Source organism: Dipteris shenzhenensis, chromosome 33, assembly GCF_047967505.1.
Source record: "Dipteris shenzhenensis isolate YYH24624 ecotype China chromosome 33, Dip_SZ_1.0, whole genome shotgun sequence".
In the NCBI taxonomy this organism is placed as follows: Eukaryota; Viridiplantae; Streptophyta; class Polypodiopsida; order Gleicheniales; family Dipteridaceae; genus Dipteris; species Dipteris shenzhenensis.
The window spans coordinates 40,637,804-40,709,892 of record NC_141628.1 but is presented as its reverse complement, the minus strand read 5'-3'; the positions used below and the strand labels follow the sequence as shown (position 1 = coordinate 40,709,892).

Sequence of the window (72,089 nt, the reverse complement as noted above, 5' to 3'; positions counted from 1 at the left end):
GGTTCCTGCTGGAGCATGGCATAAAGTAGCAATATTCATGCAGTCATACCCCACAGCAAAATGGACTTGCAGAAAGGAAAAACACGCATATTGGAGAGGTATCTCGGGCCATGCTAAATGAGAAAGATCTACCAGATTATTATTGGGCTGAAGCAGTTGCTATAGCAGTTTACATAATGAACAAGACTCCCACTGCATCAATACATGACATGACGCTAGAGGAGATGTATACTGGTAGGAAACCAGACATTTCTTATTTGAAAATTTTTGGTTGCATTGCCTATGTTCATGTGCCAGATGAGTTGAGGTCCAAGTTGGATCCAAAAGCTGAGAAGTGTGTCTTTATTGGTTATTCTCTGCAGCAGAAATGGTATAGATGCTATAACCCTTCTACTCGTAAGTTTACAGTGAGCAGAGATGTTATTTTTGATGAGATGAGAAGCTGGTATAAACCAGTAAATGTGATGATTGATGTAGATGCACAAAATGGTAATGCTGCACAGAATTCAATGCAGCAGTCACAAAATATCAGTGGACTTGCAATGTCCTCTAGCAGTGGTTCACATACTTCGCCATGGACAGGTAGATTGAGATCAGGAGAATCTCCTCAAAGCAATGCAGATAGTGGTATGCAGGTATCATGAAAAGGAAAAGAGAAGGTAGATCAGCCCATGTTTGATGTGAATGCAGGTCACTCTTATGTGGATGTTGACTCCAGTGGCTTAGAACAGAGCATTGATGATGAGTTGGGTATTCATTCTATTGTTACACCTGGAGTAAGGAAGACCAAGGATGTTTTGAGAGCACTCGGAAGTGAGCCTATTTTGCGCAGGCCTACCAGAGCTAGGTATCCTATGGATAGGCTAAAATATGATGGATTTATAGCCATTCACTATGCCCATATGGTCAAAGTGATACAGGAACCAGAACCCACTTCTTTTGAGCAAGCCATGGGAAATGAAAAATGGGAGAAAGCCATGGATGAAGAAATGGATGCCTTGGAAGCAAATGCCACATGGGAATTGGTGCCTTTGCCTAGAGACAAGAATGCAATTGGCTATAAGTGGGTTTATAAGATCAAGCACAATGCAGATGGTTTTGTGAATAGATACAAGGCAAGATTAGTTGTCAAGGGGTATGCACAGACATATGGCATTGATTATGAAGAAACATTCAGTCCGGTTGCAAGGATGGCAAATGTAAGAGCAGTCATTGCTATGGCTGCATCAAAGGGATGGTCTTTACATCATATGGATGTAAAGAATGCCTTCTTGCATGGTGATTTGCAAGAAGAGGTCTTTATGGAGCAGCCACCAGGTTATGTTCATGCTATTCATCCTGAGTTTGTTTGTAGGTTGAAGAAAGCCTTGTATGGTTTGAAGCAAGCACCTAGAGCATGGTCTGACAAGATACGACAGTATCTTGTCACTATTGGCTTTCAGATTTCCAAGGCAGATTTCTCACTCTATGTGAAAAACAGAGAAAGGTGTTATGTTGCTTGTCATTTATGTCGATGATTTGATCATCACAGGTGATAGTGATGAAGATATCCTTCATTTGAAAATGCTATTGAAGCAGAAGTTTGAGATGAAGGATTTGGGAGAGCTGCGTTTTTTCTTGGGCATTGAGGTGATTAGATCACCAAGTGGGATACAGCTCTTGCAGAGGCAGTATGGATTGGACATGCTGTCCAAATATGGGATGACAGGCTGTAAGCCTATTTCAGTTCCTTTGGAGCAAAATGTGAAGCTGAGCACAAATGCAAGTGAGCTTCTGGAAGACTCTACTATATACAGACGCATAGTAGGAAGTTTGATTTATATGACTATTACCAAGCCAGATTTAAGCTATGCTGTTGGATTATTAAGTCAGTTTATGCAGGATCCAAGGAAACCGCATTTGGATGCAGCTAGATGCATACTCAGGTATGTGAAGTCCACATTGCAGTATGGACTATTTTATGAGGCTGGGGTTTAGATACAATTGCATGGATACACTGATGCTGATTGGGCTGGTAGTATTTCTGATAAACGATCTACCAGTGGATATGTGTTCTCTTTTGGGAGTGTTGCAGTCACCTGGAGCAGCAAGAAACAGCCTACAGTTGCCTTGTCGAGCACAGAGGCTGAGTACAGGGGTGCAGCAATCGCTACATGTGAGATAGCTTGGTTGCATAAGCTACTTTATGATATGCATCAGTCTACAGATGGGCCAGTTGTCATTTATTGTGACAACATGAGCAGTATACACTTGGCAAATAACCCAATCTATCATGCTAGAGCAAAGCACATTGAGGTGCATTATCACTATGTGCGGGAGAAGGTTTTACTAGGCCTTTAATATCTAGTTTATGTCAGCACAGAGGATCAGGTAGCTGACATATTCACGAAGGCATTGGGTGCAGAGAAGCTGCGCAAGTTCAAAGACCTGCTTGGTGTGCAAGGATTGGGATTGAGCTCGAGGGGTAGTGTTGAGATATCGAGCTCCACTCGCGATATGCCAGGGTGACCGTTGTGCATTTATGTCACCGACTTGTTAGCTGCAGATGCGGTTGGTACACCGCCCACAAATAATAGCTGGATGATAGCTATCCTTATCTACTCTAGTTCATGGCTCAGTTAGTATGCCACCTTAGTTAGTTGAGTTTGGTTTGAGACCCGCATATAGGGTTCTTCTATTTCTTTGTACTAGAGTTCTTTTGGCTTTCACAACTAAGAAGAGGAAAACTATTTTCAGCCTCCACTTGTGTGTGTATTCCCCCATTGTGTATGTGAAAGCCGCAAGTGAGACTCCTTCCCTCTCTCCCCCTATCTTCACATGACCATAGCGTCTATCCCCGCGACTATTGTTATAGTATTATCCCATCGATCGGTGTCTTCAGTCATCCCCACGTCCATGGCCATATTTGTATCCCGCCGATCCATATATCCCCTTGACCAGCGTGGTAAGATCATCCCTCTGACCGCTTCCATCTTGCTAACCCCACAACCATCACTATAATTATTCCACCGATCGACACGTTAGTCATTATCCCATATCCCTCCAACCGTTGTCTTAAACTCATCCCTATGTCCATGGGGATACCACCTGCATCCTGTCCCACCAAACACATGGCACTATCCATCCTGCCAAGTGGTGCATTACATCCTATCCTGCTGCCTGTTGCTTTATTGATATCCCACCGACTGGTGCAATAACCTATCCCTACGATTGTTGTCATAGAGCTATCCCTATGACTATTGCCATAGAGCTATCCCTACAACTGTGGAGATACCTCTAGGGTAGTCTAGAGTAAAAATTCCAAAGCTACAGTGTGCGAGTGTGCCTAGTTAGAGGTCTCATACATGCACTTGAGGGCCAGGAGAATTTTGTCCAAGGATCCTGTTAAATTACACAGTGTAGCGGAACAGAAACTGAACAAAGAATAGAGAGAACATAGCAAACTGGAGAGGAACAAACTTTTCCTTCAATACTGATGTAGTACAGATGATGGCTCTGTCCACCCGTGCGCTCCCACAGTGGAGCTTAGATGGCGATCTAGACAGATACTAGGTGAAGAGCTATTAGCTGGAAGATCTAATTTGATCTAAACTGATCTGATACAATGGACTCGGCAGGTCACCTCTTTATAGCTATGAGGGTAGTAGTCGGATCAATGTAGTCAGTGGAGTCGACCAGTCGACCTAGTCGGTGGAGCTGACCAATCAACCTAGTCGGTGGAACCGACTAGTCGTCCATGGAATATTCAGGGAATATTCCCTATACCATCGCCTCGCACCCCCGAACCCCGACTAGGGGGGCCACTGGCCCCCATGGGACCCCCCAGCTAGGGGCTAGCTGGCCCCTAGGCCCCAACAAGAATAAGGGGCTCCCACACAATCATCACACATGGCTTCTCCTCATATGGGGGCCTTACAAGTTGAGCACCTTGGAGCACTAGTGGTTACCAGGAGAGTGGGGCATTGAGTATATCGAAAACCCCCCCTCAATGTCCACCCATAGGTGAACTACATTCTCGGTCCAATGCCGAGTCTTTGAAGATGACCCTGAAGCTAATCCTTCCCGAGTGCCTTGGTGAAGATATCTACTCCATTTTTCTCTATGGGATAGTAGACCAATTCCACTAACCAAATCATGCACATAGTGATACTGGATCTCTATATGTTTCGTGCGTGCATGAAACACTGGATTTTTAGCAACGGTCATGCAACTTTGATTGTCGCACCTCAGCACAATTGCCTCATCCTCTTGCACTCCCATGTGCCATATGATCCTCCTCAGCCACACTACTTCACATGCAGCAAAACATGCTACCTTGTACTCAGCCTCGGTAGAAGACAATGCCATTGTTGGTTGTTTCTTGCTGATCCAAGAGAAGATACCTGAACCTAAAGAGAAACAATATCCAGAAACGGATTTCTTGGAATCAACATCTCCAGCCCAATCTGAGTCACAATGATCAGCCAAGGAAGTGCCCGTACTATAGGTGATGCCATAATCAAGAGTGCCCTTCACATACCTGAGCACCTACATCCCTACATTCCAATGATTCTCTCGGGGCTTATTGGAGAACCTGTTCAAAATGCCAATAGCAAAACTGATGTCCGGTCTGGTGCTGCACAGATAGATGAGACTGCCAACCACCAACTTCTTGTACCTCCCGATGTCTGCTGGTGGTGAGGCATTCACCATCGACAACCTCACATTTACCTCCATAGGTGTAGCTATCTCCTTGCACTCAAACATACCAAATGCCTTCAAGATCTCTCTTGCATATTTTTGCTGAGAGAAGAAGATCTTGCCTGGCTCTTGCCAGACTTCAATCCCCAAACAGTAGTGCATCAAGCCTAAGTTTGTCATCTCAAACTCCGTGCTCAATGCCTTTCTAGTCTGTTGGATCATGTCTTCATAGTCACCTGTAAGAAGGAGATCATCCACATATAGAACAATAATAGTAGTTTTTCCATCTTTCCTGTACACATACAAGTTAGCATCTAAGGCACATCTTTTGAAGTTTAATTTATGAAAAAATTTGTCTATCCATTGGTACCATGCTCTTGGGGCCTGTTTCAGCCTGCGTACAGAGCCTTCTTCAGCTTACATACCTTGTTCTCAGAATGGGGGGCCTCAAACCTAGGTGGCTGAGCCATGTACACCTCCTTGAGGTCACCATTCAAGAATGCTGATTATAAACTGGCCACTTTTTATGAGCAGCCACCGAGGATTCCAAAAAGTATTGGATTAAGCTTGATCATGCTTTCCTAAAAGAATTCTTACCTAAGAATGAGCTAGAAAGGGCATGGGAAGCATGGGATAACTTTAGTATGGACAAAAATACTTTAGTCCAGAACCTAGCAAATTATAGGGAGATTATATTTAAGTTGAAAGGAATTGATGAATTCCAAAATATAAGAGGTTTATTAAGGGGTCTTAAAGAAACCATCTTCTTTCTTGACCCAGCAATTTGCAATCATATGGCTCTTCTTTTTTTCGTAGAAGCATTCTCCCTGAAACTTCTTCTTGTCGCCCTTCTTCTTTTTGTCACCACTAGTAGAGGACTGACCTATCTTCCAGCGTGGGATCTATTAGATATGCTCAATGGCCCACCCTCTTGGTAAGCACCAGTGGTCCAAGGTGCTCAAGTTGTAAGGCGCCCATATAAGGAAAGGCCATGTGTGAGCCTGGGACACTGGATGGATCCTGACTTGCATGTCAAATGAGGTCAATCAATGAGATTCTTGATGGTAGAAAGGTGATTGTGTGGGAGCCCCTTATTCTTGTTGGGGCCTAGGGGCCAGTTGTTGGCCCCCAGTAGGGGGTCCCAGAAGGGCCAATGGCCCCTCTACTGGGGGTTCGGGGGTGCGAGACGATGGTATAGGGAATATTCCTTCAATATTCCATGAATGACTAGTTGGTTCCACCGACTAGGTTGACTAGTTGGCTCCACTGACTAGGTCGACTGGTCGACTCCACCGACTACATTGATCCAACTATCGCCTTCATAGCTATAAAGAGGCAACCTCCCCAGTCCATTGTATTAGATCAGTTTAGATCAGATCAGATCTTCCAGCTAGTAGCTCTTCACCTAGTATCTGTCTAGATCGCCATCTAAGCTCCACTGTGGGAGTGAACGGTTGGATGGAGCCATCATCTGTACTACATCAGTATTGAAGGAAAAGTTTGTTCCTCTCCAGTTTGCTGTGTACTCTCTATTCTTTGTTTAGTTTGTTCAATTTCTCCAGAACTCAATTCCAAGACAATAGTGCATAAGTCCAACATCTTTCATGTTGAACTCTGCAGATAAGTCTTGTTTCAATTTTATGATGAAGCTATCCTTGCTTCCTGTCACAATTAGGTCATCTACATACAAAAGTGCAATAGTAATGTCTTCCCCTTGAACTTTGTAGTAGAGAGTATGATCTGCATTGGACTTCATGTATCCCAAATCAGCAAAATACTTGTCAATTCTATTGTACCAACTTCTAGGTGCTTGCTTAAAGCCGTAGAGACTTTTCTTGAGATGGCAAACCTTATTCTCCTTTCCTAGTTCAACATAACCTATTGGTTGTTGGATGTAGACTTTCTTGTCTAGATAAGCATTGAGAAATGCATTCTTGACATCGAGGTGGTACACATTACATCTGCTCAATGTTGCTAGTGATATCAAGAACCGTATGGAATCCATCTTTGCTACTAGAGCATAAGTCTCATCATAGTCTTGACCATATTGCTATGCAAATCCTTTTGCAACTGATCTAGCTTTGTATCTTTGAATACCTCCATCTGGATAGTACTTCACTTTGTATACCCATTTGCTTGCTATGGCCTTCTTTCCTGGTGGAAGGTTGCAGAATTCCCAAGTATTATTCTTATACAAAGCATCCATTTCTTCATTCATAGTAGTTTGCCATTCTAGCTTGTCTACTGCATCTTTGAAGTACACTAGCTCTTCTGTAGCCATGATGGTAGTCATAAGAGCATAATTGGTGGTTTCCACCTAAATTGCTTTGCCTTTCTGAGCATATGTCAATATGGCTAGAGGTCTGCTTTCCCTAGTAGACCATCTGAGCTACTGTGGCTCTGCTTGGGGTGTTGCTAGATATTCTTGCTCTTCTTCATCAACCTGTTCTATAGATGACTGTGAAGTTGATGCTTCTATCTCCTGTGTAGGTGAGGTTTTCCATTATGATTCCTCATCAAAGATTACATCTTTGGAGATAATGACCTTACGGTTGATGGGATCATACAATTTGTATGCTTTGCTTTCTTCACTATAGCCAACCATGATGCATTTGCGTGACTTTGCATCCAATTTCCTGCAATGATCATCATGTATGTGGGCATATGCTATGCAACCAAATATGCAGAGATGCCCTATGTGTGGCTTGTGTCCAGTGAATGCTTCATAAGGAGTCATACCTTGTATCAGTTCGATAGGAAGCCGATTAAGCAAGTAGTTTGCTGTAGCTATTGCTTCTACCTAGTACTAATTTGAAAGATGCTTTTCACTAAGCATTGCTCTAGCACTATCCACTAAAGTCCCATTCTTCCTTTCAACTCTTGCATTCTGCTGAATAGTATATGCACATGTGAATTGTCTTCGAATGCCATGATTTTTGCAAAAATTCATGAATGCTGAAGACATGTATTCACCTCCTCTACCTGATCTCATGAGCTTGATCTTTCTCCCTGTCTGTGTTTCGACCATGGCTTTGAATTCTTGAAATTTGGAAAACACTTCAGATTTCTCTTTCAAAAAATAGACCCAACAATATCTGCTGTAGTCGTCGATGAAAGTCAAGTAGTAGAGTGAACCATTGATGCTACAGGACTAGGCATAACCCCATACATCTATATGTATCAATTAAACAATGCCTCATGCACAAGAGGTACTTTTGCCAAAGTTGGTTCGCTTTTATTTGCCAAAACAGCATGCTTCGCAAACTTTTCCAAGAAACTGTAGCTTCGAAATCCCAATTGCCATATTTTGATTCCTGAGATCTAACAAGTACTTGAAATTGACATGACCATATCTCTTGTGCCATTTTGTAGATAGTGGCATCTGTTGTAGTTGAGTTGACATGGCATGCTTATCTGGTAATGTAGCTAGCATTCTGTATAAGCGTCCTTCCTTGACACCTTTTGGTACTAGCTAACATCTTTTGTATTTATCTCTGATAGTGCATTCATCACCGCTGAAGATGACTTTGTAATTGTGTTCCGTCATTTGACCTACTGACAAAAGGTTCTTGCTGAGCTTCGGAACATAGAGCACATCTTTCACTAATCCTTTTGTGCCAGTGAAATTGTTCAAAGGGATAACACCTGTCCCTTGAACCAAATTTGGTGTATTGTTTGCTATGAAGATGACATTTTTTTGACCTTCTAATGGCTTCATTTTTGTGAACCATTCGTGATGATTTGTCATGTGACATGGTACACTATTGTTGATATACCAAGGATCCTATTCCACTTGGTCGACTTGATAGCTATAATCCTCTTTGGGATTGAAATTAGTGTCTGGATACACTGTATCCATTTGATGCGTTTCCTCACTTACAAGAAACATATTTTCATGTTCATTTGCAAAATGACTGTGATTAGAATGTCCACCACGATGATTTCTACTACCTCAAAAATTCCCTTGATTACTACTGGATTGACCGCCTTGGTCGTATTGCTTCGTGCGGCAATCTCTTTCATAGTGTGCAAACTTGTGGCAGTAGTTGCACTGAATGTTTGACACATTGGTGGATGCATTCTCTCATCCTTGGAATCTTCCTCGATTGGAATTATTTCCTCTTTGCTGATTCTGATGTTGCTGATGCTAATGTTGATGCTGATGCTGACTTTGATTTTGTTATTGATGATGACCACTTTTCTGATATGATCTACCTCTGCCTCTGCCTCTGCCACTGCTTCTGTCTGAAGTTGTGAATGCCTGATCATTAGAATTACCTTTTCGTGCTTGAATAGCTTGAGTCCTGAGTTCTTTACTAAGGAGGACTGATTGAAGTTCTTCCAGTGTTGGAATTTGCCATTAAATGGCAATACTCTGGACTAGATTCTTGTATCCCTCTCCTAGTCCATTCAGAATGACTTGAACCATTTCTGCAAGGTTCATAGTCTCTCCTACTACTGTAAATTGATTGTTGTAGCCTTTTATGTAGAGTTCATAAGCATGACCAGTTTCACTGCTGTTGCGAAAACTCTGGTTGATCTGGTTTCTCAAGGTGAGAATCTTGGATGTGTTCTTAGACTCATAGAGAGCTGCGAACATATCCCATGCTTCTTTTGATGTCTTGACTGTGTTGAGCTATCCTAGCATGACATCTTGCACATTCTACTTGACCAGATGATAGGCGTACTTATCTTCTTTATCCCATTCTGCCTGAGCTTGGGCAATGGCAGGATTTGCTACAAGTGCGGAAACTGTTTGTGTAGCTATAGATCCCATTGCTGGTGCTATGACAATAGATGGAGTAGAGCTACTTGTGGCTAGATGGTCCAATGGTCTAGGTGTAGACCCATCGACATACTCCCATTTGTCCTAAAGTACAAGAATGGTCTCCATTTGCTATTTCCATGTACCATAATTGGAGTTGTCTAACTTAGTAGATGCCTTTAGATTGAGGTTGCTAGTCATAGACATGGTGCAAGAAATGTACTCAAAAGTGTCATGAAAATCTCTGTATGAATCAACTGCAAATACACTAACTATGCCAAGTGAAATCTCTGAATCGTCGGTGAAGATAAAGCTGCAGTATATAAAATCTGATCTGTATTACAAGGCTTGTGGCAATGATGCTCGGAATAGCCAAGAGGCTTTACAAGGCTAAAATGATGTGCACAATGCCGTGAGATAGCCGAATAAGCTTTACAATGGTGGCTTGTGTGTGTGAAACCAGGTGCTATTTGCTCCACTGAAACAATCTGCAATGCCTCTATACTCTCTGAAGTCTGCTCACTGAACTAATGAACATAAGGTTTCAGGTAATGTAATGATGTGAAAGTGTATGTGAGCATATGGACTGACTCCGAGTAGGTACTAGTCGGGAATTTTGGGCATGGCTTAGATTGGCAACTTTGGGAAATTCAAAGTGTCCCCTCTATGGCGATCTGGTCTACTCTGATCTAGATCTATACCAATCGTCGATTGATGAAAGAACAGCAAATAATTCCTTTTCTTTTGTTCTTTTTAAGTGTTGGGTCAGATGCATCGATGTAGAGGCAAATGTGTGTGAAGGAAGTGGTTTTGTCAGTGAGGCTCAAATGTGAATGTAACTTGCACCAAAATGTGCACGTAATGTGACGAGTGCATAGAGCACAAAAAAATGAGTGACTTTCCTTTTTGCAGCGCCCTCAAATTCTTCCTTGATCAAGAGATACGACTTGATCTAGGTGGATGATGTGTCACTGTGGGTCAATGGTGCTCAATGATGATGTGTCACTGTGGGTCACAGGCAGTGTGATGTGGGACTATGCCTAGCAAGAGATGTGCTAGTGGAGCCCTGTGCTGAGGTGGCAGGAGTGGTCACATGAAGTGACTGTGGAGCATTGTGTGTGCCTACAGAGGTCAATGCTGACTGGACATCTGAGGTGGCACTCCTGAGGTTGCACAGATGATGATGTCAGTGGATGATGTGGCAATAATTACATGGCATTGATGATGTGGTAGTGATGATGTGGTAGATGATGTGGCAATTGAGTTGGTAGGGTGACGTGGCTTACAGACGTGTCAGTGATGATGTGGCTAGCACTGTGGCAGATGACATGGCACTCTAGATAAGGTGATGATGTGGCATGATGCCATGTGGGCAAAAAATTGAGCAGTGCTCAAACCCAGGGTCAATTGACCTAACTCAAGTCAAGACCTATCTGCCACATGTAGATAAGATGGTGTGGCATACGGGCCACGTGTCAATCTTAGCTACATCAAAATCTTCAGGAGATTTGCTGGAATCTTGGAAGATTCTGTTCATGCCTGTTGAGAAGAGTCGTCTGTCCATCGATGATGCGGTGTCCTTCATTAGAGAATAGCCTATCGTTTGGAGAGTGTTGGCTCTTGTAAAAGAGGAGCCGTCAGTTGTTGAGCATGGAGAACGGGCTAGCAGAGTCGAGCTATATATGGATCCCACGGTGGAGGTCACTGATAATTGCAAAAGGTGTTGCAAGAGCATTTAGAGCTAGCAGACAGTCGATGGGCTTGAAACTTGGCATTGGAGAGGTAGGCGCTGGAGGCAAGGGAGCTCGTTGATCATTGTAGGAGGCTCAGTCGGTGAAGACCGTCGAAGTAGATGCTACTTTGGAGCTACAAGGGTTGTTGGCGCCTCACGGGGAAGCTTTTGGAGCCGCTTGCTATGGATTCTCGTTGATGGAGTGCAGGGCTGCTCGTCGCTATGTTGATGGAGCACATGGAAGCAACATCGATGGAGGCTTGGGCATGCTACAGGGTCACGTGCAAGGTCATAGGCTCTTGGCACTATTATGTCGTGAGCAAGAGTGTTGGCCTTAGCATTGGCCCTTGACTGTATGGCAAAGAGTAACTGTAGAGCTGCTTGTGCTATTGCATTGCTAGGGAGCCACATCATACTAGAGGCTTGCCTTGGATGGAGTTCAGCTTTGATAGGAGTGGTTGTAGGATAGGACTTTAGGTCACAAGCTTGTAGTAGATGTCATGCTTGCAAGTAATTATCAAGAGCTCGATGAAATGCTCTGTTAGGTTGTGTGCTGGTGGCTGGTATCCAAGATCTACAAACTCTATTGAAAGTAGCTGGATCATGAGGATGTAGTTGCTCGCCTTGTAGTTGATGTGATGTTGCCTTGGGGTCTTGTAAAAGGCTACTGCAAGCTTGTTTGTTGTTGGATGAGCCAAATGGCTCGTAGTTGTAGTGCCAGATCTTTAGTAGTCGGCACCTTTGTAAGCCTGCTGATAGACTCAAGCTCTTAGATTGAAGCTCCTTCTCTTGGTTTTCTCAATGGATAGACTGAACTATCACTCAATGGGCTCTCAAGAAAATGCATGGACGAAAATTTCAATGGAAAGTTTCTTTCAATGGACGGAATTCTCTCTACGAACATGAATAGAAGGAACTCATGATCATTCAAAAGAACTCTCATTCTCTTGCTCTAATTACCTCACACAAGGATCGCCATGTCTCAGCAGAAGATAGGGATGCTCTGATACCATGACAAATATGAAGAGGGGAGAGGAGAAGAGTGGAGATGAGGACAGAGGGCACAACTAGAGAGCACACCACAAATGAATAACTGTACACTAGATTTAGTTGAAAATGTAGAATATATACAAATGACTAACTATAACTATACACTAGATTTAGTTGAAAATGTAGAATTTAGTTAGGCCGACTACCACCTCAGCATTTACTTTCAAGGATGGCATAGACACACATGGCTTGCTAACAAGGATGATGACACATGACAGGATAAGATGATGTGTCTGCCTACATGGTAGATAAGGCAGTCTGCTAATGTGGTAGAGGATAGGGTGCCATGTGGCTCCCTCTAGACCAACCCTTGGTTGTGACCTATGGATAAGATAACCAGGGTATCTGCCACGAGTCACTCACTGGATCAATGAAATAGTTTTTGGATGCTAACATAATTGTGAGAGTTACAATGACAAAAAGTTTGATGGAGCTAGGCTGCCTCAGCTGTTGCGCGTAGAGTGGCGTGAGCATGGAAGATGGGTGTGTCACGGTGGCCTATGTTGTAGTTGGTGTGGGATTTAGAGATTTGGCTAGAGCATTGTAGGAGAGAGCCGTGCATTGTAGAAGTTTGGAGCTAAGTTGCTACTAGTCGCATGCGCAGTTGAAGACATTGAAGCCTTGAAGACTGTTGATGAAGCGAGGTTAGGTCATGCGGGCTGATGGAGCGAGGGGGCTATTGAAGCCCATGACTACTAGCTTTGTTGAAGCTTAAGCATAGTTGATGCAGAGTTTCTAGTTGATGGAGAGGCTTGGAGCCTTAGTTATAGAAGATTGTAGGAGGCGGCCTCTGCTGCCAATTGCTACTGTCAATGGGAGCCTTTGGTTACTTGCAAGCACACAGGGGCTGATGCGCCTCAGGTATGTAGTCCTTGAGAGAGTCCAAGAACTTTTTCTCATAGATCTCTCAAAACCTCTCTCTCAAAGACTAAGAATTAAATCTCTCTCTCTCTCTCAATGGAATAGACGGAAATTTTATCTCTCAATTGACAAAATGAATAGATGGAAATTCTCAATGAATATAATTTTCTCTCAATGGAAGAGAATGTACACTCAATCGCTCTCAATCTCTCAATCTCTCAATCTCTCTCTTACAATGATCTCAATGCCTCAGCGGAAGGCAAGGGAGCTCTAATACCATGACAAAATATGAAGAGGGGAGAGGAGAAGAGTGGAGAGGAAGTGTACATGCAACAACTAGCACGTTATGTTGAACCAAGAAAAGAGAATTAGGTTTTCCATTTTAAGAAAAGTCTCTATGGCTTAAAGCAAGAACCCAAAAGTTGGGACAATAGAATCGACAAGTATTTTGCTGATCTGGGATACATGAAGTCTAATGCAGATCATACACTCTACTACAAAGTTTAAGGGGAAAACATTACTATTGCACTTTTGTATGTAGATGATCTGATTGTGATTGGAAGAAAGGATAGCTTCATCAAGAAATTGAAACAAGACTTACCTGCAGAGTTTGACATGAAAGATCTTGGACTTATGCATTATTGTCTTGGAATTGAGTTCTGGAGAGATGCAAACAGCACCTTTATGAGTCAGCTCAAATATGTTGACAGCCTCCTAAAGAAGTTTCATATGGCAGATTGCAAGATTGTAGCCACTCCCATGGAGCAGAGTTTGAAACTTACAAAAGATTCAAAAAAGCCTACAATCAATGATAGATACTACAAGCAACTCATTGGATCTCTTATATATCTGACTATCACACGGCTAGATATTTGTTATGTAGTAAGTTCACTTTCATAGTTTATGGCAGATCCAAAATAGTCCAAAAGAGTCTTGACATACATTAGAGGTACAAAACAATTTGGGATAGAATACAAAGGAAGTCATCCAAGGTTGCATGGATATTATGAGAGTGACTATGTCAGAGATCTGAGACTAGGAGATCCACATAGGATATGCATTTTTTCTTGGTCAAGGTGCTATATCATGGTTGTCAAATAAACAACCAACTATTTCTTTGTCTTTAACTGAAGAAGAATATAGGGCACTCACTATAGGTGCATGTGAGGCTATATGGCTCGGAAGATTATTGTCAAAAATATACTACTTTGATGAATCAAAGCCAACAACAATATATTGTGATAATCAATTGGCTCAAGTATTGGCTTAGCTTGCCAAACATCAACACAAGCTGAGTTGGTGGGAAACCCACACATCAGCTTGCAAACCATAGTAACATGACATGGCATGCCATCTTAGTTTGTTGACTATAGGTAATCTAAAATAACTCTTCTTTAAATAAGTAAACTAATAAAAAATAAAAATTCACCAATCAGCTTGTCAATAATCAATAAGTCAAAGTGTCAACTTGTTGACCATTAGTAAGCCAAAGTGGCCCAGCCCAAAAAAAAAATCAGCCACATCAGCTTATTTACCATTAGTAATGTGACTTCAAGCTGAAATTCCCCCGCCTCTCCCTAAAAGAAAACAAAACTCTACCATGTCAGCTTGCCAACCACCATCAATAAGTTGAAGTGGCATGCCATGTCAGATTATTGACCATCAGTAAGCCAAATTATCTTTAAGAAAACCCATCTTACCGAGACAATTGATAACGTGACATGGCATGCCATGTCAACTTAGTGACCATTGATAAGTTAAAGTGTCTTTTCCCCAAAAAATTTAAAAATACCATGTCAGCTTGCCAACCATCAACAAGATTGAAAATAATGGCTGAATTGATGAAGGGGGGGTAATCCACACCCATTAATTAATTTGAATAAAGAAGTAATTTGTTAAATATTTTTCTTTTAAAAATAAGCATTTGATCTATTAACTCTTAAAATGAATAAAATAGTAAGCTACAAGGATGATCCACCCGTTTGTATATGGAAACACAACAACACAAAGCACCCATAGACACGCACACAAACATGTTTCCTTAACTTAAAAAAAACTTACGGATGCACCTATTTGCACTCAGGGGATGCAATTTTAAGAAACCTTATGTATCATGTGCATTCTAAGGGTATTAAAAAGCCCCCTCAACTAGAATTTCTCCTATAATTAAAACACCCCTCTTTACTTATGAGAAGTGATTTTTTTCAAAATTTGAATATAAAAACCCCTCATGTTATTGTAATTCTGTTAATTTTTTAAAAAAAGTTGGATTAAAATACACCTCCTTTTGAATGCACATGGTACACTAAATTTTTTTAGGTGAAGCCCCTAAGTATTTGCATGTCTACAGACCTGCATCTATAGGTGCATCTATATAACAGACAAACATGCTTTTAAACGCTCTGTAGAAATTTAAAAAAGATAGAAATACGCATTCATAGATGCACTTATAAACGCTCTACAAAAAAAAATTTAAAATTAAAGCAAAATTTTGTGTGGTTGAATAGAATGTTGTGTATGTTGTGTGGTTACAAGAATCCCATTTCCACAATGTGCAGTTCAATTCTTACAGCCAACCGCATTTCAATTAGCATGGTTGGATTTAATTAGCACGACTCTAAGCATGTCTATAGCCGATGATTGCAATTCCGAATAAAACATTACAACTCCAAAACGTTTAGTTCACAAGGCATTCATTGATAGAACGTTGCACAAGGAAATTGAAAGCCAAAAAAATAAAAGGAGTGTATATTAATTCATATTCCAAAAAGTGCTTGTATGTACATATAGCATAACAAAGCCAAGCCATGTCCTGTGGATTCAAGTACAAAAAATAAGAGGAGTATATATACAAGAGAGGCACAAAGCCAAGATAATGGCTTCAAGTACAAAAAAGAGTAGCTAGCACTACTTCTACAACTAATCTAAGTTCTCTGCATCCTCGCTCCCTTCTTTGCTCCCTTCTTTGTCACCTTCTTCTTCATCTTCTTCCTCCTAATCAGCCCCAGGGCCTGTAAATGAGGGAAAACATGTATCAATATATGAAAAATCAAATATTTATTTACAATATTGACATTATTTAAGTACTTTTAAATACCTGGGGGGGCACTCTAGTAGCCCGGTATACTGCTCCTTAGTAATCAACCCATCATCATAGAAGTGCCTCCATGTATGTCCTCTGCGATGGTCGTGGTGATAGGCTATCTCAACAGGAGTAGGGTACCTGCCCACGATATCAAGCTGCAAGATGACACAATTTGCGGAGGGGTTAGTACAAAGAAACAAACTCCTAATAAACCACATAAACATAATATAATTTGAGATTGATACTTACAAATTGGGCCTCCCATGATTCAACGCCCATGACCCCCTGCTCCAAAATGCACGTTTCCATATTGCTCCATTTGGATCCTTCGTGCCTCCACGTGATGTAGACTGGGGTCTGCCTTTGCTACCTTTATTGCTTTCTTCCACTCACGCTTGTGAGTAGTGTGGGGCTGGCCCCTTGGTGGTTGACCTCCCTCTCTCTTGGCAATCTCGACTAGTGCTTGCCTCTTAAGCGAAGATCTTTTATTGGCAAGTATAATAATAATATTTGACTTTGCCCATTTATCTGTGAACTCAACGTTGGGGGGATTGGGATACCTAGAGCGTACAGCAGTGATGGTCTCATCAGCCAACTTTTTTTGCTACTCTTTGTATGGAATAAAGCAATCTTTGTAGTTGTTAGCAACTATAGAGTGCATGAAGGCCATGATGTCCTTCTCCCGTGCATCCATCATGATGCCTCCTATCTGAGTGATGTCATAGAAGATTGTACCATCACCCTGTGGCAAAGAGGGGGGAAAAAAGAGGAAAAGAGAGGAGGAAAGAGAGGAGAAAAAAGAGAGAAAATGAGAGGAAAAAAGAGAAGGAAAGAGAGGAGAAAAGAGAGGAAAGAGAGGGGAAAAGAGAGGAAAATAGAGGGGAAAAGAGAGGAAAAGAGATAAGGAAAGAGAGGAGAAAAAAGAGAGAAAATGAGAGGATAAAAGAGAGAAAATGAGAGAAGGAAAGAGAGGAGAAAAGAGAGGAAAAGAGAGGGGAAAAGAGAGGAAAAGAGAAGAGGAAAGAGAGGAAAAGAGAGGAAAAAAGAGAAGGAAAGAGAGGAGAAAAGAGACAGAAAGAGAGGGGAAAAGAGAGGAAAAAAAAGGAGGAAAAAGAGAGAAAAAGAATGCTCCATCATGCATGCATGCCCTCTTTCTTTATCCTGCCCTCATGCAATCACTTATTTCCATCATTCATGCAATCCCTTATTTCCTCTCAAATGCTTAAGGCATTGAAAATTTGACTATTTGACTTAAACATGCATGCAAAGGAGAAAGGAAAGAGAAGGAAGGGGAAGGGGAAGGGGAAGGGAAAGGGGAAAAGAGAGGAAAAAAGAGGAGAAAAAAGAGAGAAAAAGAATGCTCCATCATGCATGCCCTCTTTCTTTATCCCGCCCTCATGCTTCAGTCCAATTTTCCTCTTTCTTTATCCCGCCCTCATGCAATCACTTATTTCCATCATTCATGCAATCCCTTATTTCCTCACAAATGCTTAAGGCATTGAATATTTGACTTAAACAAGCATGCAAAGGAGAGGAAAGAGAAGGAAGGAGAAGGGGAAGGGGAAAGGGGAAGGGGAAGGGGAAGGGGAAGGGAAGGAAGGGAAATGCAACATAAGAAAACTGTCAGAGTGCATCTATAGACGCATCTAACAGCGCGTCTATAGGTGCGGCTACCTGTTTTATAAAAAATTAGATGCACTATTAGACGGGTCTATAGATGGCTCGTGCATGACCCTAAAAAGAACAACACTAGGACCAAAACCTTCCCTTCCTTGCATATGACAAACGACAAATCCAAGGAGACCAACTTCCAACTTGAGCACCAACCACCAAGAGACTTACCTTGGATAGAGGTATGGAAGCTTCCTATCTTTCTTCAAAGCTACTTCTCCTTCTTCTCTTCCTTGTTCACCCTCTTCTCTTGAATGCTTGGGGATGAGTGTATAAGCCTGGGGTATCGTAAGGAAAGCAAGCACGCTACATATGAGTCCAAATTTAATGAAATAAGTGTTGTATATTGAATCTCTACTTTCGAGCGTAGACTCAATTGTGATGCTTTGGGCATAAACTCCTTTAGAGGTTGTGATGCTTGCACCATAGACTAAACCTCTACTTCTTCTCGTGGACTCCATTGTGATTCTTTGGGCATAGAGTCCTCTAAAGGCGATGATGCTTTGGGCATAGATTGAATCTCTACTTCTGCTCATGGATTCCATTGTGATGTTTTGGGCATAGACTCGTCAGGTGTAGATTGAATCTTTGTACTTATGCTCAGGACCCTTTTGTGATGCTTCGGGAGTAGAGTTCAATAAAGGCTATGATGTTTTGGGTGTAGAATCCAAAGGCATAGATTGAATCTCTACTTATTCTCAAGACTCAGTTGTGATGCTAATTGGAGATTGAGCAAATATGTATCAAATGGTATGAGCCACAAATCTATAATATATTAACGAGGCTAATTGGTTAGGACCATGGAATGAAAGAGAACCTTCAGACTCCCTTTAGATTTAAATGGATGAACATAAGTCATTAGATGGAGATTAGTTACATGGTGCATCATCAGGCATGTCCATCCCATCCATGCTCCACTCTAAATTTTTTATTCTTGAGGATTATCCTTTCTGCTTTCTCAAATTTCTTGTAAAGAGCTTCAACCCTAGCACTCAATTGTGGTCCATGTGGTTGCACAATCTGCATCTAATGGCAAAGTCACATAGGGGACGTCCGAAGGGAATTTTGGACATGTAAAATCCTACCTTGTGGGCTACTTCATTGAGTGCAAGCAGATAGGCAATGCTGTGTTACATGGAAATTTGGATTCCAAAGGCTTTTGGATCACACATGAAGCGATACTCTTCACAACATAATCATGGCATGCAATTTTCTACCTCAAGCCTGTGAGGATCAGATGAATTTGCTTTAATATATGCCCGATGGTAAGAAGATGGAAACTACTTAGGTTATATAGTATATGCTTTGACTTGCTACAGTTGGACTTTTCTTTCCTCTTGATTTTGGTATCCTTTTACTCAAGTGCAGTATCAAGCAAAAAATGTGTCTTATTAGAATCTCTACCATGTTCTCCTGCATGCATCATGTTTTGTTGGCACTCTTTGAGGATAGGGGGATCAAAAATTCTTTCAGGAGACCAAAACATGGATGTGCTATTCTTTAGGGGGTGAATGATAGGGAGGCTCTTGCATTTGGGTACAGGATGGTAGAGCATCCTATGGCCAGCAAAAAAGTATTCTGATAGAGAATTTGATAGAGCCCAATCCCAGCTAGAAGAAATAAATATTTTTTATGACATTGAGAAACTTGAATATTGAAATGCCGTCCCTAGCTACCCATAGCACACTGGTTGGAATCGATAGTGAGTTTGCATGGATCCTTCAAAAATCACTAACAACTATTGTATAATTCAATAACAATGATTGCAAATTATACAACAATACTCCTTCAGTCAGATGCTACAATTGCGACTCTTATAAGTATGCCCCTCTATCCTCTTCATATATTTATTTGGCAAAATGTCTATACGATACTTTGCGCATACATGAATCCCACCTATGTTGAGGTGCATGCAAGGTATCATGCCCATCGGATAGATTTGGATGGTCAAAGCCACCACAAACCCCATTTTTCACCATGTTATGCACACCATGCAAAAAATACGCTCTGAGGTGTGTTATTCCAATGTGCACCTACCCTATGGGAATCATAATTTGTACGCTCATCAATCCATCCTATTTGGAGGCATGTGCCAACTATTGTGTGCATCGGTTATGCTTTGGATAGTTGAAGTCACCATAAACCCCATTTTTCACCAAGTGTTATGCACACCCATCAAAAAACATGCTCTAAGTTTGTTATTCAAACGTGCACAAAATTGATGGGAATGATACTTTGAACATGCATGAAAATAACCTATTTTGAGGTGTGTGCAAAGTATCGTGTCCATCAGATATGCTTTGGATGGTCGAAGCTGCCATAAACCCCGCTTTTCACCAAGTGTTATGCACAATGGTCAAAAACACACTCTAAGGTGTATTAATCAAACATGTACATACTTGATGGACACGATGTTGAGATATCGAGCTCCACTCGCAATATGCCATGGTGACTGTTGTGCATTTATGTCACCGACTTGTTAGCTGGAGATGCGGTTGGTACACCGCCCACGAATAATAGCTGGATGACAGCTATCCTTATCTACACTAGTTCGTGGCTCAGTTAGTATGCCATCTTAGTTAGTTGAGTTTGGTTTGAGACCCACATATAGGGTTCTTCTATTTCTTTGTACTAGAGTTCTTTTGGCTTTCACAACTAAGAAGAGGAAAACTGTTTTCAGCCTCTACCTTTGTGTGTATTCCCCCATTGTGCATGTGAGAAAGCCGCAAGTGAGACTCCTTCCCTCTCTCCCACAATCTTCACATGGTATCAGAGCCTTGTTCGTGGTAAGGAGCTCAAGAAAGCAAGCCAAGTTTGTGGTGTCCTGGTAAGAGGACCAGTGTTGCTTTCCTATTTCGAGTTTGGGAGCAAATCTCTGCAGGTAGCACAGCCAGAAGTGCAGGAGTGCACTATTTCAGATTGAGACGCCCTTCACGGTGTGGCGAGAGCACAGTATATGCTACGGGGCCCATTTTGGGGCCCGTTTTGAAGGCGGAAGTTCTTCGCAGGCACTCAGAAAAAGGCCCTGTTTTTTGCTGTGCGACCACGGCGCGGCTAGTCAGTGGAAAGGTGCCACAGAAATTGCATCGTATGCCTGTGTGCAGAGATATTGGGAGTTGCAGATTCATGCCTGTTGCCTGTTGATGCAAAATCGTCACTAGGAAGTGACTGTGTGGTGAAATACCACTTTCGTCAGTTTTGCAGATCTGCCCGTGTGAGGCAAAAGCTGTGTTTTTTGCAGTGACAGAATATTTTGCAGTGTTCTGTAATGGCATCTGATTCTCTTTCACAGATTGTCAACTGAAAAGCTTGACAAGAACAACTTCCAGGCATGGAAGTTTAGGATGACGAATTTCTTGATGGGAAAAGGCTATTGGGAATTCATTACAGGAAATGAAGAAGAACCTGTTCTTCCTAATGTTCCCAGTCAACAGGAAATGCAGGCATTCAAAGGATGGCATGAGAGAGCCAGGAAAGTTATGTACTAGCTGTCTATCAGTATTTCGGACTCCATGATTGTGCATATTCAGGATGCAAGTACGCCAAAGGAGGCATGGGATACTTTGGCAAAAATGTACACCAGCACAAATATGCAAGCCAGGAAAATGCAACTCAAACAGGAGTTGCACAATGTGCAGAGAGAAAATTTGAGCATAAATGACTACCACATGAAAGTGAAGAAAATTGCAGATGCACTTGCTTCCATTGGGTCGCCAGTGGATGATGATGATTTGGTTTCTGTGACCTTGAATGGTCTAGGAAAGGACTATGCACAGTTCCGGACATCCATTGCCGTCCGTGAAAAATTTCTTGATTTTGAGGAGCTGATTGCTCTTCTGATTTCTAAAGAGCAGAGAAATGATGGTGCATCTTCTTCAGCAGGAACTTCAAAAGAAACTATCTTCTACTCAAATGCTGGCAGAGGTAGAGGCAGAGGTAGAGGAGGCCGATCTGCAGGCCGTGGTAGAAATCAGAATATGCAGCAAATGCAAGAAAACCAGTCCTATGCAGGAGGACGTGATAACTCTAGAGGCAGGGGGAGCCAAAGAGGCCGTGGTGGATGGCAGAGAAGCCAAAATGCAAACAGCAATGTTGAATGCTACTATTGTGGCAAAATGGGTCATATGGCTAAGGACTGCTACAAAAAGGAGAATGACATTATGAATGGAAAATTGCAGCAAGGCAATTATGCATCTTCTAGCAGGCAGGGTGATGACAGAAATGAGCATCTATTTATGGTGCAGCATATGACCAATTCTGTGACAAGTGCAGAAGAACAAAATGATGTGTGGTATGTTGACTCAGGTGCGTCAAACCACATGACGGGTCATGCAGAATGGATGCAAGATGCAAGGAAAATGGAAAAGCCAGGATTTGTGGAGACTGGTGATGATACTGCACATCCTATTGTGCAGATTGGCAAAATTCCTTTGTCTATGCAGGATGGGAAAAAGAAATACTTGTCTGATGTATTTCATGTCCCGAACATCACCAAGAACCTGGTTTCTGTTGGTCAGATGGTTGAGCAGGGCTTGCAGGTCAGATTTAATCCTCATGAATGCTTTGTTGAGGATATGAAAAATAATGGTCGCTTGATAGCAAAAGGAAAGAAGAAGGGTAGGATGTTTACGTTGGATGCAAACATGCCTGAATTGAGTGCAGCAATGTTTGCACATGGGACCGGTGTAGTTGCAGATATTGATATCTGGCACAAACGCATTGGTCATGTTAATATACAATGACTTAAATCAATGCAAGCCCAAAATATTGTTGCAGGATTGCCTAAATTCAAGGTTGCAGAAATGCACAAGGTTTGTGAAGCCTGTCAATTTGGGAAACATGCAAGGAAACCTTTTCCTAGGCATGTTCAAGAGAGTAAAAAACCATTGGAATTAATCCACTCTGATGTGTGGACTACAAAAGCTGCATCTATTGGAGGCTGTCACTATTTTGTCACATTTATTGATGACTTCAACAGAAAACTGTGGGTGTATTTTATGAAAAAGAAAAGTGAAGTGTTTGGGCACTTCAAAGCTTTCAAAGCTATGGTTGAAAAAGAAACAGGCCTGCAAATAAAATGCCTAAGGTCAGATGGAGGGGGAGAGTACCTCTCAAATGAGTTTGCAAGGTTCTTGCAGGAGCATGGTATAAAGCAGCAATATTCATGCAGTCATACCCCACAGCAAAATGGAATTGCAGAAAGAAAAAACAGGCATATTGGAGAGGTATCTCGGGCTATGCTAAATGAAAAAGATCTACCAGATTATTATTGGGCTGAAGCAGTTGCTACTGCAGTCTATATAATGAACAGGACTCCCACTGCAGCAATACATGGCATGACACCAGAGGAGATGTATACTGGTAGGAAACCAGATATTTCTCATGTGCCAGATGAGTTGAGGTCCAAGTTGGATCCAAAAGCTGAGAAGTGCGTCTTTATTGGTTATTCTCTGCAGCAGAAAGGGTATAGATGCTATAACCCTTCTACACGTAAGTTCACAGTGAGCAAAGATGTTGTTTTTTATGAGATGAGCAGCTGGTATAAACCAATAAATATGATGATTGATGTAGATGCACAAAATGGTAATGCTGCACAGAATGCACAGCAGCAATCACAAAATATCAGTGGACCTGGAGTGTCCTCTACCAGTGGTTCACATACTTCGCCATGGACAGGCAGATTGAGATCAGGAGAATCCCCTCAAAGCAATGCAGAGAGTGGTACGCAGGTATCACGAAAAGGAAAAGAGAAGGTAGATCAGCCCATGTTTGATGTGAATGCAGGTCACTCTTGTGTGGATGGTGAATCCAGTGGCTCAGAACAGAGCATTGATGATGAGTTGGGTATTCCTTCTGTTGTTACACCTGGAGTAAGGAAGACCAGGGATGTTTTGAGAGCACCTGGAAGTGAGCCTATTTTGTGCAGGTCTACCAGGGTTAGGTATCCTGTGGATAGGCTGAAATATGATGGATTTACAGCCATTCACTATGCCTATATGGTCAAAGTGATACAGGAACCAGAACCCACTTCTTTTGAGCAAGCCATGGGAAATGAAAAATGGGAGAAAGCCATGGATGAAGAAATGGATGCCTTGGATGCTAATCCTACATGGGAATTGGTGCCTTTGCCTAAAGGCAAGAATGCAATTGGTTGTAAGTGGGTTTATAAGATCAAGCACAATGCAGATGGTTCTGTGAATAGATACAAGGCAAGATTAGTTGTCAAGGGGTATGCACAGACATATGGCATTGATTATGAAGAAACTTTCAGCCCGGTTGCAAGGATGGCAACCGTAAGAGCAGCCATTGCTATGGCTGCATCAAAGGGATGGTCTTTACATCAGATGGATGTAAAGAATGCCTTCTTGCATGGTGATTTGCAAGAAGAGGTCTTTATGGAGCAGCCAGCAGGTTATGTTCATGCTATTCATCCTGAGTTTGTTTGCAGGTTGAAGAAAGCCTTGTATGGCTTGAAGCAAGCACTTAGAGCATGGTCTGACAAGATAAGATAGTATCTTGTCACTATTGGCTTTCAGATTTCCAAGGCAGATTTCTCACTCTATGTGAGAAAAACAGAGAAAGGGATTATGCTGCTGGTCATTTATGTTGATGATTTGATCATCACAGGTGATAGTGATGAAGATATCCTTCATGTGAAAATGCTATTGAGGCAGAAGTTTGAGATGAAGGATTTGGGAGAGCTGCGTTATTTCTTGGGCATTGAGGTGATTAGATCACCAAGTGGGATACAGCTCTTGCAGAGGCAGTATGGATTGGACATGTTGTCCAAATATGGGATGACAGGCTGTAAGCCTATTTCAGTCCCTTTGGAGCAGAATGTGAAGCTGAGCGCAGATGCAGGTGAGCTTCTGGAGGACCCTACTATGTACAGACGCATAGTAGGAAGTTTGATTTACATGACTATTACCAGGCCAGATTTGAGCTATGCTGTTGGGTTGGTAAGTCAGTTTATGCAGGCTCCAAGGAAACCGCATTTGGATGCGGCTGGACGCATACTCAGGTATGTGAAATCCACATTGCAGTATGGACTATTTTATGAGGCTGGGGTTCAGATACAGTTGCATGGATACACTGATGCTGATTGGGCTGGTAGCATTTCAGATAGACGATCTACCAGTGGATATGTGTTCTCTTTTGGGAGTGCTGCAGTCACTTGGAGCAACAAGAAACAGCCTACAGTTGCCTTGTCGAGCACAGAGGCTGAGTACAGGGGTGCAGCAATGGCTGCATGTGAGGTAGCTTGGTTGCATAAGCTACTTTATGATATGCATCAGTCTACAGATGGGCCGGTTGTCATTTATTGTGACAACATGAGCAGTATAAATTTGGCAAAGAACCCAGTCTTTCATGCTAGAACAAAGCACATTGACGTGCATTATCACTATGTGCGGGAGAAGGTTTTACTAGGTCTTATTGATCTAGTTTATGTCAGCACAGAGGATCAGGTAGCTGACATATTCACGAAAGCATTGGGCGCAGAGAAGCTGCGCAAGTTCAGAGACTTGCTTGGTGTGCAGGATTTGGAATTGAGCTCAAGGAGGAGTGTTGAGATATCGAGCTCCACTCGCGATATGCTAGGGTGACTGTTGTGCATTTATGTCACCGACTTGTTAGCTGGAGATGCGGTTGGTACACCGCCCACGAATAATAGCTGGATGACAGCTATCCTTATCTACACTAGTTCGTGGCTCAGTTAGTATGCCACCTTAGTTAGTTGAGTTTGGTTTGAGACCCACATATAGGGTTCTTCTATTTCTTTGTACTAGAGTTCTTTTGGCTTTCACAACTAAGAAGAGGAAAACTTTTTTCAGCCTCCACCTTTGTGTGTATTCCCCCATTGTGCATGTGAGAAAGCCACAAGTGAGACTCCTTCCCTCTCTCCCACAATCTTCACACACGATCCTTTGCACATGCATGAAATCATGTTCATCAGATATGCTTTGGTTGGTTGAATTCACCACTATGCACACCCCTCAAAAAACATGCTCTGAGGTGTACTATTCAAATGCGCATAGACCTGATGGGAATGATACTTTAAATATGCATGAGTCCCACATAATTTTAGTCACATGCAAAGTATCATTCCCATTATATATTCTTTGGATGGTCAAATTTGCCACAAACCCATTTTTTACCAAGTCTTACGTACACGCTCTGAGGTGTGTTATTTGAACATGCACATAATTGATGGGAAAGATATTTTTCATGCATTTAATGTTTACCTATGTTGAGGTTCTTGCCAATTATTGTGCCCATCGGATATGCTTTGGATGGTCTAAGTCACTACAAACCCCTTTTTTCACTAAGTCTTATGATAACCATTCAAAAGCACTCTCTAAGCTGTGTTATTCGAATGCATACATACCCAATCGAAATTATGCTTTGTGCACACCTTGATTCCATCTATTTTGAGGTGCATGAAAATTATCATATCGATTGGATATGCTTTGGATGGTCGAATTCACCATAAATCTCATTTTTCACCAAGTGTTATGCACACCCCTGAAAAAACATGCTCCGAGTTGTATTATTTGAATGTATGCATATTTGATGGGAAGAATAATTTGCACACACTTTAATACCATTAATTTCAAGGTATGTGTAAAGTTTGATGACCATCGGATATGCTTTGGATGGTCGCAGTCTGACACAAAGCCCATTTTTCACCAAGTGTTATGCACATCCATCAAAAAATAGTATTTGAGGTGTGTTATTCAAATGTGCACATACCTGATGGGCATGAAACTTTTCAATGCATGAATCCCACCTATTTTGAGGTGCATTTAAAGTATTTTGTCCATCAGAGATGCTTTGGATGTGGTCTAAGTCATTATAAACCCCGTTTTTCACCAAGTGTTATGCACAACCATTAAAAAACGTGATGTGAGGTGTGTTATTCATAGGCAATCATACCCGTTGGTTAAGATACATGCACACATGTGAATACCACCTATTTTGAGGCAATGGAAGATATGGTTGCCATGTGATATGCTTTGGGATGGTTGAAGTCGCCATAAATCCTATTTCTCACCAAGTCTTATGCACAACCATCAAAAAACACACTCTAAGGTGTGTTATTCAAATGCACACATACCCAATGGAAACTATACTTTTCAGTGCAAGAATTACACCTATGTTGAGGTGCGTACAAAGTATCATGCCCATAGAATATGCTTTGTAAGGCAAAAGTCACTACAAACCACGTTTTTCACCAAGTGTTATGCACACCCATGAAAAAGCATGCTCTAAGATGTGTTATCCGAGTGCACAAATACCCAAACCAAAATATTCTTTGCACACACATCAATCCCACCTATTTTGGGGTGCCTACCAAATATCATGCCCGTCAGATATTCTTTGCATGGTTGAAGTCACCAAAAACCTTGTTTCTCACGAAGTGTTATGCACACACCCATACAAAACCACTCTTATGTGTGTTATTCGAGCACACACATACCTGATGTGAGTGATAATTTGCACATGCATGAATCCCATCCATATTCCCATCAGATATTCTTTGGATGGTTGCAGTCGCCACAAAGCCCCTTTTTTACCAAGTGTTATGCACACTCGTCAAAAAACACGCTATGAGTTGTGTTCGAATGTGCACATATTCAATGGGAATGATACTTTGTACACGAATCAATACAACTGATTTTCAAGTTTGTGCCAATGATCATCTAGATAAAATATGCTTTGGATGGTCAAAGTCACATAAACCCCATTTTTCACCAAGTGTCATGTACACCCATCAAAAAACATGGTCAGAGGTGTGTTATTCGAATGTGCACATACTCGATGGGCATGATACTTTGCAAGCTTATGAATATATTTGCGGTGCATACAAAGTATCATGCCCATTAGATATGCTTTGGATGGTCAAAGTCACCATAAACTCCGTTTCTCTCCAAGTCTTATGCACGAGTGTTATCACTATATACCCCATTTTTCACCAAGTGTTATGCACAATAACAAAAAAACACAGTCTAATGTGTGTTATTCAAGCACGCACATAGCCATGATCCTATGCACATGCATGAATAAACCTATGTTGAGACACTTGAAAAGTATCATGTCCATTGGATATGCCTTGGATGGTTGAAGTTGCCATAAAGCCCGTTTTTCACCATGTTATGTAGTTATGCACACCCCTCAAAAAACACGCTCTAAGGTGTATTATATGAATGCGCACATACTCGATGGGAATTATACTTTGCACATTCATGAACCCCAACTACTTTAAGATGCATTAAAAGTATCATGCCCATTGGCTATGCTTTGGATGGTTGAAGTCGCCATGAACCCCCTTTTTCACCATCTTATGCACAACCGTTCAAAAAACATGCTCTAAGATATTTTATTTGAGTGCGCACATACCCGATGGGAATGATACTTTTCAGACACTTTAATCCCACCTAATTTTAGGTGTGTGACATATATCATTCCCATTGGATGTGCTTTGGATGGCCAAATTCACCACAAACCCTGTGTGTTATGCACACCTGTGTTGATGGGCATGGTAGTTTGCAAACACATACACCCCACCTCTTTTTAGGCACGTGCAAAGTATTGTGTGCATCGGATATGCTTTGGATGGTCAAAGCTTCCATAAACCACATTTTTCACCATCTTATGCTCAATTATCAAAAAACATGCTCTGAGTTGTGTTATTCAAATGTGCACATACCTAATGGGAACTATACTTTGCACACACATGAATAGAACCTATTTTTAGGTTCATGAAAATCATCATGCCCATCAAATATGCTTTGGATGGTCGAAGTCACCATAAACTCCATTTTTTACCAAATGTTATGCACATACATCAAAAAACACGCTCCAAGGTGTGTTATTCAAATGCATACATATCTGATGGGAAATTTACTTTGTATACATGTCAATACCATTTATTTTGATGCATATGCAAAATATCATGTCCATCGGATATCCTTTGGATGGTCAACGATGCCAAAACCCTGTTTTTCACCATGTTATGCACAACAGTCGTAAAAGATTGCTCTGAGGTGTGTTATTCAAATGTGCACATAGCTGATGGGCACGATCCTATGCACATGCATGAATCCACCTATGTTGAGGCACTTTCAAATTATTGTGTCCATCGTATATGCTTTGGATGATTGAAATCGCCACCATAAAGCTTGTTTTTCACCGTGTTATGCACATTCCTCAAAAAACACGCTCTAAGGTGTATTATTCGAATGTGCACATACCTGATAAGAAGGAAACTTTGAGCATGTGTGAATACCAACTACATTCAAGCATGTTCAAAGTATCATGTCCATCGAATATGGTTTGCATGGTCAAATAACACACCTCAGACACTAATTTTGGACGGTTGTGCATAACACTTGGTGAAAAACGGGTTTTGTGGTAACTTTGACCATCCAAAACATATCTAATGGGAATGATACTTTGCTCGTACCTTAATTTAAGTGGCATTGATCCATGTGCAAAGTATCTTTCCCATCGGTTATGTGCGCATATGAATAACACACCTTAGAGCATGTCTTTTGATGGGTGTGCATAACACTTGGTGAAAAATGAGATTTGTGGTGTCTTTGACCATCCAACGCATATCCAATGGGCATGATACTTAACACATGCATCTCAACGTAGGTGCTATTAATGCGTGTGCAAAGTATCATTCCCATTGGGTATGTGTATGTTAGAATAACACAACTTAGAGCCTGTTTTTTGACGGTTGTGCATAACACTTTGCAAAAAATGGGATTTGTGGCAACTTCGACCTTCCAAAGAATATCTGCTGATGGGCACAGTATTTGGAATACCTCAAAATAGGTGGCATTAATGTAGGTGCAAAGTATCATTCCCATTTGGTATATGCATGTTCGAATCACACTCCTCAGACTATGTGTTTTGATGGTTCTACATGATTTGGTGAAAAATGGGGTTTGTGGCAAGTTCAACCATCCAAAGCATATCCGATGGGCACAATAATTTTGTAACATGGCTAAAATTATGTGGGATTCATATGCATGCAAAGTATCCTTTCCATCGGGTATGTGTGTTTTCGAATAGCACACCTCTGGGCATGTTTTCTGAGGGGTGTGAATAATACTTAGTGAAAAATGGAATTTATGGCGACTTCGACCATCCAAAGTAGACCCGATGGACACGATAATCTACAAGCACCTCAATATATGTGGGATTAATGTGAGTACAAAGTATTGTGCCCATTGAGTATGTGCATGTTTGAATAACACACCTCAGAGCATGTTTTTCAATAGTTGTGCATAACACTTGGTGAAAAATGGGGTTTATGGCAAACTTCGACCATTCAAAAAATATTGGTTGGTCATAATACTCGGCAAGCACCTCTAAATAGTCTGTATTGGTGCACATGCAAAGTATCTTTCCCATCAAGTATGTGTGCATTCGAATAACACACCCCAAAGTGTGTTTTTTTATGGGTGTGCATAACACTTTGTGAAAAATCAGGTTCATGGTGACTAACGGGATTTATGGTGACTTCCACCATTGAAATCATATTTGATGAGCACAATAATTTTCACAAAAATCAACATATGTGGTATTCATGCACGTGCTAAGTATAGTGCCCATCAGGTATGTGCACGTTCAAATAACACAAGTCAAGGCATGTTTTTTTACGGTTGTGCAAAAGACTTGGTGAAAAACAGGGTTTATGGCAACTTCGACCATCCAAAGAGTATCCAATGTTCATGATACTTTTCACGTGCCTCAACATAGGTGGGGTTCATGTGCATGAAATGTACCATGCCCATCGGGTATGTGTGTGTTTGAATAATATACCTCAAATACTATTTTTGACGGGTGTGCATAACACAAGGGGTTTGTGGTGACTTTAACCATCCAAAGCACATCCGAGGGGAACAATATGTGTCACCCACCTCAGCAACTTTGACCATCCAAAGCATATTCAATAGGCATGATACTTTCCAAATGCCTTAAATTAGTTTAAATTCATGCATGTGCAAAGTATCTTTCCCATCGGGTATGCACACATTCGAATAATACACCTCATAATGTGTTTTTTGAGGGGTGTGTATAATATGGTGAAGAACACGGTTTATGGCGAATTCAACCATCCAAAGCATATATGATGAGGACACAATATTTTGCAAGTTCCTCAACATGGTGTATTAATGCATGTGCATAGGATCATGCCCATCAGCTATGTCATGTTCGAATAACACACCTCAAAGCATGTTTTTTATACCTTGTGCATAACACGTGGTGAAAATTTGGGTTTATGGCGACTTCAAGCATCCAAGGAATATCCAATTTTGGGCAGGTAGTGGTTGATCTCAGCGACTCATTTAGGTATGATTTCGATGAAGAAGAGGGAAGCATCAGGGAGGCATCTTCAATTCCCGTCTCAGGGCTTCACCATTTGGGATTCTCGACAAGTGGTCAGCTAGGACATGGGTTTTTTCCTTACGTATAGCGATTGTGAAGTCAAAATCTAAGAGAATTAGCATCCGCTTGGTGATGCATCCTATAATGCATGGCTTGTTGACCAAGTATAACAATGCTTGATGGTCCACGAAGAAGACAAACTTGTTAGCTAACAAGTAGTGCCTGAACTTCTTGACTGCATAGACCATGGCCAAACCTTCTCTCTCTGTTGTTGTGTAGTTAACCTCAGCCTCATTTAGTTGGTGGCTCACAAAGTACACTAGATAGTCCACGTTATGCTCCCTTGGTTGGGGGCTAGCACACACTCGATAGCAAAGCTAGAAGCATCGATATGGACATGGAATATTAGATCCCAGTCGGGTGCTCTCAACACCAGTGCAATGGATAGGGCTAGCTTAAGGGTTTCAAAGGATTTCTAGCATTCCTTGGTCCACTCAAAGGACACTAGCAATTTGTATAATGGGTAAGCTATGTTTGCGTAGAACAAGATGAACCTTCTGTAGTAGCTCGTGTGGCCAGTAAATCATTGGAATCCCTTGGAGTTGGTGGGGGTTGGTGATTCCAAGATGAGAGTGATTTTTTTGTAGTCCGTAGAGATTCCATTCCAAGACACTATGTGGCTGAGAATTACACCATGTTTGACCCAGAATCGGCACTTAAGAGGGTTCAGGGATATGCAATATAAGTAGTAGTTCTCCAGGACGAGTCTGAGGTACTTTAGGTTATCATCCCACTTCGAGTTCATGCATATGTCATCCAAGAAGACTTCCACAAAGTCTTTGAGGTATTCTTTGAATATTGTGATCTCATCATCCTCTGTTGGAAGGTGGTAGGTGCATTGGTCAACCCGAATATCATTACTCTAGCTGCATACATGCCCCACTCAATTGCAAAGGTTGTTTTATGTTGATCCTTCGGGGTGATAGACACTTGGTTGTAACCATAAAATCCATCTAGGAAGCTATAGGCTTCCTTTCCAACTACCCTTTCTAGGACATGTTCCATGAATGGCAAGGGGTAGTGGTCATGCCTAGTGGCAGTGTTAACTTTTTTCATATCCATTGCATACTCTAATTTTTCCTTTTTTCTTCAAGACTATCAGGATAGGTGACACCTAGTCCATATGCTCAAGCTCATAGATTAATCCCGCACCTTTGAGTTTCTAGATTTCCTTCCTCACTATGAGTGCATACTTGGGATTCATAGGGTAGGGGCATTGATGTACCAGCCTAGCATCGTCTAGCATGGGGATCATGTGCTGCACTACTTCGGTAGGCAGCCCTTTCATATCGGTGTATTTCCAAGCCACGCAATCCTTGTATTCTCGTAGGAGAGCTATCAAAGTGTTCTCCTCATTGGGAGTGAGATCGTCAATGATGAATATAGGTTGGGGGTACTTCCAGAGCTAGGTTTACGTCCTTGATCGGAGCTGGCCCATCGTATCCTTGGGAGCACCTGTCTTCCTAAGATCTCTTGGCCTATTGGTATAAGATCTTGCAAATCCTCGATCTTGTAGGCCTTGTAGTGGGTTGGTATTTGTTGTAGGTCTTCCTTTTCTTCAACCTCTTCCTCTATTTCTATAGGAGAAGTGGTCCTTTTGGCTTTTGGAATAAGGGAGTTTCGGACTTGAAGGGGGCTCTTTCATTACACTTATAGAGCCAATGGGGGAGATTATCTTACTCACCTTGGCTCCCCAATTGGAAGAGAACTCATGGTGAGTGGTCATGGCACCTATGTATGATAGCCAATGGAGATTTGATTTGACCCTTATTGTTCCTTTGTTCACCTCTCGGGGTTTGATCATGTTAAACATTCTAAGGGGGACCACCGGGGTCAGACCCTCAAGCTCAAGGGTGGTGATCTAGAGCCCTATTCTCTTTGAGACATCAATGTTGGCTAAGATTCCTGAGGCAAATGAGGTGTCGAATGTTGATATAGGGACTGATTTGTAATCCTGGATCCCAACCACTGATGTGCATCAAGTATGGACTGTATACAATAGCCATAAGTGCATGATGAAACACTGAGTCTCCCCAAGTTATGCTATGGCTAAACTTGATGATGTCCACTACACTGGGGTAGGACTGCACTGATGCATAGGTGTCCTCATGCTAAGGAATGATCTACCGATCAAAAGTGGTGGTAATAACTAGATCCAAGGGTGGTACAATGCGGCATGACTAAGCCGATGCTGAAATGTCCTGAAGACTGATGTGCTGATCTATATTGCTGAAGGGAATTGAGCCCAAAGTATGCTCTGTGCTAGAGGTGAAAGCATCACTAATGTATGCTAGAATGGAATCACCTAAAGAGCTGTATGCACTATGGCATAAATCTCTACATGCGGCTGGAGATGTGAGTGCCTCGTACTGAGGACTTACCTGCTGAATAACTGCATGATCACCGGTGAACTCCTATTGAGTATCTGCATATGATGTGATAGTAGATGGAGTCGGATCCATGCATGAATGTGATGGCTACACATCACTAGAATCATCCTATGCTGATGTAGATGGGACTGCCTCGTACTGAGGACTTACCATCAAATATGCCTCGTGCTGTGTTAATGACATGGCAGAGACTACATGGGAGTCATGGATGTGGGTGTGAGTATCTATTGGAGCTGAGTCATAACAGCTTGTTGTATGAGTGGCTCAGGAGGTTGGAGCGAGGAGGAGAGGAGATCTTTGAAGCCATGGAGGCCCGTTTTCTTGAAGGCTGTAGAGGCGTTTGAAGTGCTCAATTGCAAAAGGCACTAAGGCAGCTTGGAAGCTTATCGAGGCGAAGGTGGAGGCATGCATGGAGCTTTGCCGAGGGAGCCGCTTGCTTGGAGAAGAAACTAAGAGCCTCCGTTTTTGTGTGTTAAGGCATTGGAGCTTACATGAGTTGCAAGCCATCGAGGCTGGACATTGGATGTAGCCGCCCTATCTATTGTTGTAAGTCGAGGCTATTGCTGGAGCAGGTATGGCAACCGCTCTGTGAGCTATTGTAGTTACCCATGAGTTTGGCTATTGCTAGAGGTCTACTATGTCGGCTGGAGTAGTTGGCCTGCCATCATTTGTGATGAAGATCGAATCGAGTCTTGTTGGCTAAATGGTTGCCACTCATTTCTTGTGTAGTGCCATAGTGCTAGAGTTGATGGAGCTTTCACTTTGTTGTTTAAGTCTAGATTCTTTGTTGTAGGAGTGCTTGTCTATTTACAAGTGGTTGAGGGCCAACAAGCTTCGTTTTGATGAAGCTTTATGTTGTAATCCCATAGTTAGTCGTAGAAGCTTGATGTCCCAAGCTTCTCTAATGAAGAAAGAAGAACTTAGAGCTCTCTCTTTCCTCTAGGAAAAATAGATGCTTCTGTCTCGATGAATTCTTTCAAGAAAACCTTTCAAAACACTTCAAAATGAACCTAAGGCAAGCACAATGAATCTCAACACTCAAGATGAGAGAACTAGAGCTCCATGAAGCAAAATGGAGAGCTTCTTGAACCAAAATGGAGGTGAGAAGCTGCTCTACGATGAGAGCTTGAGAAGGGACAAAGATGCCTCAAGCAAAGGGCTTATGCCTTGATGGTGGAACAAGGGCTTTTGTGCCTTGATGGAACAAGGGCTTATACTCTCTCTGAATGACGAAAATCTCTCTCAATGAAAGATGGAGGATGGGGATGTGTCGCGGAAGGAGGGCTTGGTGCCTTGATGAGTGCAAGGGCTTTGGAGCACCATCGGCTCTGATACCATGATAGGGGAAGTGAGAGAGGGGGAGAGAGAGGAGTGCACACGATATAGCTACCTGTACACTAAGTGTATTGACAATGAACATGAAGATATACATCTGAACCCCTTAGGGTTAGGGTTAGGGTTAGGGTTTGCCCCTATGCCCTATGTGGATAGTGCAATTTACACTATCTTTAACAATTCCTATCACTCCAAGTCCCATGCATGTTGCTCCAAGTCCAATGCATTGGCTTTATCCATGAAAATCCCTATTCCACCTTTGGAGATTCTATATATAGGGTTATGCATTGCAACAATGGTGCTATTTCCTAAATGTGCTAATTGTTCTGCTTGGGCTTTGTTCACCTCGCTTGCTTGCATAGCCATTGTCCGAGCAAAGTTCAATCAATTGCAATAACCAAGCAACCTGGCATCTCCATTTCTAGCAAACCAAACAAGCTCATGCATTGTATGAAAGGAGGGATATTTTGGGTGGAAAGACCTATAAGATACAAGGTTCTTGCTACCCAAAGGTCAAGATGCTTCTTCCCTATAAACAAATACCATGGAGCACATTTTTGGAAGCTCCCCTCAATCCCAAACTATGTGTGCTTGCATATTGATCCTCTAGCTCTAAGTGAACCAGGTAGTTGTTGGAGACATCCTTGAATGGTCCCATGTGGAAAGGAGTGGAGAGGAGTAGAGTAGTAGGCATGGAGAAGGAGCATGTGTGGAGTAGCAGGCATGTAGAAGGAGCATGTGTGGAGCTGTAGGCGTGAAGGAAAAGCATGTAGAAGGTAAGAGGAGGAGGAGCAAGCGAGGAGGAGGGATGGAGGGAGGGGCCAGCAGTGAGTAGGATGAGGGATGGAGGGGGAGGGCCAATAGTTATGGAGCAGGAGGGAAGGGGGGAGGATCAACATGTGTGAGCAGGCTTGGAGGAGGGTGAGGGGGAGCAGGAGCATGCATGCAGGAGGAGGGAGGGGGGATGGAGGAGGAGGAGGAGGAGGAGGAGGAGGAGGGGGAGGAGGGAGGGAGGAGGAGGAGCAAGTGTGGAGGGGGGAAGGAGGTAGGAGGAGAGAGGAGGGAGGGAATTTAGAATTCAAATTTTCAAATTTTGACTATGGTGGCTCCCACTTATGTGTAAGAGTGGTGTAAGAGGTGTAAGACATGGTGTCACTTATGGGCTTAACCCACCTAGGTGAGGGGTTGTTAGGACTCCTTTGGACCCTACCATGGCCTTTTCATTACACATTATCCATTCATCACAAAGCCAGTTTCAGACCCCATGTCTCTTGTAATGTAAAAAAGAAAAGAATTTTTGAAATCAAAATCACAATTCTCTTCTTAGAGGTCGAAATCTCCAATAAGACCTACCCATTTGAGCAGGCCAAAAATTAAATTTTTTGCTGGAAGCTCTAGGAATTGAACCCTTGACAGGAATTTGAAAGTTCCAACTTGCTCCACGTACACTGTACAGCACTACACTTGCATGCCCACATTGCAATTGAACCTCTACATTTTTATTATTAAAATCCCTTCTTCTATGGGTTAACTTCTAGGCCTTACTTTTTCTCATGTATTTGTAAATATGTAGCTCCTAGAATTATTAAATACCCTTATGTTGAATGTATGTGATAGGGGTACATAAGGCTACCCGACCCTTGAGGATTTCAATAGCACTTGAGGATCAATTTTAAAATGCATTTATTATAGAATGGGGTGCATATGCCAATAAAGTCATGCCATTTGTTCTGTTTGTCATGCCATTTGTTTTGCTTAAACACCATCTGCTTTTTGGACGTGAATGTGAGACTTTTTAGGATTATCTGATCGAATATAATACTATTTACTTGGATTATTTTTGTGTATACTCGATAATATCCATGCATTTTGCCTATCTTTAAATAGTGTTTACTAGGTGCAAACATGCAAGAATCTCCTTGAACTTGGTCAAGTGTATTTCTTGTTTACAAGTTGGTGTGTTACTTGGCCATGTGATGTCCAAGAAGAGTATTCAAATCGAGCCGAGTAAGAGCTAGGCAATTAATAAAATGTCAAAATTAGAGAATTCGACATATCTTAGATCATTTGTTGGATTTATTATCTTTTATTGAAGACATATAAGAGGATTTTCCAAGATTGTAGCACCATTATATGAAATGACAAAAAAGGATAACAAGTTCTAGTGGACTGAGGAGTTGTCTATGATATTTTGACAATTGAAGCACAAGTAAGTGAGACACTAAATCTCTAATGATCCAGTGGGATTTGATTTTTTTTGTCCATGTGGATGCATTAGACTATGCAATTGGAATTATTTTGGCATAGCCAAATGGCAAAGTGGACTATTCAGTCTATTATAGCCATCGGTTGGTGATGCCATCTGAGTGCAACTATTGCACTACTGAGCATAAAGCTCTTAGGATGGTTTATATTGTCCAAAAATTTCGGCACTATTTTCCTGGTAATCCATTCATCTTCTATGTGGATCACTAGGATTAACACAAAATAGTGATTCAAGGACATCTGTGAGATGGATTCTATTGTTACAAAAGTTACAGAAGTTCAATTTCAACACGTTAACAAACCAGGCAAGTCACCATCAAGGGGTAGACTATTTGTTAAATTTTTTTACCATAGATGGAAACCAAGGTGTAGCAATCAAGCTCTCACATGCCCATTCATTGATATTGATTTTTTTGAGACCGATTATGACAAAATGTTGTAAAGCCCATCACAAGGCACATTCCTTAACCAAGACAAGTGTAGGCAGTTGAATTTGAAATCTTGGAAATATACATTGACTGGTGACCAGCTATATTACCAAGGTGCCAATGGAGTATTGCAACATTAGGTTTTGCGACATCAACAAACAATGATGCTCCATCGAGGCACATATCCAGCCTATAGGAGATCACTTTACTGGCAATATAATAGCTCAAGAAAATTTTACAAGTAGGGTTATTGTGGATTACTTTGTTTGCACATGCTTTGTGTTAGATGTGATGTATGTTAAAGAACAGGTAGACTGCTTCTATAGCAACATATGTTGTTGCAACCAAGCCAGCCATGGAAGGAATTCCAAAGATGAGAGTTAGACTCAATTGGGCCATTTAAGAATGTAGCTTAGTGTACCTAGAATAAGTACATTATTGTTGCCACATATTATACTACAAAGTGGGCAATGGCTAAAGGACTACATGTTAACTTGGCTTGCAACATAACCAAGCTCCTTTTTGAAGATATCATATTCAAAGGTATGGCTATCCAATCAAAGTGCATCCCTTGGTACACTTTATGAATGAAGTTTCCCAATGTTGGCTCTTTCCTACTGCTTTCGTAGGAAGAGCTGGGTATTCTATGTTGCAGGGTTCCGAGGCTTTTTGTCACCTACAGATATATTGGGTATGTCGTTGTAGTATATGTGTAGCTTAGGACCTCGAGTCGTGTTCCGGTGAGAGACGTAGGCTTAAGTGTGGTGAGTAAGCAAAATGCAAGCATGTGTAAAAGGCACGTAAACCATTGTTGTTGGGGTAATGAAGGCTTTCGCCTTCATTGGGGGTTGTAGGGTTTAGGAGGAGTTTAAGGGTTCAGAAGGAGGTTCCAGGGTTTAGAAAGAGTTCAAGGGTTCAGAAGGAGGATCCAAGGTTTAGAAAGAGTTCAAGGGTTTAGAAAGAGTTCAGGGTTAGAAAGAATTCCAGGGTTTAGAAGGAGGTTCCAAGGTTTAGAAGGAGTCCAGGGTTAGAAGGAGGGTCCAAGGTTCAGAGTAGAGTACATGGTGGAGAACTCGTCTCCCTCGTAGATCATGGAGTTTAAGGGTTTAGGAAAGCATAGGAGTGGGAGAGGAAGAAGGTGTAAGAGCATGGGTGAAGGAAGAGAGAGAGGAGGAAGGAGGAGGAGGGAAGAGGAGGAGGGAGAGGGAGGAGAGAGGAGGAGGAGGAGGAGGGAGGAGGAGGGAGGAGGAGGAGGAGGAGGAGGAGGGAGAAGGGAGGAGGAGAGGGAGAGGATGGGTTGCAGGGTTGGAGGAGAGGGGAGAAGGGTTGCAAGGTTAGGACATGCTTTTGGACGTGCAGTGCAAGGAAGCATGGACACTTGAGACAAATGCTTGGAATACCAATGTAGACTCAACACAATGCCCCAAGAGTGTGGGCTTCATTCCATTATGGGGTATTTATACAAGTTGGAGAGCTTCTCTCTCTGCATGTAACACAAAGTCGTATCACAAAGTTGTAACACAAAGTTGTATCACAAAGTTGTATCACAAAGTTGTGTCACAAAGTCGTAACACATTCTCTCTCTTCATGTAGAAGATGTAACACAAAGTTGTTACACAAAGTTGTTACACAAAGTCGTAACATAAACTTGTAACACAAACTTGCAACACAAAGTTGTTACACAAAGTCGTAACATAAAGTTGTGTCTAGAAGTTGTAACACAAAGTTGTAACACCTTCTCTTTCTTCATAAGTTCATGTTGGCACAGAGTCAACACCCAATCTCTAACAAATGAGTTCATGGTGATGCACCAAGTTGCCACAGTTTATTACCCTTGGTGCAATCACAAAGTAGAATCTACTAAGAAGACCCTTAAATTATTCTCACAAATCTACTAAGAAGACCCTTAAATCTATTCTCACAAAGACAATTAGTACCCATCTATTAGATTGGGACACCAACATTCATGTTGCACTCTAGGCATATTGTACAGCATACTCTAGGGATATTAGACAACATATAAGGTGATGGTGATAAATGGTGTTTGGATTAGAGGTAGTGGTTCCTTTGGAATTTATGGTCTTGATTCTCTAGGTAGTAGCCAAGCATAAGCATGGGGAACTCAAGAGATTGCATTATCAAGCCCACTTAGATGAGCTACACATTTGAGTAGTGTGGTCACAATAGGAATCCAAAGAAGTTAGAAAGCCTGGCATGAGTAGCACATAGTGTGGAAGCATTTGAACAAGGGTATGCTTGACTTTTTGTATAATTCCAAGTTTGGGGCACTAAAGACCAATTTCAAAATTTGATGGAATGTGCCCTATAAGCCAACCAAGGTCTTCATCAATGGTACAATATAGTGCAAATATTTGCAAGGCCAAATAATAGCCAACATCTTCAATGGAAGTTGAGTGAAGCCATTTAGTGATAGTGGATAGCCCAGAAATGCATGAGGAATTGCCACATGGAGGTGAAGTTATTAAGGGAGGAATTGCCACAAGGAGATGATGTTCTTAAGGGAGCCTTAACTAGTGCTCATCATTAAGAGCACATGAAGATAAATCTAGCCAAGGTGTCACATGTAGTAATCAATTCAATTGTGCATCTCTTAGAAGACCCCTTGGTGCATGGGGACTAAATGAACAATTACAAGTGTATTGCCTACAATATTCCAGTGTATTCTTCAACTATTTACATTCTTCCTACACTTATTTGCACCCTCATCTCTTTGTGAATTCCATTGATGTCATCCTTATTATTTCCAAGACTTTGTTCAATCATCTTGACTCACCCAAACCTAAGGAATGGCCAAATAAGCAATGAAAGGTGGTGTTGAAAATAATTGCACTGCACCCAATTGACACTACAAATTTGTCTATGAAGCATAATGAGCTCAAAGAATTTGTGGAGCTACTATGGCTAGGCATTTGAAATGCCTCTATAGCAGAAGACCTTTTGGAGTCTTACACAAAGGAGGAAAATAGCATATCAGTTGTTGGGGATCATCACATTCAAATCAACAAGATACTACTCCTACACTACTCTGACAAGTATTTATGCTTCCACCTATCCCCATAGATAGACCAAAGACAGCAATAGTGCCAATGCACATTGTGTTATGTTCTTTGAGAAAAAGATCTACTCAACATTTCAAAGCTATCTCATTAGCAAGGCCCTAGAAAAGACCTACTCAGCATCTCAGGGCTATCTCATCAACAAGACCCTAGACACCATTCTTCAAATTGCTATTAGAGTACATTGAATTAAAGAAGAGTATCTACAACATTCCTTGACAATACATTGCTAACGCATTGTTGGTATACAGAGACAAGGTTGAGGTTGGATGGCTCATGGTGTTCTATAAGAACTTTGAGCAACAATTCCAATCAATAAGCGGTAAGGGGTAGACACACTACAAGCTCAATCCTAATTTATGCATGATCCACCATAGGCTAGTGAGGGGTGGAGTGGGGACACATTTTTCTTACTTTCTCACCACATGTTGGTAAGAGAAACCAGGGGGCCATGGGTTTGTTTACAAGTTGGGATCTATACATCTAGAATGCTGGTCCTAGAGTTGTGTATCTATAAACCTATCCATACTAGCTCCCTGTGATATGCTCCCCCTAATCATATACGTCTATAGCCACTTCCTATGAAACCAAAATGAAAACCCCCCTACTCCTACCTACTTGGGGTGCCACACTTTTGGGCCTCTTTCTGTGATAAGACTGCACCATTCTCTAATATTTGTTTTTTCTAAAAACATATGCTCTTGGATCAAAAGAAAGTCTATTGGCTAGCCTACCAAATCCCTTTACGGCTCTTGGCAAAGTATCAGATGGTGTGGTTGCTACCATGAACATGTTCAAGCTCACTATGATCCAGTTGCTACTCTACTAATGGGGAGGAAGGATGAGAGAACAAGGCTTGCTTATGAATGGTAAATTGCACAACAACCCATTGAGGCTTTTGCATCTTTGATAGGGGCTTTGAAGGAGAGTAGTGTGCATCTGTGCGGCCAACTAAAGACTTAATAGGCACAATGTCTATCTTTAAATACCACTATATCATGAATGAGACCTCTATCCCAAGTCAGGTAACACATTGATGGAGCATCCATATGTGATCTGTGCCTATGGCTACAAACGGATCACCCCCATTGTTATGCTTGTACTCATCCTCTCCTCGGTGTGAATCCACCAAGCTGAAAAGTAGTTGAGTCTCCATGGGTGAGCCAAATATCTATCCCTTAGGGGCCCATCCACTAATCCATGATTCGAAACAGGTGCTCTTGCATCATACAATTAAACAAAGTTGGGGTCCACTTCTCCTCTTTGATGGAGGCAAAGTGGAAGCCCCAAAAATGGTGAATGCAAGAACCAACCACTCCAATGGATCCCCCTTTTTCATGCTATAAGATCATCAATGTCATCTCTAAGGTGAGACGATGCTCATCAAAAGTCTCCAAATAGTTCCATGGTCCAAGCCTCCAAAGCTACCTCAATAAGGGTTTGTCTAGGGCAAGGCTCAAATCTAGAAGTTAGGAGAAGAAGCCACTTGACCCTTGGTTCTTCAAGGAGAGGGAGTCCTACAAATGAGCATAAGTGGGCTGTGATGACTGAGAGGAGGAAGCCATAGCCTGGGGGGGAGGGGAAACTCAGCCTTGCATTTTTTGAACTATGACATCGATCTGTAGTAGGTGCATATAAATGTAAGGCTAATTGATGTAGCTAAGAGGGGGTGATCTAAAAGGTTGTAAGGTTGTGACAAATAAGGGTATCACCAACTCACAAGAACTAACAACAGTGCTTAAGGTATGTTGTAGTAGAGTAATGTCATGAGATGAGATGATATAGGTGATAGAAGACTATTAGTCATTGTCGATAAAGTAAATCCAGAGGCTGCATAAATATAGGGACCAAAGGTGCAAGTATGGTACTATGCTTTTTTGAAGAGGGCCAAAAAACTGACAAGGATGGTAGCCTATCAAACTTGTATGCTCAATTATCATGAGCATAAGGTTGTCTATTGTGTACATGATTGAAACAACCGTTGGCATGAGAGGCAACATCTATCATAGGCCTATGAAGGAGCTACAATAAGAAGGCCTAGAAGCATGAAACATAATTTAAAAAACATAAGTTGTCCCCTAGCTATGTGAGCTACTTAATGTTGTTAGCAAGATAGATCTAAAGTCCTAGATCTAGCCACTAATTTGCATGAAGTATGGACTATAGAATATCACCATAAGTGCATGCATAGAACTCTAAGGTTCCCCAAGTTGCTATATGGCCAAACCTAATAATATCCATTGCACTAGGGTAGGATCGCACTGATGTGTAAATGGCCTCATGCTCTATTGATCTATTGTGGTGGTGACAAAACTGAATCCAATTGTGATTCAATGTGGCATAACTAAACTGATGCTAAGATGTCCTAATGAATTGAATTGGTGGAAACTGACAAGGACATGATACTCTCAATGTCAGAGGTGAAAGAATTAGTGATTAATGGTGGAATTGAATCACATGGGGAGCTAGATGCATCAATGCATGTGAGAGCCTTATTGTGATGGTTGTATGTCACAAAAGTCAGACTACACTGACATAGATGAAAGAGACTTGTGCTAAGGGCTTATCTACAAATTTGTATAATCAAAAAAGTGTTGTCTAAGTCATGCAAGTGTGAGATACATATGTTTTCAATTGATCAAAACAGTACCCACACATGCACCGTCTCGACCCCTGACTATTTTTGTCTTGAATCTAAGCCTGCGACAACAAATAAGTTAGCAGCAACTCTATCTATATCCCTTGTCTCATCCCAAGCACCTACACCGTCTCAACCCCCGTTGTGTCACCAATGCCTTGAGCACCTGAGCCATCTTGACCACGGTCGCGCTCCTGATGCCTCGATCACTGGCACTGTCCCGACCCTGATTACGCCCCTAATGCCTCAACACCCACACACACTGTCTCGACCCTCGACGCGCCTCGCCCATGCCGATGTCTTGAGCACTGCACGCACCGCCTCGAGCACCTGCATGCACCGCCTCAAGCACCCGCACGCACCGTCTCGACCTCGATCGTGCCCCCGATGCCTCGAGCACCCGCATTATCCTGACCTCAATCAAGCCCTCAATGCCCCGCACACTTGTAGCATCCCGATCCCCCATCACGCTCCCTCGCACCTCCCCGTCCCGACCCCCTGTCGTGCCCCCGTGCCCTCACACTATTTCGCCCTTCGTCGTGCCGCCCGATGTCCCTAGCACCCACATTGTTCTATAACCCCCACATCGTTTCGTCCCCCTCGATGCCCCATTGACCCACACTGTCTCGACCCTGCTCGTGCCCATAATGCCTCGACCACCTGCACCATCCCGACCCCGCTCGTGCCCCCGACACCCTGGGCACTTGCACCGCCCCGACCCTTGACACCCCGCGTACCCCCGATCGCTACCCTAGTACCCGCATCATCCCCACACCGGGTGCCCCGTCCCTCATCGCACCCCCGATGCCTCGTGTACCCGCATCATCCCATCCCTCGTTGCACTCGTGATGCCTCGCACACCCACACCGTCCCATCTCCCATCGCACCCACGAGCACCCGCACTGCCGTCCCAGACCCCGAGTGTGCCTGCGTCCCCTACTTACTCGCACCGTCCAAGCCTCTATGCCTCCTGGGCCCCGACGATGGCCAGCCAAGCTACCGCATCGGGTGGGACCCCGTCACACACCCCCCGCCCCCGACCCCTGTCATGCCCCCCTCGCCATGGCCATAGGCTCCTATATCACCGTTTCGAACCCGTTTCGTGCTCGAAACCTCAATGCACCTCCACCCCCCATGCAGCCGCATCGCTCCCCTACACATATGCACCCTCGATGGTGGCGGTGCCCCCTATCTTCAAGAGGTCATAACTTTCACATATGAGCTCAAATCGAGGCGAGTCTTGAATGATTGCGATGGGCATGACATACTCTACGAGATAAGCATGTCACGCACCCCCCCATGCCCCCCCTTGCGCACATGTCGTGTAAACTCTCAGCCAAACGGCTAGCCGCCCCCACCATGACCAATTGCAAAGAAGCTCGGCAACCCTATAGATGACTCTCCACACCAGATTTGTAGTAGTGATTGAATAGCAACATAACCCTATAGATGACTCTCCACAGCCAAGCGCCCACCACGACCAGCTGCAAAGAAGCTCGGCAACCCTATAGATGACTCTCCACACCAGATACATAGCAGTGAATAGAAACATAACCAACAACAGCTCCACGCCAATCATCAATTTGGACCCTTCCTTGGACAAAGTGTGGTGCAAATTTCAAATGCCCATTACTTTTGATTCAAAGGAAATTTTGCAGTGCTATAAAAAGCAAAATGATTGATAGATTGTGCTCTACACACTGAGCAACTTAGATATGCATTTTGACTTTTCCACAGGTTAGAGTCATCCAATCCTCATCATCGGGATCACCTCTTGATCCATTGCAGCCACCTAGCACATAAAAATGGACGAACTAACATTCATTTTGTTGCATTTTACACTTCAATGTGTAGTCTAGTTGTAGACTAGCACAACCATAGAATAGATTCAACTCCACCAAGCCAAGTAAGCCATTGCCGTATCACCTCAATTAGTTCCCATCAGCGTTAGTCCATGCAGTTCTACCATTGGTGTATGAATTTACACATCTAACACCAATTCAGTACCCTTCGCATTTGGCAATCCGTATTACAATGACACTTGCCAGTCATATTTCTCTCAAATTCAGGATTGTTACACTCTTCTTGCATGTGCGCATGCCACCCATGTACAATCATTTTTATTGACTACTTTTTGGCATTGGTCATTGCACATATCCGTCAGCCTTGTATAGCTACTCCCAACACACAGTTGTCATCATTGTATTACAAGCTTGATCCTTGGCACACAATTGTTCTTCCATCACATGACTTGGTTTAGATTTATAGGTTTAGCATAAGCCTCTAGTGACAGTCCACATACAGTGTTCTCATGGGTAGACACTCTCAGCTGTACACAGGTAAGCCTCTTCGATAGAGTACCAGACCACCTCCAGCATGGAGTTAATCACACAGTTGATGAGATACTAGTCATGACTTTGGATGAGATCCGTGAGTGGAAAGAGAAGCTTCTTCAACCATTCATTGCCACAGGTTATGTACCACTTTATGATGCAAACTCAAGCCTCGTTGGTCTTGAGAGCAGACACATATGTACCACACATTAGCATGGATCAGCCCATACTTTCTCATCATGCACATTTCTTGGTAAGCCCTTAGCATGAGGCACATTTCTTGGTAAGCCCACATGAGGCACATTTTGTGGTAAGCCCTTAGCATGAGCTACTCCCATTGACATCAACAAAGTCTAGTTCCAGTGATGCACAACCATCACTTTCATTCATGGATTCAACTCCATCTTTTGCCATAGATGATGCAAATACACATCAGGAGTTTAAGAGTGATTATGCAATCTTATAGCAGGTTAGTCCTTAGTATGAGGCACTCACATCTCTTGTAACATGCAGAGGTATATGCCACAGTGCATCTAGGTCTTCAGGTGATTCCATTCCAACATCCATCGATGCTTTCACCTCTCACACAAAGCATATCTTGGACATAGTTTCCACAAGTAGTACAGATCAGCAAATTAGTCTTCAAAACATTCTAGCATCGGCTTAGTCATGCTGCATTGCATTGCCCTTGATCCAATAATCACCACCTCTTTCGATCAGTAGATCATTCCTTAGCATGAGGACATTTATGCATCAGTGGGGTCCTACCCCAGTGTAGTGGACATTACCATGTTTAGCCATAGTGCAACCTGTGGAACCTCAATGTTTAAGCATGCACTTATGTGTGTCGTACACATTCCATACTTGATGCAGATTAGTGGTTGGATTGAGGGCTATAGATATATCCCTTCATCAGCATTCGGCACCGCATATGCCTCAAGGATATCTTGTGTTTTGTGTTTCAAGCTTCTAGGTCTTTACATTGTTAGGTCCACCTTGAGTTTATGATAGATGCTACTTCCCATGTCAATGGATGTTTAGCTATGTGCACAACAAATCACCTTTAGCTCATGATAATTGAGCATATAGGTTTGACATGCCACCATGCCTTATGGGCCTCTTCATCAGCAAAGCAATGTATCATACCTGCACTTTTGGCCCCATATTTTTAGCCCCTTGATCACTCTGTCCACACCAACTATGCAGTCTTTTATGACCCTGCATCATATGACAGAGATTACTCTACTGCAACATACCTTTACCATTGCTATTGGTTCTTTTGGGTTAGTGACACCCTTATTTGTCACAACCTACTGGATCACATCTTCACGCAGCTACATCAACTAGCTTCATATCCAAATGCCTCCTCTATAGAGCAATCGCATGGTCCACGATGACTTATGACATGTTCAGTATGCAACCATACATGTAGCCATGTACGTAGTCATCTTTTGACCAACTAGTCTTTGATTTAGGTGGACTTTACTTTATGTATATTTCCTTCCTCTTCCCTTCGGCCTATCTTCTGGGTTTTATTCCCAAAGGTAAAGGATGATCCACAACTTAAGAGGGGTAAATTCACATTATCTACATGATCTAGTAAGTTGTACTTATTGTACACGCTTTTGCTACGTAGTCACTGTGCTCACACATGCACATACTATTCTAATTCTTTCTTGTTTTCTTTTTCAATTTTGGATGCCATCATATGCACCAAAAGAAATCTCAAAAGATCGTGTACATGCACCCTCTACTTACCTAGTGCAATTTAAGAGGGGGGGGGTGTTAAGGATGGTGTAAATTGCACCATCTAGATAGGGCATTAGGGCAACCAACCCTAAGGGGTGTTCATGTTTACGTTCAATACAACATAGTGTACAAGTAGCTATATCGTGTGCACTCCTCTCTCTCTCTCTCTCTCTCTCTCTCCCGACTTTATCACTTGTCTATATGATCCCTTGCACTATTGATGTGCGCTAGCATGTCACTACCTTTATAACATCCCACAACCCTAGCAACCCCACTTACCCTTGTACTCTCTAACCCTTCTCCCCCCTCCTCCCCCCTAGCCCTCTCACCTTATAGACTCAGGTGTTTTTCAAGGCCTTTTGCCTTGCATTTGGAAACCTCAAAGCTCCTTGGTTGTTGTTGCCAATTGTGCTCATTGGCTAGCCTTTTGGACCATTGTTGATGCTCTAAATAGAGACATTTTGAGCCTAGGTGTTTCATGGAGTTTCAAGTGTAGATTGGTGCCTTCTTGGAGCTACCTTCTTGGTTTCTAGGGAGTAGCCCCTAGTTTTTGAAGCTTGCCTATGTCATGCAGGCTCTTTTGGAGTTGTTTTTAGGTGGAGGAGAAGCCCCACTGCTAAGTGCTCTCTAGAGCATATTTGTGGTCTTTCTTGTAGCTTGTTGGCAGAATTTTGGGAAGGCCTGAGCCCTGTTTCTCTGTAGCAAGTTCCTTTTTGTTATGTTGGGATCCTTCCAGCCATGTGGGAGGATCTTTGTCCTCTCTAGCCTTCCCTTTTCCTCCTCTTCTCCTTTCTTGGCCCAACGTTTTGCTTGAATCTCCTAATTTAAGAACCTTGGTGGTGACCTTGGTCTAGCAAGAGGGGGTCAAATGGTGTTAGCACCCTTGACTCCCCAAGCTGTTAAGTTTTTGCTTTCCCAGGGGACAAGCAACAAGTGATACAAGTAGTTCAATCACTCCAAGGTAGAGCAAGGGTAGGTAGGATCATGGGTCTCACTCCTACAAGGAGTTAAGAGGCATGTTTGGATTCAAGTGAGCTTAGCATTAGAGAATGACCACATCTAGGAGGTTACCATCTATGGGAGAGGCATCTTGCTCCTCCAATTATGCTCCCATGACACCACCCTGGCCCTTGTGGAGTAGAGCTACCTCTTCCTTGGCCCACACCTCGTGTACTTCATCCCATGGTACCATGGGTTCATACTCAATAACATGGATTTGACTCATAATGTGCTCACTTTCCAATGATGATTTGCTTCCTAGGGCTCTTGAGGGAGTATTGACCTATCCTCCTATTGGGAGATGTATTGGAATGATACTTGAGCCTCTACCTTAGAAACTAGTGTCAATGGTAGCAGATGATGGAGTTCCTTGCCTCAAGTTGATAGTCGAGTGTCCTGAGATGCTACCAGAGGAGATCCTTCTTGAGACTCTTGATGAAGGAGAGTTCAGGCAATGCATCAAGATCTTGGGTCTATTAGGGAAATCTTTATGGTGCGAAAAGATGGGACACTTGGCACGTGATTACGAGAGGGTTACGGTGGGCTGGGCTCTTCCTCAGACTTGCCAGAAGTAGAGGTTTATGCATCCTATAAGAGCTTAGCACCTAACTATATAGTGGATCCCAGACACCTTAGGTAGAGCCTTTTGAGGGGGCTTGGACTAAAGTGGATCACAAGAAGCCTAGCAAGAAGGCTTTGAAGAAGTCCAGAGGCAACATGTCAGACTCCAAGAGCATGAGATGGTAGAGCAAGAGGCAGCTTCCCATCCGATTAAGAAGTAATCAAAGGGTGCCCTAGTAGGCCGTTCCGAGACTTTGAAGGATGAGACCTTTGATGATGTTTCAACAAACCCCTCGATGAAAGGGTCCTAGAGCACCCAGGCACTTGCACAGTAGTAGGACTCCAGAGTTTCCTCTGTATAGTGATGACCGTTGCCCCATCCATCTACCCTCCTCTTTTGGATCAGACCTCTCCCCCTCCTCCCCCCTCGCTCCCTTCTTCTCTTCCCCATGCCCATAACCCTGGATGGTAGTCACTCTCATTACCTAGCCTCCTCCCACTTTGCTCGGGGTGTTAAGGAAAGTGTAGATTACACTATTCTAGAGAGGACTCTAACGGCATAAGGTCCAACCCTAACCCTAAATGATAAATATGTATATATTCATAATTATGTTCGGTGACTATAGTGTACAATTGGTAGTCTCTTACACACTCCACTCTTTCTCCCCTTGATCCTCCAACACAGGGTACACTCATAGATAAGGATACCACAACAAATGGTTCAAAGAAGACATACTAAAGTGGTGCCATACAAGGAAAAAAAAATGAGGACTAAGAATCAAAGAAGTAATAATTACTTCAAACATTTGACAACAACATCCTATAGGTGCTAGCCCATATGAGGCAGCGCTCTACCTTCTCTTTTAACAAAAAAGTATCCTAGTCCTTATGTTGCCACGTGGCCCATGTCCATCCCCTTGCCCATACTATTCTATTATGATTTTTGGATTTGTATTTCTATTATTTTTTGAGCGAGCTATTCATCCTTCAATTCTTATTAATTATCCCAAGCGCCACCGAGGTTGCTCATTGCATGGCTCACACTAAAGCCATAATCTATATATATCTAGAGCTCCTTTCTATAAAAGGCTCGCGTGTCTCTTCAGTGTTGCCACAATCCAACCACCAACACAGCTAAGAAATCCATTACATCGATGTGCACAAGCCTCACCCATCAAAATAACAGTGGTTTGTGCATGACAAACAAAATGGTATCTAAGGTTGGGTACAGACCACTCGACGGCCATCTTCCAAAAGGTGGTGTGAAGGGCTGCATCCTAGTTGGCCCAATAGGAGGGACGGGGCCCGGAGAGTGACACATAAGATTTGTGTCCGGCCCGCTGCCCTCTCCATGGCCAACTCCTCCAACTGTTACTTGATTGCATCTTCCTAACCACTACACCAATCACACACTGGTGACATAAATTAGCACCTTGATGACCGCCGACTGGTGTGAACCATCACACCAGGCGACCATCCTCTGATGCTATTGCCTCCTCCATGGGCGGGCGGGTGGTCTGAACCCAACTTAAGGCACGCCTCGCGAGGTCTTGTACTCTCTTGTTTGTTAGAGTGTTTTAAGGTTGGGCTAGCAAGCAATCGTAATCCTCTTTAAGTTAGAGTTATAGGGGTCGAAGTTGCAGGAGACAAAGACTATGAATAGCAGTGTACCGGACTTCTTCTATCGAGAGGCCCAGCGACTTCATTACGTTGCTCGGTCCGCTTTCAAGGTTGCTTACTAGCCAAAACACTGTGATTTGGGAAGTTTCCTGCAATACTTTGCCGTTGCATTTGTTTGTTTCTCATGTGGACTGCAAATATGCAACTTTTTTACTGGTCTCCTTTTAGCTGCTGCAAATCCAAAAACAGCACCAAATTATCAGGCCAGGAGCGTCAGTTCTCGATCTCGGCTGCGCTCCGGGTGCCTGGATGCAGGTACGTCTTAAGCACCATCAAGAAATTTGTCATTTAGGTGTTGATTTGGTTTAATTGCTTACTGGCATCCCGTATCTCAAAATTTGTTTTACAATACTTCAAACCTCATGCCTCCGCACACCTTCAGACATTGTAGGAGTAGGAGAGAGAGAGAGAGAGAGAGAGAGAGAGAACGCCACGTCCTATGTTATGGTGATCATGTGGATAAAGGTGCCCGACAAGCATTCGAGTTCCGTTCCTTTCTTATTAAAATACATGCAAAAGTATCGGAAATGAGCGGAAAAATATCCAAACATACTTCTTCAAAGTGGGCGTTATTGACCTCACCAATTTGTCCTAAGCGCCCTTCTTTTAATTTGGATGTGGTTTTCAGTCAATTTGCTTTTGGTACTTACAGAGGTATGAAGGCACTAATACTTGAGGTTGAGACTTGAGCTAACACACGATTGGAATTGGCACATTAGAGATGCAGGGGTGAGACTATGTTGGCTTGACTCTTAGGATAAGACTCCATACATTGGTTGGCTTGCATGCACCAGCCCATTCCCATGCGGTAGAATAGGTGTGCATGTAGCCTCATGCATCCTGGTGACACATGGAAATGTTGTCGCATACCTCCATGTGACTCTTCACTCTCTATGTCAAAAAAAGCCGTTGTATGGAACAATTCATTCAATACATATTTTGTTTGAGATTCAACCTTTGTTCTCGTTGGAATAGAAGGTTCATTGTCCCACTCATTTGAGGAAAGCACAGGGACATGGTTCCTGCAGGATGGGGGGATAACAGAAGCAGCCACGCAGGCAGGAGAAGTAGCTGCCATATGGGCAGATCTGGGTGGAGAGGATTATGGATGAGGGATGCAATGAGGTCAGCATATGGGCTGCACATAGGGCAGCTACATGGGCATCATATAGCAGCAAGGACAGTTGCCATGTGGGCAGCATGTAGGCTGCCACATAGGCAGCAAAGGCTGCGGCAGAAGATAGAACATGGAGATGGAGATTGGCTGCAGGAGAGGCAGCAAGATCCGTTAGCAGATCTGCTGCGTAGGCATAGGAATGGACCCAGCATAGGTGGCAGAATAGAGGCCAGGCTGGGCAGTATGGAGCTCAACAAATGGTTCAGGTAAAGGCTAGGTCAGGGGCATTATGGAAACACTAACGTACTGTTCTCTAGTGGGTACCAGTGAACAAGAATTGATCTTTCGACTCGACCTAAAGCTGAGAGACTGACTTACGTAGCTTGTGCCTGACTGTCCCTGGACAAGGGCTCACAAAGGGGTTACAGCATACGACAAAATCTCCTATTAGGGAACGATTACACACTTGTCTTATGTAGCCAGTGTGTCACATTGCACCCAAGTGTAGGGGTGCATGTGACATCTTGTTGCACACAATTGTCAATTGAACTTGGATCTACATCAGTATATGTGATGTGGAGATATGTGCATATATTCTATTGGTTTGCTAGCCATGCAAGGTTGGCTGCTGCTCTTTAATCCAGTTTTGAAAGGCCTGAGCCTTTCTACGTGAGTGTGTGAGTACCTGCATACATACACACATGTGCACACTACACACCTGTACAGGTATACATATCTGATGGGATCTTTGTTTTTCCGACCTTGTTGTATGCTGTCTCAAATGTGAATCCAGGGGTGAGTTCTGGAAGTAAACGTTTGAGAAACATTTTCTGTTTGAAACCGTCTACATTCATGTATGCATATCATTATATGGCATCTTTGTGTGAGCCTATATGTTGTTGTCTCAATTATGACTAAAAAAGTAAGTATTAAACACCTGCACATTTCCTTGATTTGGTTATCAAAACAATGATGATAGGATAAACAAATGAAGATGCAAAGTATGGTTTGAACAGCAGTACTTTCTCTCTCTTGCATAGTCAAGATATGTTGGTGCTTTTGCAGGTAGCATGCCAGAATCTTGGTCCACTAGAGAAGGGTGGCATTGTGGTTGGTGTTGATGTCAAGGTGCACCAGACTTTTCCAAAATGAATTTTCTGGGCTTTTGTAGCATTCAAAAACATGTAAACATTAATTTTGTAACGTGTGGGAAATATTATAATTTTTATGGTGGGAGATGGTTTTTTCTTGCATAAATTGCCTGGGTTTGACGATGAATTTGATGCCATTTACTGAAAATGCATTTAGTTTTATATTGTTTCTGAACATGCACCTGTCTATTGATGCATTTTGCAGAGCAGAAAGTGAAGGTGCCATCAGATCACTGTGATGAGCGGGTCAGAACATTGTGTGCTGATGTTTTCAATATCAAGCCACACATTTTAATGAATTTGTCACACTTGGTAAGAAGCAAACTCTTTGCAAATGGTAGATTCGATGTTGTATCACAATTGCTGCATTTCTGTTTCTGAGAATATTGAACTAAGTTTAGTAGGTTGACAATGAACTTGGCTTTCATTCATTGCTTGCTGGGATGTGTAAGAGGGCACCCTCTTTCGGAAAGGATATGGGCATTTGCATGTTATATAGTATCTTCACCTTGTGCTCGTAAAGAATTGATGAGATTTTTGTCTTTGAGTTAAATATTATCTGCTCCATTTAGAAACTTAGGAGGGGGCAGATTCATATGATCTGTTAGAAATCAACCAACAGAGGGTACGCACAGTGGAAGACTGATAGAATAGCCCAGGAGCTCACACAATGTGTGTGGGGAGTGGAATCACAAACTTCTTAAACGTAGGTGCTTCAAATAGATGTGCAGACTCATCAATAGACAATGATCCAGCCATATATAGAAGCTACCAAAAGAATATATATTTCCGCCCAAAGCTATGGACACAATACAAAGAGAGAGAGATCCAAAGTCCCACGAGAGCTTGGTCCTTTGATCTTACCACCACGTACTTCTACTATCTGCCGGACATCTCTAGAAATTGAGCCCCCGTGCTCCACCTTGAGCGTATGTAGACTCTCCATCCAAAGATCTCACCTCCTTGCTACCCTAGAAGACAGCCAAGGTCCAGCCCTTGATGAGCTCAGTCTGCAGCAACTCCTAGACTCCTCTGCCTCCTAGATGTAGACCTGAGGGGCTGTGTACAGCTGCTCCTGCTGCTCCTCTGATGGCTGACCTGCTAGATATGTTGTGAGGCTCCTAGCCTTCCCTTTATAGGCACAAAGGCTTTCTGAAATGACCGACTGGCAGCCCCTTCCTGGCCAACTCAGTCTGTCCCAAAACCGCCCCCACCAAGCCCTATATATTTGGGCTGTGGGCAGATCTTCTTAGGCTGTGCGCCCTGTATCTTTAAGTGGGGTTCAGCCCCTCCTTGTAGTGTGTTACAGCTCCCCCCACTCCCCCCTATGCATGGTGCTGTGGGCTGGCGTATTTGGTCGACTATCTGCAGTGTCCTCCTGCCCTATATAAGGGCTAAGGCCAGGCCCTTTGGGCTGCTGCCTGGCCCCAAAGGGCAGCCCATATCAGGCTCTTCCCTCGGGTCAATCTAAGGCCAGTGTAGCTGGCCTGCCATGGCTGCCTTTTTCCTTCTCCTGCAATTCCAGGCCCATACCCTGCGCGCCAAAGATTGCGCCACTTGGCTGGCCTTCTCCAGTCGCTTCCCGCCACGTGTCTCTCTCCGTACAGGGCTGTATATGTAAGAAATCCTAGATTTACTATATTTAGAAATGTGCTAAGGAACAGAAAGGAGACTGAAATAGCAGAGAACAAGGAATAATTGTATTGCTTGAGTGTCTGTAGTGAAGCTGTAGTGTGTGTCATCCATACAGTTGGGCCTCTCTTATATAGAGAGTGAAGAGTCACACATGAAAAGGTGTGTACTCCAAAGTGTATGTGCATGAAGAGGTGTGTACCCCTTGTGAAGGGTGTGACCCTTGATGAGAGGGTACATTACAATAGGAATGTCTCTTCAATAGGATGTCTCTTGTGAAGGGTTGTGCCTCATAGGAAGTGTCCCGTCGAAAGGGCATACCTTCCACAAGTGTCCATTCATCAAACCATCCATAAGTCTAAGGTATAGAGAAAGGAATACGTCATAGATCGTGACATCCCCTCCCACTCAAAATAAGACCCTTGTGGAGATAATGAACTGATGTAGAAAATATCACAGTAAATTCTGAAAATACTGCTGTAAAATGTCAGGGTACTGCTATAAGTCTTCATCAGATTGCCAAGTAGCATCGGAGTCGTCCATATTTCGCCAAAGAACAAGGAATTCTGTGGTAAGTCGATGTCGAGTCTCTTGCTGTCGATGGTCCAGAATACGCTCAGGAATAAGGAGAACATAATCGTCTTCGGTTTCTGGGACATAATCACCTGCAGGAGGAACTGCTTCATCGCCTGGAATGTACGTCTTTAGCCAAGAAATATGAAATGTCGGATGGATTTTACCCCATGATGGTGGTAATTCCAATTTGTAACTTAAAGGTGAATTTTTCTTGATGATCCGGAAAGGTCCATAGTATCTTGGTCGCAACTTAGGAAACACAGACTTAACCGTCTTATAGTGATGTGGGGCTACAAATAATAGCACCATGTCACCAGTGTCAAATTCCAGGTGACGTCTATGTTTGTTGGCAGACCGTTGATACCGCTCTTGCACTTTTGGCATATGATCCCTGACTTGGAGTAGAATGTCTTGCATTTCTTGAACCAGTTGATCAGCTAGGGCCACTCGATGTTGAAGTACAAAATTCGTTGGTACAATCGGAGTGTGTCCATAAGCTGCTTGGAATGGACTCATGCTGATGGCACTATGGAAAGAGTTATTATAAGCAAACTCAAGGAGTGGTAGATACTCTTCCCAAGCTGCTAGGCGTGACTGAATATTCTTCCAGAACTTGGTTGACTCTTTCAGTCTGTCCATCTGATTCTGGGTGGTAGGCTGAACTAAACAGTAGAGTTGTACCCAAAGATTCGAACAGTGAAATCCAAAAGTGACTGATAAACTTAGGATCTCTGTCGAATACGATATTCTTGGGCAATCCATGGTGTCGGAAGATGTGTTGTATGAAGAGTTTGGCTATGTCCGGAGCCTGTGCACTGCTTTTGCAAGCAACAAAGTGTGCCATTTTGGACAATCGATCAACAATTACCATAATCTGAGTATTACCTCGGGAGGATCGTGGTAGTGTTGTAATGAAATCCATGGAAATACTTTCCCACCTTTCAGTTCGAACTGGAAGAGGCTGAAGAAGTCCTGCTGGAAGTCGTCGGCTTGCTTTCATTTGTTGACAAGATAAGCAAGATGTAATGACGTCGCTTTTCATCTGAGGCCAGTAGTATGTTGCACTGAGTAACCGATAAGTCTTGTTGATGCCTGGATGGGCAGCATAAGGAACTACATGATGCTCTTTTAACAAAAGACGTCGAACATCCTTGTCATGTGGTACACAGACGCGATCTTGATAATTCAAAAGGTCATCCGTATAAGAATAGGATGAGAAAATCTTCTGTTCGGAAGTCGAAGGTTGATCTTTTGAAAGAACTTCTATTGCTGTGCCGAAGTCTTTATCATTGAAATACTTCCCTTTGAATGAATTCGAAACATCCACAGATAATGTAGAGATTACCATAGCTGATGCTAGAGTTAACCTGCTGAGAGCATCTGCAACTACATTGCGTAGTCCTGGAATGTACTCAATGGTCATGTGAAAGTTGGCCAGAAACTCAACCCAGCGTGCTTGTCGAGCGTTTATGACTGGCTGAGTAAAGATATACTTTAGAGAGTGATGGTCTGTCTTGACCACAGAGTCGGCTCCCATGAGATAATGTTTCCAAGAGTGATAAGCATGTACAATGGCAAGAAACTCCTTATCATAAACCGGGTATCGGGTTTGGATATCGGAATGTTTATGGCTGTCAAAAGCAATAACTCTGCCTTCTTGCATCAAGACTGCTCTTGTAGCGATGTCGGAAGCGTCGGTCATGACCTCAAATGGAAGGTTTGGGTCAGCAATAGCCATAATTGGTGTGGTAGTGAGTGCTTGCTTGAGTTGTTGGAAACTATACTCTGTTTCGGGAAGCCACTGAAAAACTGCTGTGCTTTTCAATAATTCGGACATAGGAGCTGCGATTTCGGAAAACTGATAGACCTTTGTATGGTAGAAGTTTGCCAATCCAAGAAAAGAGCGGACATCATGAACATTCTTAGGAGTAGGCCAGTTTCGGATTACCTCGACCTTCTTGGGATCCACAGAGTTGCCTTGAGCTGAAATAACATGTCCCAAATATTCGAGTTGGGTCTTGAAGAACTCACTTTTCTCAATGTTGATGTAGAGAGAATTTGCGCGGAGAACTTTAAAAACTTGGTGAAGATGTTGTTTGTGCTCATGTTGGGATCTGTTGAAGACGAGGATGTCATCGAGGTAAACGCATCGAGGTAAACGATGATGAACTTATCGAGGAAAGGCCTGAAGATGTCGTTCATTAGTGTCATGAATGTGGCCGGGGCATTGTTTAACCCAAAAGGCATGACCAAACATTCATAGTGTCCATACTTTGTTCGAAAAGCTGTCTTGTACTCATCGCCTTCTCGTATGCGAATTTGATGATAACCTGAACGAAGATCAATCTTTGAGAATTGTGTTGCGTGTAGAAGTTGATTAAAGAGGTCATCGATGCGAGGCAATGGATACTTGTTTTTTATAGTGAGCTTGTTGAGGGCTCGGTAGTCGATGCAGAGGTGCATAAGCTGTCTTGTACTCATCGCCTTCTCGTATGCGAATTTGATGATAACCTGAACGAAGATCAATCTTTGAGAATTGTGTTGCGTGTAGAAGTTGATTGAAGAGGTCATCGATGCGAGGCAATGGATACTTGTTTTTTATAGTGAGCTTGTTGAGGGCTCGGTAGTCGATGCAGAGGCGCATTGACTTATTCTTTTTTTCGACAAGTAGTATAGGAGATCCGAAAGGGCTGCGACTGGGCTGAATGTGACCTTTGTGGAGTAGTTCGGTCACCTGTCTTTGGATTTCTTCATTTTGAGTGTAAGAAACCCGATAAGGAGGTTTCGACGGTGGATTACTGCGGGAATAAGTTCGATTGGGTGATCCACTGGTCGTCGAGGTGGTAACTGTTTTGGCAAAACCTGTAGAAAAATATCCAGGTAGGGCTGGAAAAAAGGTTGGTTGAGGTATTCAGGAGGATTCTTTGTTGGTGTCTCCTCTACTACCGTAACCAATAGAAGTGAAGTCTTTACTTGACGTTTACGAACCCACTTCTTTACTTGTAGGGCAGAGGCAACTGGGGTTGAAGGAGAGTCCCTAGAACCAGTTAGCTCAATAAAATTTCCCTGGTGGACAAACTAGATAGTATGGCTGCGAAAACTGATTGATGGATCATAGTCGTAGAGCCACTGTTGTCCAAGTATGACATCGTACCGAGAAAGATGCATGATGTCGAAGTTCAACTTGTCCATATAATGTTGGATGCGAAAAGACAAGTTTTTGATTCTGGTGTTGCACAAGAAGGTAGTTCCGTTTGCGAGTTCAATCTGATAGTCCATGAGACTAGGACTGGTGGTCAACCGAAGTTTGTCGACCATAGAACTAGCTAGGAAGTTATGAGAGCAGCCACTGTCGATGAGGATAGTGACCATTGTTCCACGAATCGATCCTTGAATACAAAGTACTTGAGTGGCCAGGGAAGGTTCGGGGTTGCTGGCAAGGCTCAGGTGGATGGTATTTGCCATTCGAACAGCTTTGCCTTTCTTGTCTTGTGCTGGGGTAGCATCTTCTGTTTGGGAAGTGCTAGGTTCCATATTGGAATTTTGCTTTGGTCGCTTGGGACAATCGAACCACCTATGGTCGCATGTACAGATGGTACAAAGTCCTTTTGTGCTGGAGCTGTTCTTCTTGTTAGTGGCCGCACCTTTATGTTGGGGATGTCGGTAATGACTTTGTGAAGAAGAAGAGGTGCGTTCCTTAGAGGGGTGCTTCTGTTGGAATCCAGCATATGATTTCTGAGACTTCTGGGGATCTTGAGACTGTCGCTGACCTTGATTACCTGAGTTTTTTCGAAACCTGAGGTAATCTTGAGGGCGAGCACCTTTGGCCATAGTAGAGTTCTGTGTGCGATTAGCACTCTGCAAGGGGGGAGGGCAGGCTGTCAATGGCGGAACAGGCTGCAGGCTGGATCGCGATAAAAGGTGTCAAAGGCTGCAGGCTGGATCGCGATGGAGGCTGGCGAAACCAGGCTGCAGCTTCCAAGGCTGATTTGCGGCAGATATGGCAGGCTGACGCTGATCTAGCGCTGCAGGCTGGCAGGGAACCAGGGCCGAAAACTGGCGAGGCTAGGGGCTGCATATGGCGAGGGGAGCAGGGCAGCGAAATGGCGAGGGCAGGGGCTGCGCAGGCAGGCCAACCTGTTTGACAAAAATCTGTACGGGCGTTGAAATAGATCGTCCCTTTTGTCTTTTCGTTTGTGCTGCCTACGTTGGGTGGTTGCCCAAAAAATTTAAAGGGTGGGTTTATTTGACCCTTGGGTAATCTAGGGTAGACCTAAGGTTTGGGGCTGGGTTTTTTTTTTAAAAACCCCTCTAGGTACCCTTTTATATAAGGTGCTTGGTTCCAAAAGGTGTGCCTATTCGAAGGGGTGTGACCCTTGGAACAGGTGCACCTTTTCATGAAGGGGTGTGTCCCTGTTTTTAAAAGGGGTGTCCCCACATGAATAGGTGTGTCCTTTTTGCCACGATGGGGTGTGTCCCTTGGGTGAGGAGTCAAGACTCTTCATCAAAAGGTGTGTCCGATGGTGGAAAAGGTGCATCCCTTGGTTTTGGGACAGCCCAAGCACATGAAAAGACACGATTTTTGTCGTGTCCATTCACATCAACTCCTGATGTGTGGGAGATGGAGAGGCCAATGATGACTTTAGGCAGGGTTGGTGCTAAAAATTTTTACGCTCATTCTCTCCACTCTTCCATGCACAAAGTGCACGGATCCTTCTAGCGGAAAAAAATGTATAAGATAGGCGCTAGAAGGTGGGGGGCATTTCCTACAGGCAGGAGCGAAATTTGCTCTGATACCACTGTAAGAAATCCTACATTTACTATATTTAGAAATGTGCTAAGGAACAGAAAGGAGACTGAAATAGCAGAGAACAAGGAATAATTGTATTGCTTGAGTGTCTGTAGTGAAGGTGTAGTGTGTGTCATCCATACAGTTGGGCCTCTCTTATATAGAGAGTGAAGAGTCACACATGAAAAGCTGTGTACTCCAAAGTGTATGTGCATGAAGAGGTGTGTACCCCTTGTGAAGCGTGTGACCCTTGATGAGAGGGTATATTACAATAGGAATGTCTCTTCAATAGGATGTCTCTTGTGAAGGGTTGTGCCTCATAGGAAGTGTCGCGTCGAAAGGGCATACCCTTCCACAAGTGTCCATTCATCAAACCATCCATAAGTCTAAGGTATAGAGAAAGGAATACGTCATAGATCGTGACAGTATAATGGTGCCTACTGTCCCGGAGCTGATCCACACCAATATGGCAATCTTTATCCTGCCCATGTGTTTCTTTTTTGGGCATGTGTCTGTGTCTCCCTTCTCCACACTCTCCTCATTTGGGGGCTTACAGATTGGGGGGTGACCTTTCCAACACCCCCTCTCACCGACACATCTCGGCCCAATGCCAATACGTCGATGACGTTGCCCTAGCAGCTCCCATGATAAAACCCTTTGGCACAAGTCAGTGTCGATTCCGGTTCCTTGCTTTTCAACTAGTGGCTCTTGCTCCTCCAGGTCCGATCCTACATAAGCAAACCATCCTGGTACACAGGTCCATCCACGGTAGCACTAGATGGCACCACCACCTTCAGTCACGTTTCCACCTTCGAACTCGAGCACTCTGAACGCCATGATCTTCCAGTTGTCCCCCTCATAATGAGCGAACAGCCTGGAGTCTTCTAGGCACCATGCTCTTAGGGCCTATTTCAACGCGTCCTTCCTTTGGCAAGGTCTGTAACAAAAGAACCATCTTGAGAAATGAAATCCCAAGAATCTCTCTAGATAACTTGGACCACGAACTCTTACTAAGCTCTCAAGCAAGTACTCTTTTGGCTTCAGTACACCTTCTCCATCACCTTCTAGCAATCTGTGTCCGAGATTTGAAGAAGCATATGTACTTTCCCTTTTGTTTTCGAAGAAGGCCAATTCTTATCAATCTCCCATTACTTGAGACATATGAAGAGCATATTCTCTCCCCAGCATGCTATAAAGGCTTAAATTAAGAACAGCAAGTACATATTAGATCATCGTACTGCTTGTGTACTTGCTCTGACAACAAACCATGCACCTCATCGAGGCACATACCAATAACCTGTGCAATCCTGTACTCTCCCCTTCTGAATTACAACCACCATCTGAACATGAAACCCTAGGGCACTCTATGGAATCCACCCTCGTGTCAGTATCAACTGCCATGCACTTGGAAGATTCCAAACAGTTCATTCTGTCTTTCACCTTCACAAAGGTTTGTGACTCCCCGTCGGCCCACATCTCAATGTCAAGACATCTTCACTGTGGCTTCTAGGGCGGCATATCTTACCTCAGTAACACATGGAGATGTTCAATTGCCACATTAGCTTTGGCTTTTGTGTCACCATCTGAATCTGAGTCGGACTCCTTGTTCTTCTGATCCGCCGCCTTCTTTTTGCAATCCTTCGCAAAATGGCCTAGCGTGTCACAATAGAAGCACTTTTTCTTTTGCTTCCTCTTCTTGGAAGTGTCCTCGTCATCTCCACAGTCATCCGTCTTGGGCTTGCCACCGTTAGGCTTACCCTTTCCTTTGCCAGCAACGCCTTGTCATTGTTGCCGTTGTTGTAGAGCTTCTCCCTAGCTTCTTCCTAGAGCAGTAATGGACCCAACTCCTCCAAAGTTTAGAGGTTTGGTCCTCTATCTTGCTGTCATAGTCGTAACAAAGCTTTCAAAACTTCGTGGTAGCCTCCTTAGTACCATCAAGGCCAATTGGCATGAGTCCACCTTCTGACCAACCGATGCTAGTTGATCCCTTACCACCTTGACCTTGGTCAAGTGTTATGTACTGAATCTCCTTCATCCATATCCAAGTTGTAGAGATGATGTTGAAGAAGCAAGATCCGGGATGTGTTATTTGTCTCATACAGATCCTTTAGAATGGCCCATGCCTCTACTGACGTGTCGGTCATCTGGATGTGAGGAAGCACAGAGTTTGTCGTACTCCTGCTTCCTTGAAACACCCAGGATTCAATTATCTTGCGCAATGATAATACGTCAACCTACTGGTCTCTGAGATCATGCTCTTCCTACGGAAGCCATCGGAAAGAGCCAACATTTGGCGCCGCTACCGGGGAGACTAGTGTCTATTCCACACGTCCCCGAAATGCTCAAGTGATCTCAAGGCATGAGAAAGCAACACACTGTTCCTCTGGCTCCTTCCCAAGCACACCCTTTGTGGCTGGGTGTCAGATTACAGCCTGTATGGCCTAGCGAGAACCTGGAAAAGAAGGGCGAGCTCTAACCCTTGCACCTATCCCTTGTCCACGCTCCCAGCAAGCACAAATGACCTTCAATCGCAATGGAAAAAAATCAGCAAATGGACGCGAGCTAGCTCCAGATACCTTCAACCAGCTTCAAAGTGCTCTGTTCCAAGCTGGAATCCTCCAGGGGGCAGCAGATTCATGAGCAGGAGGACAACATGAGAAAATCGGCTAGAGAGAGAGAGAAAGAGAGAACAGCCCGTTCAGCAGCAGAAAAGCTTGAAAATGGGTGCCCAGCAGGCCCGCACAGCAAGGGAAAACCGTCTTGAGATGCGTGCAGCAACAAGAAAACCTTGGGAAGGGTGCAAGCAGGTTGTACAGCAGCATAGCGGCACCTTGGGATGCAGGCAGCAGGGCCATACAGCAATTATGGAGGCCGTACAGCAGGGAAATCAGGTCCTTACAGCAATAAATGACTCCGTACAGCCATTAATGAGTCCTCACAGCAGCATGGAAGTGCCTTGGGATGCATGCCGAGAGAGAGAGAAAGAAAGAAAGAAAGAAAGAAAGAAAGAAAGATATATCAACGTCTGCAGGAGGCCTTGCGGGCCTATGGGCCTCCCCCCTTCAGGACAAACATGCTCACGTATCTAGAGGTCGTGACACTGCAGGTCTCACCCAAGGTACTGATTGCTGACAGTATTTCTGCCACGTGACTTCTATGATGAGTGTCCTAGTCACTCCACACAAATGATGCATGGATGGAATCGTGCGCTCTTCTAGACCATATCATCATTGCTGGTTGTATATTGCAAATCATGTATTATCTGGTATGGGCTATTCATGCTTCTTTCATTGTTATTTATTTGTTGTAAATGTTAGCAGCAAACTGGGTAGTTTTCTGTCTCAAGAGGAGGGTATGTCATGAGGACGTGAATTTTGTAATCGTGACTACCTTTGGCTTGGGGGACTAGCCTAGGAGAAGTGATAATTCTCAGAAGTCCCTAGGAATGCATCCAATGCCTCTCTCTCTCTCTCTCTCTCTCTCTCTCTCTCTCTCTCTCTCTCGATCGAGGAGACCACGTCCACCACCATGGGAGACATTCCGACAGATGTAGATACGTGAGCTCTTTGCATCTCATCAGAGAGCCATCATGGAGTTTGGATACGTGGAGCCGGTTCATGCACTTGAGATTCTAGCTCTGAGCACTTGATATCTTCATGCCACTCTCATGCTATTTTGCTACTTTTTTTGCTATTTTGTACTAGTATAGCATTTTAGTACTCAGCAAGGACCTTAGTGAGCCCTTTGCCCCGGCCCATTTAGGCGATGCTCCAGACCTCTTCTTTGCCGAGCCTGAATGACCCTGCACCGCAGTGGGATCAAACTGAAATGCTTCCAGGTAGAGCTGCAATGCCTTAGGTGAATCTGCCAGTTCGCCTTCCTCCATCCACTTCGCATCTAGTGGTGAGTGGTTCTGAAACTTCACCAGATACCATCAGGAAACTCTACCTCTGACTTTCCTTTCAGATAAAAAATAAAGTCCATGGCAATGCTTTGCTAGGGTCGATCTAGAATAGGCAATGGCTGTAGCAATCCAGCCAACTTCTGCCTGTCATATTTCACTTTTTGACAAGTGAAGCATGTCTTCACATATGCCTCAACATCTTTCCTCAAAGCTGGCCAGTAGAAGAAGTGCTCCACGCCTTCGACTGTGGCTTCAATGCCTCTATGTCTTGCATATGGTGGGGCACGACTCTCCATCAAAACTTTTGGCCTCAAGTGCTTTGTGACACAAAGTCTGCCATGCATCATTAGGAATCCATCCTTAAGCATATAGTACTCATGTCTTTGGCCCTCAACAAGTTGATCATAAATCCTTGCAAAGTCATATCATCATTTGCACACTAGTCCTTCATGGCATCAAATTCACTGTGGTATGCAATTGTGACAGTTGAAACTTGCGGTTTCTTTGATACTGCATCGGGCCTTGACTTCTTGGAAAGTGCATCTGCAACAACATTCTTCTTGCCAGGCACATGCACAATCTGAAAATGAAAGATTGAAAAGAAGTTTGCCCACCGCATGTGTTTTTTTGACAGCTTTCTCTGAGTGAGAAAGTACTTCAAGGATTGATGATTAGTCTGCACATAAAAATGAGCACCTAAAAGGTAATGTTTCCAAGTAGAAAGAGCATGTATGACAGCCGCTATCTTTTTCTCATAGATCCCGAAATTCATTTCAACATCACTGAGCACCCTGCTGTCATGTGCAACCACTCTACCGTTTTGCATAAGCACTCCTATGCTGTTCCCACATGCATCACATTGGATAGAAAAGGGCTTGCGTAGTTTTGTCAAGATAATGACAGGAAACTTGGAAAAGAGAGTGACAATCTATAGTTTCTATAGATTAAGAAGCTCTTCATCGCAAAATCATCTATAGCATAGTTTTATGACCTAATTTCATAAAACAATTGGATGAGAGAATCTTTTAATACTAACCATTTGTTGAGGGTATGTTTCAGCCAATCGAGCAGGTTATTATGAAGAGATTTCAGCAGCTTTGTATTCGGAAGAGGATTTTGAGCATGAAGAGATATTGAAGAGGTATTGCAGTGGTACTTCCACATTTTGGATATTCAGCGTTAGGATGACGCAAAACTTGAAGATGAGATTTAAGTTCTGATTTAGAAGGATCACGTACAATCAAGAGAAGACTATACGCAAATTATGAAGAGGAGATGCAAATGTAGAAGTAAAAGAGAAAAGTGTATGCAAGAGAAAGAGACAAGAGAGGATCCAGAAGAGGACTTCTGCCCATTCAAGCAAGAGGGAGTGTCATGACAAGAGAAATCACGAATCTGTGATTAGTAGACATTAGAACATTATTATATTATATATTATACGCCAATGGTGTAACATGTATTTGTATTTATGATGGACATCGACCGATTTACTATGACGGTGGATCATCTGAGTAGATAGGAGTAGTCGAGTTGGAGTTGCTGCTTCAGATGGCAATTGGACATGTGACACTTATTTTAATCAATAAAGATATGCACACACGTGTCTAGGTCCTAGGGGTAATAGGAAGGGAAGGGTGCATTTAGGTGTATCGAATGGTAGATGCATGGGTCACAAGCTAAGGGTAGGTGTAAATGGAAAGATGGAACTTGAGTGATCTCAAGGGACATTAATGAAAGGGTATCACCCTTTCATTGTGAATCTCACGTACCATTCTCTCCATTCACCTTGCATTCATCCGCCATCTCTCTCCCACCTTGCATGCAGGTCGAAAGAGAAACAAGTACTCTCACGAGGGCGCATTGGAGAGCCAATTGACATTCAAATTCTGCATGCAAATGTGTGCATTGCACACATTTGTATTCTTGAAAAGCTTGGAACTTCACAAAGTACAGCCATTAATGAGTCCGCATAGCAGCATGGAGGTCCCTTGGGATGCATGGAGAGAGAGAGAGAGAGAGATGCGTGAAGGAAGAGAGAAGCGTGGAAATCTGTACAATGAAGGGAATTCCTCCAAGGTTGAGTGTAGGGGGGGATTGGAGAGAAGGATGCATGGGCTTGTGCCATGTGACACATTTTCCCCTTCATTAAAGGCCTAACCCACTACACCAATGACACTTAAAACTCTACCCCACTCACCAATGACCTACTTTAGCTTCCTTGGGCCCAGCATATAGACCCCTCTTGTCCTTGCCTTAGCCTAGCTCTAGTTGGTGCACCTAGGCATTGGATGCATTCCTAGGGACTTCTGGGAATTATCACTTCGCCTAGGCTAGTCCCCCAAGCCAAAGGTAGTCACGGTTACAAAATTCATGTTCCCATGACACACTAGTATGAGTAGCTGGTATATATGCAGGTGTCTTTTGGGCAATGGATCTTAGAGAGGATGAGTGGGCTGGCTTCGAGAGATTACAGGTCATGATGCTTTCTTGTATGATTCTGGGGAACAGATGCACTCCATATGACATTGTCGTGATTGAGTTCGGAGAGCAAGGCCCCTCCATACAGACGCCTAATTTCAGATCACGCCTAATTTCAGATCATCATATGCCTAGATCAAGTTAGACAGTATGGCATGATGACATGGGCAAGGTTTTTTATCATGCATTAAAAGAAAAAAGGGACCGTCAGTGGAAGTACAACAGTGTTTTGGGTGCATTATGCTGACACGAGGTGTGTAGAAGATACTTGGGGAAAGCAAGCATTCAAAAATGCTATGGCGGCTTTTATGATAGGGACACCTCATAAGGCCACATCCTGATGTCCTTGCCAGTCTTGAAAAAATCTGCCTGGTCTTGATCGAAAAAATTGACAATCTGGAAGCCACAAATGTTATAGCTGAGAAAGCACATGTGGACAGAGACATCAGTTGAAGTAAAGAAGCAAGCGGGAAAAGGGCAGGAAGAATGAGAAAAACAGAAGGCCACGGGTGAGGAATGGGAGAAAGAAAAAGTAGAATGGAAATCAGGAAAAACCAGCCTCCAAGACAAGTTGCAAGTAATGGGAGCTGAATTGCAGCAACTCAGAGACATGAAAGTGAATCCAGAGGGGACATGCAAAGCCATGGATGATCTCAAAGCAGAAAACGACAAGCTAAGGAAGAGATGTTTTTTCAAGACACTATGCAAGGGAAACTTGTGAGCTCAAGCCTCATGTAGCAAATCACCAATTGAAAAGCGGACATGATGGACTGGAAAGAGGTGGTTAAAAGAGGCACATCAGCCCCGAAGGAGTTCATATCACATGCCCTGGAGGAGGATAAGAGACCGGACAGCAGTCCTTGAATGTCCTGGCCAGAGGCCTAGCAGTAGGTGATACTCCAAGCCCTGTTCACCAAGATGGGTGTCGACCTTACTTGCAAGGCATCTTGGAGGGTGGGCAAGGCCGGTGCACTGACAAGGCCATTGGTAGTGAGATTTTGGACTATAACGGATAGGTCCACCCTCATGATCACGAGGGCAACATTGAAGGGAGCCTAGATTTTCTTGGATGATGATCTAACAACAAGAACACCGGAGGGAACGGAGGTCCACCCTCATGATCACGAGGGCAACATTGAAGGGAACCAAGACTCTCTTGGATGATGATCTAACACTCCTACAACAAGAACACCGGAGGGAAGGGATGGTATGTGTGATGGCAGCAAGGCAAGAAGGGAAATGGGCTGCTTATAGAGATGGTGAAGTGGTTATCTGAGATTGAGCTGAAAGGGTAGAAAGGGAAGAAGGGGGACTGGAGAGCACATGATGGTGTTGGACCCATGAGATGAGAGCACAAAACATATGGAGTATGGCAGTATGGAAATGTAAATTGTAATGGTATCTTTTGATCTGACCCAGAAGAGTCTCAGGGCACTCAATGATCACCCCGCGAGAGACTCCATCAGTTGCCATGACCAAGGTTGTTGTAGCCGGGGGGACTCAACACTGTGCCCAAAGCACCCCTGATGGAGGGGAGGACAGGACAATACTCCTTCGGGAGCCTTGGGAAGCAGAGCATCACTGGGAAATGTGGCACATGATTTGTTGAGTTCATGTGGTCAATTGTGAACCTATGATACCAAGGATGAAATATACAAGGTGCGAGCAAATGAACATGGGACTCTGTTCCACGAGGACTAGGTTGGTGTCGGGGGAGCTCAACTGAAGAACAACTCCTCTCCCATAGATGGTAACCTCCTCGATGTGGTCACCGTCTAGCTCTAAACTTGCTTGGATCCAATCCGGCACCTAGCTCTTGTAGGTGTGACTCCAACAACCTTGCCCACCAAAGCTTTGTCATGAAGTGACTGAACTGCAATCTTCAGTTGTTGTTTGTCCTTTGGAGAAAGAAGAACCTTAATGGCCGAAGGAGTCGAGGGAGCTGACATGAGAGCCCCTCCTACCAGATCAAAGGTCACCCACCACGATTCGTTCCCAGAGACCAAAAAACAAAACCTCTGCACTGCGAAAAGCAAGGGGGGAGTGGGAAAAAGATAAAAGAAGAGGCTAAAAGAGGACCTAGATCCTCGAAAAGGGACCAGCCAAAAGACTCGGGCAGAAGATCTGCTCTAGGCCCAAAGAAAGGCTGTCCAGCTCGCTGTAAAAGAGACCAGCAGAGCCAAAAAAGCATGCAGCAGGGAGCTGAGGTACAAGACTACAGCCGCTGCCAAACATGTACAAAAGACTCGTGACCAGGCTAGGCACCTGTCCAATGGGGGCTGCTTCTCGAACTGAAAGGCAGCCCAAAAACAGTGCCAGAAGCTTTGAAACCAACTGTGGAGAAGTAAGAAAAGAACCCAAGTCCATCTCGGACAGCAGCAAAACTTTCTTGTGCAGGAACAATCAACTGTGCGGCCAGGAGACAGGAAGAGGCGCGACTAAAAGGCTGGTGGAAGGTGGCTGAAGGAAGGGAGAAAGCAAGGGAGAAGGTGCAGGAAGAGTCGGGGGGGAGGGGCGGCTGGAAACAGAGGGAAAGGAGAGGCTATGGTGGGAGAGGGGAGTGCAGCGTGCAGGGAGAGCAAGGCACGAAGGGGCCTTCAAGATCGTCTTCTATTGACTACTTCATAGGAGAAGAAGTGTCGCCAAGATCAGGTGCGAGATCATGACCTTTTGTCCTAGACACGCTAGGTTCCTAGAAGAATTGATACAAGACGTGCAAGCACTCGTCCCATCGGGGGCACCATTGTTGCTGCATCTCGATGTCAGGCCACCTGACGTTAGCCATGGGTAGAGTACCACCCTCTCAGCGGGGAGTTAGGACACCAGCGTATCTTGGATGCGTTCCAGACACACTAGAATTTCTAGTGGGACCCTTGTCATGCCCATGAGGAGCTCAAGTGACTCATGACTGACACATGATACATGATGATATGGTGACAAAACTCCTGAGGCATGGATTTTGTTCTTTGTTTTTCCTGTTTCATTAGTAGTTTATTTCAGGTGTGATAGAGACGTCTAGTTCCCTCCACTGAAGGTGTATCCTCATGATGTTTTCATAGCTTTTTGTCTAATGGGGTTTTTTGGCCTTCGCGGACTCTAATAAACCTCTCTTTTTCTTTTAATAGTATATTGGTAGCTTTAAATGCACCATAGTAAGAATTCCCATTCTCTAAATCAAGTGTTTTTAATGAATAAACATTTAGTATGATTATATTGCCTGAGGAGTCTACTTGTGATTAAGCCAAACTAGTATATTGAATAATCAATTGGTTTAAAACTAAAGAGTTTATGTCTTGGATGGAATCAATAGAATTAAAGGTAGAATCCCTTCTTCAGTCCTCCATGCCAAATGGTCCTCACTGTAACTCAGCACCCCAACCCCTCCCTCATGCCAAACCCTCCTCGTGAGATTATGCTACCGCCCTCTCCCGTCAGCCTCCTACCACCAAACAGCCTCCTCCTTAGCCTCTTCCCGCGAAGCCCAGATCCTCTCTTGGACTCGATAAGAGTCGAGCCTCTCAGGATCCTTTTCTTGGATTTTCAGAAGACCTATGACTTCTGTCTTGGAGGATATCATCAGGACATTGGGATTCTGAGCACGATGGATTAGAGGTGTCTTAATTGCAAGCAGCTTGAACCAATTGCTTGTTGGACGCCATACAAGGGAGGCTTGCTCCTTGGCATGGTCTGCTCACCAGACGTGTCCCTTAGCCCCCTAATCATTTCTTTCTGTAGCTGAGGCCCTTGGCTATGTCTTGAACATGGAAGACGAAAGGGTCTCTCCAGTGACACTACCTTCCTCCTCCTAGCTTGTACAAGATGGGGGCAAGAGGTGATGGTATGGAAGAGTCACAGCATGGTTCACAGACTGGGCATGCAAATGGATAGATTTTTACTAGTCTAGAATCTAGATGCTTCAAAAATGTAAGCGTCACAACGTGGTGCACAACAAAATTGGGTATGTAAAGGGATAGATTTTTACCATTCTAGTAAAGGCTAGACTCTAGACACTTCGACAATGCCCTTATCTGGTCAATAGAAAAACCAGGTCATCAGTGAGACCTTTATAGTTTCATACGTCTGGGTCTTGATTGGACCCTTAACTGTGCTTCTGTATATCATGTCTGTTGGGATCAATTATAGGATGGCTCCATTGACAAACTGGAGTATCTTCAAATCAAGGGTGGTTATATGCTTTGAGCATTGTTTGGGGTAGAATCAAAGATTCATCAATGAGATGGAGGATCGAGGAAGATCGGGCATGTTAGGGAGGCTGACTGCCCTAGGCTATGCATGGCAGTCTATATATGGCTGGACCCCTGCCTTGTTGAGGTTGCCACAACATCATCTCTACAGAAACTCCTGGCTGAGGCCTACCCAGTACATATTTGGGCTCCATACTGTCCAGTCCTGGTCTTGCAATTGGAAGAAAATACTGTTTGAGACCAGAGAGTCCCCTATTTTTTTGATTGGCCATTAATATTGAATTGGTCTATTTACGTTTAGAGAATGTCGATTATTGCTGACTGATGTTTGATCTTAATGATTGCAGGGCAAAGGCTTTTCAGTCGTACTATCTGACATGTGTCCTCCCGTCTCTGGCATTGGATCAAAAGATGCAGCTTTATCAGGGGAGCTTGGATTTAGGGCTCTAGAATTGGCTTTGGGGGAAAAATTTTCAAACCATATGAGTAGAGATGATCAATCTTATTCAGAGAGAGGCCATCAGGCCTTTGACCAAGGAGCACAGGGGCTGCTTATGCCTGGTGGCAATCTGATAATTAAATTGTTGGAAGGCAATGAAAGCCAAGGTACATAGTTTTCTTCTGAAGACTACTTTCTTTATGTGGAACAGCTTCTCTTGTGATCTGACTGGTCTTTTAACAGGTTTTCCCAATCTTTGTAAAGGAAGGTTCAAATTGGTGTCGTGGCTGCGACCAAAAGCTACAAGATCCTCTTCCAGAGAAATATATCTCATAGCCAAAGGCCTCAAATGATGTACGGAGCTTGAGTCAATAATCTGGGGTAACGCACACTAAGGGCTAAGAAATAACAAGAGAATTTAGTCCTTGAACATTACTGTAGAAACATGCCTGCTCAACCAGACCTAGTAGGCCGGACATGCAAGAGGCTTGGACATTGTATGTCATGGATAGTCAATGAAAGAAATGATTTGAGCCGTAAGGTTTTCTTATGGTGTAAGTGGTGGTTGTGGCTTTTAGTAGTGTGCTAAAATCTCTTGGCTTTGAAAGTGTCTCTTGTGTTTAAAATGGTGCTTTGAATTGCATCTTACTGAAGGAAAATTTGATTATGAATTCTAAGTACGAACTCTCAGAATATGGTGATGTTAACAGCTTCTCTACAAAGATTGGACGGAAGAGTTTCCGTAAACGGCATGTGTTGAATGTTACTTTTTTAAATTGTCGAGCCATGCAAAGGGTATATTAAGGCACATGAAAAACATCCATTGTTTCTCATATGGTTTAAATATCCTGGAAATTGCTATTTGTTTGGCGAGTATGTTCCTCTTACCTACCTTTTTTTGGGGGGAGGTGGGTGGGTGGTCTTTTTGGTTTTTTTTTTTGGGGGGGGGGGGGGGCGGTATAGCAAGTGTTAGCGTCCAACTATTGATCACAGTTCTTAAGGTTCTTTGTTTGTTAAAGACGGATTGGAAGGTTGGTG

At 43.3% G+C, this 72,089-nt stretch overlaps 1 protein-coding gene across 3 annotated transcripts; it reads left to right on the top strand.

Annotated features, from left to right (window-relative positions):
- Positions 1 to 50,508: 50,508 nt before the first annotated feature.
- Positions 50,509 to 71,566, top strand: LOC147880110 (FtsJ-like methyltransferase family protein). Of its 3 annotated transcripts, XM_087371975.1 has the most exons (7): positions 50,509 to 50,627; positions 50,724 to 50,810; positions 50,929 to 51,015; positions 52,943 to 53,005; positions 53,239 to 53,340; positions 70,960 to 71,218; positions 71,295 to 71,566. In XM_087371975.1, exons 2-7 carry the CDS (start codon positions 50,736 to 50,738, stop codon positions 71,402 to 71,404), a joined length of 696 nt encoding a protein of 231 aa, XP_087228101.1. In that variant the 5' UTR covers positions 50,509 to 50,627; positions 50,724 to 50,735; the 3' UTR covers positions 71,405 to 71,566. The 3 variants fall into 3 exon arrangements, with proteins under 3 accessions (XP_087228101.1, XP_087228102.1, XP_087228100.1); XM_087371976.1 differs by lacking the exon at positions 50,509 to 50,627 and having other exon boundaries at positions 50,634 to 50,810; positions 50,950 to 51,015; positions 71,295 to 71,565; XM_087371974.1 differs by lacking the exon at positions 50,509 to 50,627 and having other exon boundaries at positions 50,634 to 50,810; positions 71,295 to 71,565.
- Positions 71,567 to 72,089: the final 523 nt, after the last annotated feature.

Bases quoted from the DNA above. Each gene is read 5' to 3' on its own strand.
- LOC147880110 (XM_087371975.1), top strand. From the start codon at position 50,736: ATGAATAGCAGTGTACCGGACTTCTTCTATCGAGAGGCCCAGCGACTT. The intron at 50,811-50,928 runs GTTGCTTACTAG...GTCTCCTTTTAG, and splicing joins TTGCTCGGTCCGCTTTCAAG to CTGCTGCAAATCCAAAAACA. The intron at 53,006-53,238 runs GTGCACCAGACT...TTTGCAGAGCAG, and splicing joins TGGTTGGTGTTGATGTCAAG to AAAGTGAAGGTGCCATCAGA.